The sequence below is a fragment of the Podarcis bocagei genome, assembly GCF_964188305.1.
Source record: "Podarcis bocagei genome assembly, chromosome: 4".
In the NCBI taxonomy this organism is placed as follows: Eukaryota; Metazoa; Chordata; class Lepidosauria; order Squamata; family Lacertidae; genus Podarcis; species Podarcis bocagei.
The window spans coordinates 19687854-19759942 of record NC_138128.1 but is presented as its reverse complement, the minus strand read 5'-3'; the positions used below and the strand labels follow the sequence as shown (position 1 = coordinate 19759942).

Below are 72089 nucleotides of genomic sequence, written 5' to 3'. Positions count from 1 at the left end.
AAGGCTAACGAAACATTTTTCTTGTGGGTACAGTTTTTACTTACTGCATTTGACATGGGTTAATAGAAGACTCTTGAGAGTCCCATGGACTGCAAACCTCTCCATTCTTAAGGAAATCAGCCCTGAGTGCTCACTGGAAGGACAGATCCTGAAGCTGAGGCTCCAGTACTCTGGCCACCTCATGAGAAGAGAAGACTCTCTTTAAAAGACTCTGATGTTGGGAAAGATTGAGGGCACATGGAGAAGGAGACGACAGAGGATGAGATGGTTGAATAGTGTTCTCGAAGCTACCAGCATGAGTTTAACCAAACTGCGGGAGGCAGTGGAAGACAGAAGTGCCTGGCGTGCTCTGGTCCATGGGGTCACGAAGAGTCGGACACGACTAAACGACTAAACAACAACAACAATAAAGAGGATGCTAAACAATTAAACAACAACAACAATATGAAATGATTACCATCAGAGATGCTACAGAATAAAACACAACTCTGCTCGCCACCCTCCATGGCGGGTTACGTTGTGCTGCCAGTGTGGCAGACAGGAGGAAGGCAATGAAAGCTGCAGGATCAGTGGTGCTGCATCATGAACTGGCTGTACCAGCAACAGGTGATGGGGTGGTGCCCAGGTCTGGAACTCTCCTCTACAGTGAACTGTGGGCATACATAAATTTCAAGTGAAGCCACGGTGCAGCCTCAGTGTTTGCTGTGACTTCCCGTCCTCCTCCTTCTGTTAGAAACATCCTTGCAGTGGGCAATGGACAGCTGCTGGTTCACAAGGATGGATAATTTTTTAAAACCGTGATAACTGTCAAACACGTGTTAAGGTTTTTGCCTTCCTCAAAGCGGCATGCATAATTCTGCTGGAATTGTTCCTGTGTCAAGTTCTATCACAGCTTCAGGAGTTGGCAGGGAATGGAATTGGGCATAATACATAGAGGCCAGAGGTAAGGATTCCCCAAGGGACTAAGGCCGGTGGCATTATACCCAGGTTGTGAGTGGGGGCTCACCAGAATGGCCTGGGCCAAAGTGGACCCCTTCCAGACACCCAGCTTCTCCTTTCTGGTCCCCAGCTGGGGGTTAGGAAAATAGGTTTGCTTACCCTAAATGAATCCATGTGATGAATGACAAACCTTATCTACCCTTCATTAAAACAGTCTAAGAATGCAAACAATTGGGTGCAAAAATGATAACATATGACACTGCTGATGGTTCAGCATGAGATATTTGGAATAGTATGAAGATGCTAGTTAGAAGAGAAAGCTTGTCAGAGTCCTGAACACCATTGAATTTATGCCTTCTCAATTTCAAAATGGAAACATCAGGGAACATTCTCTTCTGCTAATTTAATAATCTGGAGGCTCGGTTTAGCTAGAGAGCAGCAGAAGAGAGGCTTGGGAGGGGGGAACACACTGATAAATAATGCTAATAAGCTTGTCCATTGCTCTAAGAAGGTCATGTTACTCTTGATATGCACAAATCAAGTTACTCATCTCAGATTTAAATTGAAGATGGAAATAATCAGATATGTTCTATTTTGTGTCCACCGGTAGACTTGTAATGCCATTGGAAAGACAATACAAGGTGACAGAAATACATATTCCGTTTAGATTAGGTCATTATTTTATCTAAGTATTCACAGCACAGGTCATGTGAAATGAGATTTTACAGGGTCAAGGGGACTGAGAGTAAAATCAAGAAAATTACAGGAGACTGGGAGATTAGTGGGCAAAATTGCATTGCTAAGAACTATGATCAAAGTTTCTGACAAAAAGGAAGTGTGGGAACAGTACATGAAATGATTGCTCGGGGAGCGTAATGGCAGGCTGTGCAAATTTCTTCATCCAAATGTCATTTTTAACATAGTGTAATAAAGGCAGCAATCCTATGGCAAGATCCACCAGGATGAGCGGCTCAGAATGCAGCAGAACTCTGGCTCAGACAGCTGATTCCCGGCTCAGCCAGCACTGAGTCCCCAACCCTGGCTCAGCCCCCCCAAAATATGCTGGTGTAATTTGCTCCTCCTGTCTCAGCTTGGGCTCAGCCTACTAAACTGAAGCTGGCTGAGCTGAGGTCTGTGCTAGTACCAAAAAGAGGGGTTGGGGTTGGGGTGTGGCAGGTGGGAGAAGCGGGTGTGGGGTTATGCTGAATCCTTAACCCATTCAGCTCAGTCACGTAACCTTGCAATCTGACATAAAACACTATTTTAAAGGCTTGTTCTCCCTCTGCCAGGTTTATGCAGCCTAGCAGCAGTTAGCTCCATTACTGAACAGGTTTTCAATCTAGTTTAACTGTACGCTGGCTTGACATACAAGAGCATCCTTTATACCAGCTACCTGTGCATATTATTGCTAACTTAGTGGCACCACTAAAATATAATTCAGTCCCTTAAATGTGTTTTCCAGGAAATCCAGCTGATGGGTAGGGTTGGGGGAGAGGCAGACTCTGGTGGCTGTTAGAGACTCATGAAAACAAATGAGATGGGTGGAATTAAATTTGAAGGAACACTTGTATGCTTTCTGTCCTACCAGAAAGGACAGAGGGAACCAGACAGAGGGCCTTCTCAGTAGTGGTGCCCGCCCTGTGGAATGCCCTCCCAATTAGATGTCAAAGAGATAAACAACTACCTGACATTCAGAAGACATCTTAAGGCAGCCCTGTTCAGGGAAGTTTTTAATATTTAACGCTGTACTGTTTTTAACATTTGATTGGGAGCCGCCCAGAGTGGCTGGGGAAACTCAGCCAGATGGGCGGGGTATAAATAAATTATTATTATTATTATTATTATTATTATTATTATTATTATTATTATTATTATTATTATTATTTGAGAGAATAGCTGACATCCTGTCTCCAACAAAAGTAGAGAGAGCCGCAGCAATAATTTTGCAGAATTGAAAGGAAAGGTCTCTTTATCAGTTTCCTGAAGAGAAACTTTGACTCCAAACAGAACAATGACACTCAATTTTTGGATAAATTTATGACTTGGGAACAACAGTGATAAGACTTGTTTAACTCCCAAAGTAGAATCTTGCTCTTTCTTTTTTTTTTCTTTTTTTTTGCATTTTTAAAAAGTTTTATTAGTATTTCCATATATATACATTAAATCCGTGTTTCATACATCTCATCCTTTTGGACTTCCTTCAGCGTCCTTGACATTCATTCATATTTATCTCTTTATAGCGCATTCCAGTCTTTCGTACTGCCATTAATACCATCTTTCAAACATTGTTTTCCATAAGCAATACCTCTTAGTGTTTTACAGTGCCTCTTTAAATCCTACTAGCGTTGTGTTTACTAAACATTTGTTCTCCAGATAGTCCGCAAATTTTCCCCAGTCATCTATAAATTTTTGATCCTTCATATATCTAATTTTCCCTGTTAATTTATCTAACTCCGCGTATTCCGTCAATTTTAATCTCCACTCTGTTATCGTTGGGCCTTCTTCCTGCTTCCACTTCTGTTCCACCACAATTCTAGCTGCTGTTACCGCATACTGGAAGATTTTACTATCCTTTCTTTTGATGTCTTTTCCCACCATACCTAATAGAAAAGCTTCGGGTTTCTTTACAAATGTGTAGCTTAATATCTTTTTGATTTCATTATAAACTTCGTCCCAGAAGCTTTTAACCTTCCCACATTCCCACCATTGGTGAAAGAACGTCCCTTCTTTTTGTCTACATTTCCAACATTTGTTGTCTATTTTATACATCTTAGCTAGTTTAACGGGTGTTATATACCACCTATATAACATTTTTAACTTATTCTCCCTTAGCAGTACACATGCTGTAAATTTTATATTCACTCTCCACAGTTTTTCCCAATTCTCCAATTGAATATCATAGCCAAGGTCCTTTGCCCACTGAGTCATGACTTTTTTAACTTTCTCATCTTTCATATTCCATTCTAATAATATTTTATACATACTTGACAGATTTTTCTGATCACAGTTTATTATCTCTCTCTGAAATTTCGATGTCTTTTCATCATAGCCCTTCTCTTTCACTTCTTTTTTAAATATTTCATTTATCTGATAGTAACTCAGCCAATCATATGTATATCTTTTTACCTGGTCATATGGTTTAATTTTCCACTTCCCTCCTTCTTTCAATACCATTTCTTCGTACCTACCCCATTTTTTCCCCATATTGACTTTCTTTACACTTATCAACTCCACTGGTGATAACCAGTGTGGGGTTTTTGGTTCTAATATGTTCTTATATCTATTCCAAACTTCTATCAGAGGTCCCTTAAAGATATGGCTGCAAAATCCCTTATGTACTTTTATCTTATCTCTCCACAAATAGGCATGCCATCCAAACCTGTTCTTATAACCTTCTAAGTCCAATAACTCTGTATCCTCCAACTTTATCCACTCTTTAATCCAACAAAGGCATGCCGCCTCGTAATACAATCTCATGTCTGGTAGGGCGAAGCCCCCTCTTTCAGTAATATCTGTTAATATCTTAAACTTAATTCTGGGCTTCTTTCCCTCCCAGACAAATCTAGAAATCACCCTTTGCCATTCTTTAAAGTTTTTTGTGCCCTTTATTATCGGGATTGTTTGGAATAGAAAAAGCATTTTGGGGAGTACCATCATTTTAACCATGGATATTCTACCCCAGAATGATAATTTCATCCTTGCCCAGATCTCCAGATTTTTCTTAACTTCATTCCACACCGGGATGTAATTATTTTGATATAAGTCAATATTCTTATTGGTAAGCCAGAGTCCTAAATATTTAACTTTTTTAACTACTTCAATTCCTGTTTGTTCCTGTAGTAATTCTATCTTATCTTGGTCCATGTTTTTAATGATCATCTTTGTCTTACTCTTATTTAATTTGAATCCAGCTAACTTCCCGAATTCCTCCATCTCCTCCAGAATCCCCTTTAAGCTATCTATAGGATCTTCAGCCGTTAATACCACGTCATCAGCATATGCTTTAACTTTGTATTCGTTTGAACCTAATGATATTCCCTTGATTTGTTTGTTTTGCCTTATTGCATTTAGCAGAACCTCCAACACCACTATAAAGAGCAGCGGCGAAAGCGGGCAGCCCTGTCTTGTCCCTTTAGATATTTTTATATCTTCTGTTATGGCATTGTTTATTATCAGCTTCGCTTTCTGTTCTGTGTATATTGCTTTTATCCCATTCCAGAATTCTTGACCCACTTCCAGAATCTTGCTCTTTCACTTCAACCTTATCTTCGTAAGATGCACTGTCGGTGGGTGGGAGCGTTATCAAAGGGTTGTAAGCAAGCCCCTTCCCTTTCCACATAGGAGTCAGTAAAACTCCAAATATCTTTAAACTATAGATTTTGCCCAAGCAAATTGGCACATGTGCCCCATCTTCCTTCACATCACCCTCAAGGTTCATCCCTACACCTTGCTGGATGGGAACAGGAAAGAGATCTCTGTTGCTTGGCAGGTATAAGGTATATTCCACTTTCTATATCTCTCCATTCAGAGAACTGTCCTTATAATTTTGGTTTCAATTAATACTGTTCAGTTCATCAATCAACTAGATCTCATATGATTAATTGACTTAAATGATTAGACTCAACAGGCCACTACCCTCGGCATTAAATGCATTATGCGAAGACACAACTTTATCTACATTTCTATCTGTGTCTCGCCAAAAGTTGTGAATTAATAATTGGTTTAAATTTCTGTTTTCAAGTATTTTGCAAATATGCATTTTCTTTGGTGGGGGAGACATTATTACTCATAAAAGCTTATATACAATGAAATGTGAAACTCATTTATATATGTCATCCATAAATTTAATGATTTTCTTTGCCTTTTCAAGCAATTCAATAGATGCCTTAAGGTTACCTTGTCCTTCTGGGAGGCTCAGAATTTCCTCTAACTTATAATTGCTCATGATAATAAAATATAGCAGCTGAAATATGGAGCAAGCTCCTAATCTGAAATATCAAAAAGTGATGCAATATTGTTCCTGAAAAGGAATGGATGGTTACAGGTATTGGTAAGATGGTATATTAAATATATTTAGTCCTCTCTGGACGCACATGTGTGGGTTAGTGAACAGAAGAAAAATGACTGGTGCCTGTTTTTGAAAACCATGGCTTGCACATAAAGAGCCCCAGTAGCAGAGTTTAAATCCCACTGTTAGGCGGATTTAGGAAGCACAGGAGTAGGCCTTTAAACCTTTTAACATTTTCCAGCTACTTGAGGCAAGTGGCCCCCTTTTCCTCTGATGCAGAGAAACAGGCTACACGCTGAAGTACATTTAAAATATACTTTCCTTACATTGTGCTTAACAGCAACAAAAAATGCAAGTAAATGTTCTTAGCTGAAAAATATAGCAAAGGCAGAGTGATCTGTTGAGGCATGTCTAACCCTGTCATTTACAGCATGAAGGGAGAGGGAGAGGGAGAGGGAGAGGGAGGGAGAGGGAGAGAGAAATAGAGAGAGAGAGAGAAACTGGAACAGTGGCCATGCCACTGAGGCAGTGAGCAAAATCAAGAAGACAAGACTATCAAGGGGAAAGTTATTTTGAAAGTAATATGCTATAACTGTGAACTGCCCTGAGACCTTATGATGAAGGGTGGTTTATAAGTCAAAGAAAGAAAGAAAGAAAGAAAGAAAGAAAGAAAGAAAGAAAGAAAGAAAGCTGAATTATGTTCAAAATTTTATAAAATTGTCACTAAAGATAATATGATGGTTTCAGAGAAGGTAAATTTTATACTGAGTATCCTATTGGCTTTATTAACTAGAAGTTTCGGCCCAAGTGTTTGTGATAGGCAAGCTCAAACAAAGGGTGCACTGAGGTGAGATGAAAGAAAACTGTATGGTACCTGGAGGGTTTGCTCCACAGGTCAAAGAACAGCTCCAGGGTAGGGGTAATACTAAGGTAAGGCCATGCATGAGAGTTCTACCTTCACTGTCTATGACAGGCATAGGCAAACTCGGCCCTCCAGATGTTTTGGTACTATAACTCCCATTATCCCTAGCTAACAGGACCAGTGGTCAGGGATGATGGGAGTTGTAGTCTCAAAATATCTGGAGGGCCGAATTTGGCCATGCCTGGTCTATGAGCAACTGGGAATCACAGGTGAGCAGACTGATTTTGCACTCATATCCAGTGGCTGGGAAAACCCAGCCAGATGGGCAAGGTGTCATAATACCCGATAGACATTTGTAAGAACAGGATGCTGGAGTAGATGGGCCATTGGCCTGATCTAGAAGGTCCACCTTCTTATGTACTTAAATCATTAAACCATAATTCTCCAACCTTCTTCAACCTTGGCTCTCCAGACACTACTGGGATTCAACTCCCATCCCTGAGTCATGCTGGCTGGAGGTGATGGAGGTTATTGAGCAGCAACATTTGGAGACCCAAATATGGGGAAACATAAGTTAAATCCCTAGTGTCACAGCAATTTCTGCTGTTGCCCCTGTACCTTGGGCTTCCTTTCCCTCTACCCTATGTGAAGCAGCAGTCATCAGACTGGACCACACTTTACTTGTTTGAATCCGCTGGTTTTCCATTTTTATCCACTTACATATACTTTTCTCTGTTTTCCTCTGTTACTGCGTAATTGGTTTTAGGAATTGCTTGTTTAATTTAGATTGTATGCCACTTAGATTTTTTTTTAAAAAAAAATATTAAGTGGTTTATAAATGTTTTTAAATACTTAAAATATACCTGCCCTAGATGCACTGACTATTACAACACCCACAGGTGTACAGGGTATCTGAGCTTAGTATCTCATCATCTCATCAAATTCAACCCAAATAAAATTTCGCCCTCTCTCTCTCTCCACACACACACACACACACACACACACACACACACACACACTATCAGGGTCTGGAAGACTATCACCTTTATCTCTGTACTGGTTTTGCAACCAATATTGATACACAAAGCATAGTGTTACATGTACAATAAAACAACATCATAGCTTGCAGACCAAACTTTCCACCAGAAAGTAGCTGCAGAAATGTGCCCCCCCATACCTTGTTTGTGCATGATAAAAAGCAAAGGTTTCTTGTCTACTTCTCTTGGACACAAAGATAATCAAACATCCCAATTCTTCTTTGAGAATGCTCTCTCTACAGTAAGCAGGAATCAGCTGCACCTCCAGGGATAGCAGCCGTGATTTATATTTATGAAAGAGCAAAGAACCAAAAAGGAAGGAAGGAAGACAAGAAAAAGTAATCCAAATACAGAGGAATCCCACATTGGGAAGCCTATAACTATTCAGGGGTGTATAATGTACACAGCTTGCATCCAGTAACAGATGCCGCTGCACTTACAATTACACCATTGCGCCAATTTATTGGATTTCACAATACATACAAAATATAAGATTACCCGCAGTTCTGCAACCACTGAGCACAACGGAAAGAGTTATGTTCGAGGCAGAAACCCTAACAATCCGGATTTTCTTCCTGAAGGCCCTTTAAATCAAGTCCTTCCTATCAACATCCTTCATGGGCTCTAATTTGTTTATTTATTTCATATATATTTCTTTGCTGTGGGAAGAGACAAATGAGCTCAAGTAATGACTCCCTTACACGGAGGAGCCTCTTTGCAGAGGGAGGGAGGAGGGAAAGCTCTTCAGCTGCTCTCTTTATTGATCAGCGGCTAGAAACCTAATGTATTTAATGTATGCCTTGGAGAAATCATGTGTCTGGGAAGCAAAAGAATGAGGCTCAGCATCTGCTTAAAGTCTTTAAGAAATGCTCCAAGTGAAGCGACGAGATGCTTTGGAGGAGAAGGGGGAACAGAGGCATGCTTGCTCATCCACAAAGGGGGCAAATTGAAGTAGCCTTGAGAAATGATGCAAAAAGTGCCTGGTCCTTCTAGCAATTTTAACAATGTGATGAATGTAGCCCCTAAGCCTGGTATAGCTGGTGTAGTGCTTCCATCAGCCCCAGCCAGCATGGCAAATGATCAAGAATGATGGGAGATGTAGGCCAACAATATCTGGAGCACACAAGGTTGGATAGCCTTGCCCTAAACACAGGACCAAGCAGGAAAAAACCTCACAGAGTGAGAGTGAAAAGGATAGCCCTATCAGAGTCAAGCTGGGCTGAAATGCACCCCTATTTTCTGTAGGAGCAACAGGGGTTAGGGGACATTCTGAGACTTTCAGGGCAGGCAGATTTTTTACAATTTTCAGGGAGAGTGATTTTTCTTTTCAATATAAAGATTATAGGAAACTGCCTATAGGAAGTCCATCGAGTCCTTCCATGTTGCAGGTATTAACATTGTGCAGCTTAAAGCAATTGGATGCATTAAAAATGGCTCCTTTTAGGATAAAAATTGCCCAGACCCATAAATATTATTCAAAGCTTTACTAACCAGAACTTCTTCAAAAACACAGGTACAAAACAATCAAGATACTCCCAGAAATTTGTATAAAGCTTATGTTTATCCAAGCATAGGTTCTTCTTAAATATATTTAACATAATTATGATCAGAGTAAAAATCAAATTTCTGTCCCTTCCATCTCTTGTGTGCATCCAGCCTAAGATTATGCAGCTCCCGGAGAGAGCTTCATTATCACATCCTTTGTTGTCTCTGTGGCGTCCAAAGAAAGATTAACAGGCAACTTCCTTCATGATGGCAAATTTGCAATTGAATACCTTAATCATATGGTCTAAGGTTAGACACTAAGTAGACCTACTGAAATTAGAAGACCTAACATCATCAAGTTCATTCATTTCAATAGTTCCACTCTAAGTAAAACCACCCAATATTTTAGAAGTTCTTAACTGTATTTAGAATACCTTTTTTAAAAAATGTAAATTATTGATGTGCTTGCTGTGATGGGCTCCTTTGGGAGGAAGGGCGGAATGTCAACAACAATAACAGTACTAATAAACTGAGTTCAACATGTTATGTACAAAGCAGCCATTTTCATTTAAAATTCTTCTTTTGAATATTTTTGGAAATCTGGTTACATAATGAGCATCATTTGAATCATCAGTTTTCTGCTTTGTGTAAAGAACTGTTGTACATTTTATCACAGAGGAACACTCAGACCCCTCCTCCTGAGAACATGGCTTTTTCCACATGAGATATTATGGGTACAATATTTTTAAGAGAACACAATCTAGAGATCTGTCAAAGCCTCTTGAGATATGCTGCATTTTGTGGCACTGAACATTTTTTTGACTTCCTGAAGGATTCCTACAGAAGTTTTACCTCAGCAGAAAGACTTGCCTCAAATTAGCTTTAGGCAAAATATTGTTTCAACACTTGCAAAAGAAAACAAATCAGATTTTTTGGGATGTGTGTTGTATGAAGTTATGTTAAAGAGCTGTGGGAAGTTTTATTCGAGGGCTCCCTAAGCATCTAGAGCATACAAACAGCCTGATGAGCCAGACTGATGGACCATCTAATCTGGCATGATGTTCTCACAGTGACCAACCAGATGTTTCAGTGAAGCCCATAAGCAGGAGCTGGGCACAACAGCACACTACTCATGATTCTCAGCTACTGGTTTTCAGAGACATACTTCCTTCAATGTCGGAGGTAGGGCAGGCGTATTCTAGATATTATTGGATGGCCATCATCTCTGACCACTGGCCATGTTGGCTGGTGCTGATGGGAAGTGGATTCCAATGATAGGTTCCACAGTCTTGACCTAGGGTCATCCATAACTGCATCAATGCTGAAACAACAACAACACCCACTTTGTGGCATCGTGGGGGGCTACACTGGGCAATTGCCACAGCAATTTTAGAGGCTATGGTGCTAGAAACAGGCCAGCTGAATTACCCTGCAGTGCCCAGCATCCCATTACGCGAGATAAAACCAGGCAGGGAAGAGGTGAGACAGGGCAGGACTAGAAATGTCTCAGTGGACACTGCTGTCAACATCTCTGGCCAGCACACAACCATTTTCCTAAGTGCATCAGGCTATCCATTAAATAAATGGGACAGCAGGCAAAGCTTTGTGAAGGTCAGTATGACTATGTTCATGGTGCTATATTTATTTGTGTGTGGTACAAGCAGCAGGAGCACACTGATCTTGACCAAAGATAATAAGCTATTGATTAGTGTAGGCACAAAAAGCCTAACAGAAAAAAAGAAGGAAAAACTTCATTCCAGAGAATTAAAATGAAAAGGCTTTCTTTAAAGATAGTTGTCCTTTCCTGTTGTTCAATTTAAGGCATTTTTGCTTCTTCTTGTTGTTCTTTTAACTCCTGGTGACATTTAGATGGATGTAAGATCAAAACTAATTTTAAAAAGTGGGCACGTTACCTGCTCATTTATCCAAAACAATGTGTGTGTTAGCACTTTTGTAACTCAAGGGTCAAAATATAGTTTTGCCCTGTTTTTTCAGTCCACTATGTGCATGGAATAATAAATTATAACAAATTCCATTTTGGTCCCTGTGCGTAATGCTTATGCACTTCACACCCACATTGTTTCTTGGGTGTCTGTTATTAGAGAGCCTCATATATCTCTGCAAGCGAATCCTGATCCATTTGGAGTAGTGATGGGGAAAGTTTCCAACCCTGGGGGGCAGATTGTTATCTCCCTACCTTTTGTGGTCAAGGCTGGATAGGTGGGCAGAGCTACCCGTCTGTCACTCACCTGATGTCACAATGATATCAGATAACCTTTTTTAGTGTGCCTGTGGAGTCTTCAGAAACTCCTCCCCAAAAAATTGTTTGGCTCAGTACTTTGAACAGGTTTTCAGAAGACCTGATAACCAGCTGATTCTGATAAATCAAAATTTTAGAGAAACAATCCTGTTTCTCTATGTTATCTTGGTGAGCACCTCATGGGCCTCTGTTTGGCTACTGTAGAAAGAAAATGGACTAGGTGGATCTGTGGTCCAAACCAGCAGGGATCTTCTTATGTTCTTAATTCTGCTCAAAGGGGAATTTGACTGATTTGAGGTACCGCACACCACAAAACCATCAACCACAAACCGCATTTACCAGAATCTGGCAAATTAGATTGCAGGTCCAAAAAGCATTGACCTATAGGACAATGACACCATGTCATGTCAAACACAAAAAAACCTATTTGCGCGGCCTACAAAATCCAGAAAATCTCCTGCCTGGGAAGTTTGTCAATGAAATGGGTGGATTTGGAATTCATAGCAAATTTCAGAATAGTGGGGCGGGGAGCTTTATTTAAGAGTTGGAAAATAAGCCTATAACATTGATTTTCATGGATCTGCTTTGAGTATTGACTAACATTGAATATCATGCCATGCCTCCTGAACCTTTTTTTCTGAATGGAAATACTGGGTATCTCCATTCCTTTCTACTTGAGAAGTCGTGGGAAATGTGGCTGAATTAGCCACTGGACTCCTTCCCATGAGTTCAGGTAAAAGGATAATCAGCATTGTTTTTTAAAAAATGCAAATGCTAAGGTGCTTTATTGAGCTTAGGATAGCCTGGATCTTGTGGGCATAAACATGTACATTGTAAGAGGAAAATGCTGAGTATCACTCAGCAACAAGACTATGTTTGGATTCCAGCACTGGTTTAAGGGGATAAATTGGTCACTTAAACTGATTCCAGGAGACTTACATTGCATTCTGTAAGCCATTGTCTGAGCACAGTAATTCAGCAGCCCATGTAGCGTTTAAAGTCTTGGACTAAGGCACGAGAGAGCAATCTGATCCAGCAAAGCAGTTGTTATGGGGGTTTATTTCAGGGAAATTTGCTTCCAGTGTGCTTAGGATTGTATCCATATAGGGAGAACTTTAATACTCCTTTTCTGTTCAGAAAACTGGAACATCTGTTTCACCCATGATGGTTTTGGTTGGGCTGAGCATATCTCCACTTTAGCAATTTCCCCTCTGCAGAAACAAGGCTGACTTCGAAGCATTTGGAAAGATTATATTCTGTTTTTATGATTTCAGGCTTTTTTATTTCTGCTCTCCTCGATAGAAGATGAACAAATATTACAGTGGCAGATGGACTACATCTGTGTATGCTTGGCGTTGGGGAACAAAGTCTGCATTCCCCCCTAAAGTGAACTGTTTTTGCCCTCTGTTGGAAATTGGGTGTGTTGACTCTTAGTCCCCAAATAAAAAGCTGATGGTAGCTCAGGAAGCAGAATTGTAAAACTGTAGCTTTTAAAGTTGTCTTTCAGCTTATGTTGTAGATATAAATTTAGCTGAGTGAAATATAATGGATGATCCATTTGAATAAGTTCTGCAACAGAAGATTTTTAGATTTGCATTTTAAATACTTGCTGGCTCACTTACTAATTGTGTCACGAACATGTGTAATAAAAGATAGTGTGGTAGGGTGGAGATGCTTACCTGAGCAGGGGAAAAAAGCCTGAAATCATAAAAACCTGACCTCCGAGTAGGTAAGTCACTACTGGAAGCAAGGTTAGGACCATCCAAACGCACTGACAGAAGTGCTGGATTGACTCTACTGCTCTATTATCACCCCCACCAACCTCACCACTGCCCCACTCCTTCCCCTCTGGGTTAGCAGCAGCATTTTTTAAAGAAGCAAAACCAAACTACAAGGCCCTGGAGCAACATTACATTATTATGCAGCATCAAACGGAGTGTCATTGAATTTAATCTAATTTTTACTTACTGTATTTGTATTCCGGCTTTCTGCCCCATGGTGCTGAAGGCAGCTAATGACAATAATGCAAATATAATAAAATATAAATTTACAATAAAAGTAGAAACATAAGACAGACAAACATCAAAAACAACAGTCAGCTAAAACCAATCACAACATATTTTGTTGTTTTTTTTTATAAAATTTTTTATTGCGTTTCTTCCCATAGGTGAACAAATTTGCTTGGACAACAATATACAAGAAACATTTTCCATATATATAGGAAAAAAAAAACATAGAAAAAAGAAAAGATCATTATAAAATTTTTTCGACAACTTTTTGGACCTCCTCGCATCCTCTCAGCATTGCGTTCATCATTCTAACCAATTCAGCAATTTATTATCTTATTTCCCGACTTATTATACCTTTGTATTTATTATGTTACCAGTTTCAAAAATTTGTAATTTAATTTTAACACTCTTAATAAACATAATATTTTGTTTCTGATTTGTCTCATTTTTTCCCATCAATACTTACTTTATCATTTACTTAAAATAAATTGCAGAAGCATATCGTTTCTTAATCGTGCACAGTCTTAGCACTCAAACAACTTATAATGTTTTTGCAAATAGTCCTTAAATTTTTTCCAGTCCTCCTCCATTGTTTCTTCGCTCAGATCTCGAATTCTGCCGGTCATTTCTGCCAACTCCATATAGTCCATCAGCTGCGTCTGCCAGTCCTCCAGTGTGGGTAAATCTGGTGTCTTCCAGAACTTTGCGATAAGAATCCTAGCTGCTGTGGTTGCATACATAAACAAGGTTCTGTCCTTCTTTGGCACCTTCCGGTCCACCATGCCCAATAGAAAGGCCTCTGGTTTCTTAGAAAAGGTATATCTAAATACCTTTTTCAACTCATTATGTATCATTTCCCAAAAGGCCTTTACTTTCGGGCAGGTCCACCAGAGGTGAAAGAATGTCCCTTCTGCCTCCTTGCATTTCCAACACTTATTATCAGAAAGATGGTATATTTTAGCCAACTTGACTGGGGTCATGTACCACCGGTATACCATTTTCATAATGTTCTCTTTCAAGGCACTACATGCCGTGAATTTCATACCGGTGTTCCATAACCTTTCCCAGTCCTCAGACATAATGTTGTGTCCTACATCCTGTGCCCATTTTATCATAGCAGATTTAACTGTCTCATCCTGGGTGTTCCATTTAAGCAGCAAGTCATACATCCTCGAAAGTACCTTAATCTTTGGTTCTAGTAACTCCGTCTCCAGTTTCGATTTCTCCAACTGGAAACCCACTTTTTTGTCCATTTTGAATACCTCTTGAATTTGAGCATAGTGTAACCAATCTCGCACCTTACCTTTTAATTTGTCCTGGCTTTGGAGCTTCCAATTGTCTCCAACTCTTTCAATCAGTTCCCAATATTTTGGCCAATAGGCCTCCATATTGGGCTTTTTTTTAGAAATCTTGGCTTCCACAGGTGATAACCACCTCGGGGTCTTGTTTTCTAATAAATCCTTATACTTCATCCAGACGGCAAAAATTGATTTTCTGACAATATGGTTTTTGAACAATTTATGAACCTTCGCCTTGTCATACCACAAGTATGCATGCCAACCATACACATTATCAAACCCCTCCAGATCTAGGACATCGGTGTTTTCCAGCAGGAACCAATCCTTCAACCAGCAGAAGGCTGCAGCTTCATAATACAACCTTAAGTCCGGCAGGGCAAACCCCCCTCTTTCTTTTGAGTCGGTTAGTATTTTAAATTTTATTCGGGGCTTTTTGCCCTGCCAGACAAACTTAGAAATATCCTTCTGCCAATCACAACATATTTTGAAGTGTACATCTGTGGTTTCCCTGGTTCTTTATTCTAAATAATGGCAGCAGCAACAACAACCATTGCTATACCATTTAATTCCCAAAACTGGCTTTTAAGTAGTCTGCAGGTATAAAAACCAATAAAACAATCATTAAAATTGTATGCCAAATAATTCCACCAAGTCCTTTTTTAGCCTTACTCTCCATTTTGCAGAGGAAGTAAATTAGATATCATATAAAAACTTGGTTCTGTTCGTTTTGGTAGTGGCCATAGCCCAGCACTGGAATATTACACTGAATGACATGAAGTCTGGATTCCTGTGTTGCAAGAAAAACTGACCCAACAAAGGAGACTTGGAGGGCAATCCTTGGGCAAGACCTGCTGGGACAAGCAGCTTAGGATGCGGCAGATTTTTGACTCAGCTCAGCTGGGGTCAACCATGTTTCAGCCAGAGATACACTGACATAACTTGTTCACCCCAGCTCAGCCCGGGCTCGGCCAGCTCAGCCAAAGCTGGCTAAGCCAGAACCAGTGTAAGTCCCCAAAAACGAGGCATGAAGGAGGCGGGACCAGAAATCAGGGACTTTGGCTGCATCCTAAGCCTGTACAGCTGTATAGCCTGTTCTTGATGCAAAGTGCAACTTCAGCAACATTTCGGCTGAATCTGAATTCCAATGGGCTTTGAAATGCAAGTACTCATCCATCACACCTCAATGCACAAAAGGTCCTGAATTCTGAACCCTTCAGTCCACACTTGGTTCTCTAGCTTCTCTTGAACTGCTGTAACTGCATCTTGTGCAGAAATGGTGAGATAACATAATCCTTCCATTTGAACTTGTTACCCTCTTCAGTGCAGCAAGTCAAGCGGGCAATATGTGAGACAGGAAGCACGTTTGAACTTGACCTCACGATGCAAGTTCTGCAGGCTTCTGCCAAACTGTGCTTCAAACGTCATTGTAAGAAAGCCATTAAAAACAAACAAACCAAAAAACCTCATTCATGTTGATCCAGAGGAAGACTATTGATAAAAACTGTGGAATGCACACATCTGGGAAGGATGTTTATATGTTGCATGATGTGCAATCACACACTGATGAGCCGTTGCAGCTTAGAGTTGTGCATGTCTAAAGCTCTGTTCAAGCTTTCGGCTGAATGTGTAAGGGCAGAATGTGTGAGGATATTGGACTTTATGCTCCTGAGTCACCTGTTCTAAGCTTCCTGCATTAAGCAGAAAGGTAAAAGATAAAGGTAAATGTAAAGGACCCTTGAATGGTTAAATCCAGTCCAAGGCGACTATGGGGTTGCGGGACTCATCTCGCTTTCAGGCCGAGGGAACCAGCATTTGTCCACAGACAGCTTTCCAGGTCACGTGGCCAGCATGACTAAACCGCTTCTGGCGCAACGTAACACAGTGATGGAAGCCAGAGTGCACGGAAATGCCGTTTACCTTCCTGCCGCAGTGGTACCTATTTATCTACTTGCACTGGCGTGCTTTCAAACTGCTAGGTTCACAGGAGCTGGGACAGAGCAACAGGAGCTCACTCCGTCCTGTCATGGAGATTCAAACCGCTGACCTTCTGATTGGCAGGCCCAAAAGGCTCAGTGGAGTTAGGGAAATTCAGGCCCAGGAGCCATATGCAACCTTCCAGGCCTCTCCCGCTGGCCCTCAGAACACTTCCAAGTGTTCACATCCCTCAGTGGCACCACTTTGCCCCCTGAGTGCTTTATGCCTGGCTGAAATGTATCCTTGAATTGTTAACAACATCTTTTCCTTACCTAGATGGAAAACAGAGAGGTGTGTGGAAGGGTATGTAGAAGCTAACCTGTTGTACAAACGTAAAAATGTACATTTGTTGTTTTGTCCACTTATGCTTCTGACCACCATTGGCAGCTGAACCTCAGAAGTTTGGCCAGCAATGAATGAAGCCCTCAGGCTGAAAATGTTTCCCTACCCTTGAGCTACACAATGACCTGATTCAGGGCAATGTCAAGGAGAAAGCATACCTTTTCAGGAGGAGTTGGGAAAGTGTTATTCAGCACTGCCGAAAATGTTCACAGAACGACTGAGTAATTTCAGAATCAGCTTTCGTGATTATACACGTACCTGATTAACTTAACTAAGTGCAGCCGAATGTTCACTGTGAATTGCAGACTACATTTATTTCCAAATGTCTCGGATGATAGATGTTTAAAGTTACAGCAATCACGTTAAACACAGCCATTGTTTTTCTTTTAACACTAGCTGTGAAAGAACACATATTGTTCTTTTTGCAGTTATTATACCATCTCCAGGGAGTTTTGTCACACATTGCAACCAAATAAACAAAAAAGTGCACATTACTTAAGCAGCCACAAAAACTTTCTTCAATCCATTATACCAATTGTTTAACCAATGCATGGCCCATCTAGGCAGGTGCCTGTAAGCATTAACTCAGTAAGTATTCTTCAGAAGAAGGACACGGGTGGCGCTGTGGTCTAAACCACAGAGCCTAGGACTTGCCTATCAGAAGGTTGGCGTTTCGAATCCCCGTAACAGCATAGGCGCCGACTCCATGGGGCCTGAGGGGGACCGAGCCCCCTCAAAAATTTGTTTTGGGGGGTCTCTGCCCCCCCAATAATCTCGGGCGACCCTCCAGCAGAGCGCCACCGCCACCCCTCCCCCAGCCCAAAATGCACAGGGTCGGGCTGCATGCCTCCTGCCGTCCCTCCCGAGCAAAAGCTCCACCCAATTTCCTTCGGAGCTGATTAATAGGCGCAGCACGCTCTCCCCTATTCGCTCACGAGGAGGCGGCGCCACTTTATCTGCATATTCATGAGCTTATTTATTATTCATGAGCTTTCGCGGGCTCCCCCAATATTTTTTATAAGTCGGCGCCCCTGCGTAACAGGGTGAGCTCCCGTTGCTCGGCCCCTGCTCCTGCCAACCTAGCAGTTCGAAAGCATGTCAAAGTGCAAGTAGATAAATAGGTTTCCGTGCACTGGTCTGGTTCGCCAGGAGCGGCTTAGTCATGCTGGCCACATGACCTGGAAGCTGTACGCCGGCTCCCTTGGCCGATAAAGCGAGATGAGTGGCGCAACCCCAGAGTCAGTCATAACTGGATGGACCTAATGGTCAGGGGTCCCTTTACCTTTATTCTTCAGAAGTTTATTCTTCTCCATTAGCTGTCAGCTGCTGGAGTCAGGAGTAGGTCAGCAATAAAGGACACTGGTGTCAATGAAATTAACTCTTTATTCAAAGAAACCAGGTCTAGTGATCACAGCAACTCTTGCCCCACTTGTGAGGACCAAAGGTCCCTGCCTTCCCACCACTTCCTTCCCCAGCAGCCTAAGGCTTTGTTGTCTTGTCTCTCTTTACGCCTCCCATTTCATTTTTCTCTGTGTTTGGGGAGAGCAGGGGGAAGGGGAGCTGGCCACAGCAGGAGAGGGAGATTCCCTGGATTCTTCAGCAGCCTGCCTACACTCTTGCCTCCTCACTCCCCTCCACTGCTGCCTCTGAGTCTGGACTGCCCTCTGCCACACCCTCTTCCTGCTCACGAAACCCTGTTGCCTCTTCAGCTTCCAACACCTCCTCCTCCCAGTCTGCTCCCTCTTCTCCCTCTGATCACAAACGTCATCCCACTACCAATCTCCTGGCTCTGAGCCAGGTTCCCTTGGGGGTTCCCCAGCTGCTGCCTCCTATCACTCTTCTGCATCCAGCCAGTCCATGGCATTAGCCGTGTGTGTGTGTGTGTGTTTAAATTTAAGTGCCAAGCCAACTCTGTCCTTATTACAGTTGCAGGAAACCTTAATATAATTCAAAAGACATTGTAAATGTCTGGGTCTAATTAATTTCGTAAATGTGTGTACATCTGCATGTACACACACACACACACACACACACACACACACACACACACACACACACTTTGAAGAAGTAGCAAATTGGTTCCTAAACCATATTAAGCTGAGTAAATCAGATCCCCATCTGTGATAGAAAGCATATTGAATAATACAGATTAAATGTAAACCATATTGAGCTGCAGAAAAGATGCCATATAGCAGATTTACAGTCTACAATGTGCGCAGAGAGCCTGTTAATATAGATCACTGCTGTCACACATCACAGTTTGCTTGTCTTCCCACACCTCGTCCCCTTTCAACAAGAACATAAAGAGCACACCACACCATTTTTTGATTCATTTGGCAAACTCTGCTCCCCACAGGTCCTAATTTCATGTGGCGAAGATTAAGGATGAGAATGAGAACTCTCTCACAGACATTTTGCCATTGCAATCCATCTAATAGCAGTGATCAATTTTAAGTCTTCAGATAAAGGGAACTTACAGCAAACAAAAGGCTGCAGGTTTATGGGGATAGACTGGAGTTTCCCACAGGAAAATATGTTTGCGTGACAGTTAGGAATTGAGACTGGAGTAGGTCACTGACTGGATGCCTGGGGGATGCAATTTAGTTAGCCAGGGTGGGATTTAGCCTGTGTGTAGCCATCCACCCCTAGCCAAATGGCAGGCATTCAAGGAAAGGAGTCATATCATTCAAGGTCTGGCACAAAAATGCCAGAGTAGGCCAGTTAATTCTCCATGTGTTATATAAAGACATCCAGGGTTCCTTGCTGGTCTGACCAATGAGACCTTATTGCCTCGCTCACCCATTACTGCATGGATGAGGATCCTGTGAATTTACTGGGAATGTCGTTAGCATGTTCTGATTAGTTCCGATGTGCAACTGAAAGTAAACAAACAAGAAAGGAGATTCTGACTAAACATCAGGAAGAACGTTCTGGCAGTAAAAGCTGTTTGACAGTGCAACAGACTCCCTCGAAAGGTGGTGGACTCTCCTCCACTGGAGGTTTTTAAGCAGAGATCAGATGGCCATCTGTCATGGATGCTTTAGTTCAGATTCCTGCATTGCAGGGGGTTGGACTAGATGACCCTGGGGTCTCTTCCGACCCTACAAATCTATGCTTCTATCAAAATATATCATTGTTTCTGGAATACATAACCTTAACATCTGTAGGGTCAATGAACACTAATATTTAACTCTTACTGGAGCACTGAAGATTGATAAAACAACTTCCCTTCCTTTCACATATACTAATGCCACTGAGGTCATATTTATGTACACCCACAAGTGGTGTTGAAATCATTCCACAGGAAAGTGGTTCCCAATGCTTCCAGTCCTCACTCACAACTGACTTTAGGACAATGGCAGGTGGGCAGTGAGATTCGGTTTCATGATGACAGGGGTGCTAAGAATGTTCACCATTGTGAGTAATTTCAGTATAAGCAACACAAGTGATATCCAGTACCGGTTCTTATTTGTTCATGGCTTCATTTCTACCAAATTACAAAAGAGGAGTGGCTTGTGGTATGTGAATAGGACAGCAAGAAGAAGAAGAAGAAGAAGAAGAAGAAGAAGAAGAAGAGGAGGAGGAGGAGGAGGAGTAGTTTGGATTTGATAGCCTGCCTTTCACTCCCTTTAAGGAGTCTCAAAGCGACTAACATTCTCCTTTCCCTTCCTCCCCCGCAACAAACACTCTGTGAGGTGAGTGGGGCTGAGAGACTTCAGAGAAGTGTGACTGGCCCAAGGTCACCCAGCAGCTGCATGTGGAAGAGCGGAGACGCGAACCCGGTTCCCCAGACTACAAGACTACCGCTCTTAACCACTACACCACACTGGCTCCCAGCTGAGGGACCCTGAGCTGAGGGACCCTGTTCACCACCCTTTCTGTTGCCCTAGCCCTACCTTGTTCCTGTCACTTACTCATTGCCATGGGCTCTTGAGTTTGGTAGTACATGATGGCATCATCTTATCAAGCACACCAGCAAACAGAACATCGCTTTATGGTGTTCATGTATTTTATATAGGGCCAGGAAAGGGCAGAGAGGTAGTTCATGCCAACAGATCCACTACTGATTGGCAATGTAAACTGAAGTCCCTTGGGAGTTGTCCTTGCTGCCCAGCCAAGTCCACTGATTGAGCAATTGTTACAACCTGCACTGGAACAACTCCAGATTGTGGTATGTTGAAGCAACCACAGAACATGAAAGCAGGAATCTTGTAGCAGGTTCATAAACCACAATGGGATGTCTTAGAGAGGCCACATGTACATCTGTGTGTTCTCACATTAACATCAAAACCTCAGTGCTGATGTCAACTGGCGGGCATCACAAATGGTAGGAGAAGCAGCTGGCAGCAGCTGGTGCCCAGAGAACTCCAAACTTGCAACGGGAGCAGGTTTAGAAAGCTCTGAGCCAAAACCCACAGCAGCACAAGCAGTCCTAATTTATGTGTTCCAGATTCAATAAACCTATGAGTATCAGGCATGATAGCAAACTGTGCAGGCTATTCACTGTGCTATAAATAAAAGGGGCATGCTGTCGCTGTTCAGTGAGTGACAAATAGTATCCAAAAATCTCCAGTTCGGAAAATGATATGCCATCTGCTTGTCATTCATTTCTAAAGGCTTTTCTCCCTTCTCCCCCCACACTGGGAGGGGAAGAGATCTGATATAAATGATTATGGCCCCGTGAGCGGAAAAATACAGAGTTTATCCTTTTTAGACAGACAGGTGACAAGCTTCCATCTTTGATCTTAACCAATGCATACAGATCTAAATAAATGCACTCTTCTCTTTTCGGTTGCTGATAGCTGTCAACGGTCAAAAGACAAGCCATCCTTTGAGGAGTCTTTCAGGCTCATCAGCACCATCGTGCTAACCAAGATGATTGCTGATGACCAGGCACTTTGGGGTTCTGACGGCATGGTGGTGATTGATTAAAAGGCAGGCTAAGGGACAGGGAGCTTAACTGCTAAACAAAGGAGTGCCTGTGCTCTTTCCGTTCAGATTCCTTTCTTGAATAATTCATCCTTAAGTCTGTTTTGTTCCAAAACACAGGAGATATGAATATTGCATTGAACTGTTCAACCATTTAGAGAAGGCATTGGGAACCTCAGATATATCTGGACCTCAAAACTCCAGATCACACCTCAGGTTACACCTATCTTTGCACCTGGGTGTTGTTTTTTTTCCAGGGTGAGGACTGAACTGAGTCCTTGAACTCTTGTTTGTCTGGATGAAGGTTAGGGGTGTGTGTAAATATGAGTAGAAACTAGCCCACTGTACAAAGGTAACCTTTACATCCACTCCCCCAGCTCTGGTCTCACCCAGGTGATTCATATACCACTTCATATTGGGGGGAGGATATCTAAGCTGTTTACTGCAAATTAATGTCAAATGCAAGAAAAAATACAGTAAATAATAAAAAAACTAAAACATTCTGTAGTTTAGAGCAGCACAGTTAAGAATTAGATATACTCTTAAAGAGCAATATAAATGCAACCAACTAACATATGTGGACCATAATAATTATCAGCGTATCCTAAATACAGACATGCAGCCATACCCAACAGATATACAAGCATGCATACATACATAGAGGTAACTGTCGCGAATTCCTCGCGGCACTTTAGCAGAATGCTCAGAGTTCTTTAGTGCAGTATTTATTATTGTGAGCTAAATATATATACAAATATCTACAGAAGCAGTTCATATAATCAGACAGAGTACCTGCACCTTGAGGCAAAAGAAGACTCCACATTCATCTACACCACCACCACCATTACTATTGGACAGGCTTTACTTTTAAACTGGTCACAGCCAATCACATTACTGCTGAGTCATTCTGACCCAGCACTTCCACAGAGAGTATTGCATCAGCCTGTTGCAAACTGAAGCCTGCAGACTTACTTACACAGCATCCTATGAATCCCAACAGTAACAGCAGTACTCTGACCTCTGCTGCTATCCTATGCCATATTGACATCCTAAAAGTAAACATATAGGGAGGGTGACTGAAGGACTAAGGCTAATCTCTTGCCAGAAGTTGGTCCTATGAAAAGGACCAGTGTATATGTAATTAATTCACACCAATCAGTTCAATACTGATCATATCATATTGCCATGTTGTGGTCCTTTACACCACCCACTGTCCCACGCATTTTCAAGTTCATTTCTGCAATCATGTAGGTTAACAAATAGTTTCCCTTTATTTATTTTTTATTTTTTTAAAGGCAGAATATAAGAAAGGCTTTGTAACAGTATGTCCACTCTTCAGATAGCACTTACAGATAGGTAGCCGTGTTGGTCTGCCATAGTCAAAATAAAAAAAAATTCCTTCCAGTAGCACCGTAAAGACCAACTATGTTAGTTCTTGGTATGAGCTTTCGTGTGCATGCACACTTCTTCAGATACTGTATACTTCAGAAGGTATCTGAAGAAGTGTGCATGCACACGAAAGCTCATACCAAGAACTAACTTAGTAGGTCTTTAAGGTGCTACTGGAAGGAATTTTTTTTATTTTGACTTCAGATAGCAGTTTTCAGAAATCTGTGTTGTTTCCATGAAAATAGCAAAGCATTAGTAAATGATATCGGGGTTTTTTTTTGGGGGGGGGTTACTTTCAAGGAGATCAAGGCAGAAATGAAACTTTGGAAGCTTGCGATTCCCCCAGATTTATACACAAGGATATTGTTGCCTCCAGGTGCAGCACATTTATTAGAAAAGTTGAACTGCATTTTGTGCTGACAGTGAAAACATTTGCTTATGAATTTTGGGACGCAGAGAGAGGAGGAGGATGTTGTATCCAAACAAATTGATTAATGTTGTATCCAGAAAGTAAATGAGATGATGGAGGAATGTAGATGGCAGATGGCATTGTTGTAATAATGATAATGATAATGATAATGATAATAATGCTTTTATTATTTATTCCCCTACCCATCTGGCTGGGTTTCCCCATTCACTCTGGGCAGCTTCCAGCAGAACAGTAAAAACACGATAAAATATCAAACATTAAAAACTTCCCTAAGAAGGGCTGCCTTCAGATGTTTCCTAAATGTTATATAATTACTCATCTCCTTAACATTTCATGGGAGGGCATTCCACAGGGTGGATGCCACTACCAAGAAGGCCCTCTGCCTGGTTCCCTGTAACTTTGCTTCTCACAGTGAGGGAAGCAGCAGAAGGCCCTCAGAAGAGGACCTCGGTGTCTGGGCTGAAAGATGCGGGTGGAGGCACTCCTTCAGGTGTACTGGGCTGAGGCCATTTAGGGTTTTAAAGGTCAGCACCAACACTTTGAATTGTGCTTGGAAACGCTCTGGGAGCCAATGAAGATCCTTTAGGACCGGTGTCTCTGAGGTGAAAGACAGCACATCAGTAATTAGGAAGGATGGAGAGATCAGTCTACTCCTGGTTCATGTGAGTTTTGCATGTGTTTGTTCATAAATCATTTGAGTTAATCCAAAGTGAATCCTCCTTAAAAGAGATCCGCTGAAATCAATGGGCATGACTAACTTAGAACCATTATTTTCAACATGTCTAACCTGGACATAACTTAGTTCAATATAATCCGTTCTGCCCCATTCCCTTATTAAAAAAGAACACGATGTGAACATTGGTATTTAAATATTGGCATTTAAATGCATATCTTTGAAATAGAGTCTCTCATTTCAAAATGTATTATATCCTTTTAAAAAACAAAAAACCTTTCTGGTGTATTTTGGTATATTTTTGAGCTGCGAGCTTTTCACAAAGTTCAGAAAGTGCCAAATCGGAAGACTAATTTCATTCTGATTTGCACATTAGTTCAGGAGGTGTGGAACAAGTCAGCTCCCATCAGAATTTGCAAGGAACAAATTATTCAAGCATCCCTATTAGAGAGACTCAATAATTTCTATGTCCCCATCAAACTCTAGTCACTTCATACAGGCTTTTCCATTAGGCACTACAGAAATATTCATATTCCCAAATTATCCACATTTTGTCCAGTTCCTTCCGCCAACCCGGACCGCACTTCTATCCAAATGTCCAGTTTGGAACACTGCAAATTTTGTATCTGAATGTAAGGGAATCCTTCTATCAATGAGCAAATAGCACAGGGGCTCATCCAAAAATCAAAAATCGGATTGTACTCCTAGGGGCATGTTGTATTACCAAGTAATAAAGAAACCAGAAGAAAGAAATCCTTCTGAGCTCGTAGAATAGTTGGATGTATTTAGATAAAAAGAGGAATCACATGTGTATACAACTTGTTTTCAAAGCTGGGATGATCCACTAGGGTTGTTAATCAGCTTCTTGTGGCAAACCAATGATGTTTAACCCTGTGAAGATCAGATGAGCTCATGTATTTTAATGTATTTTCAGAAGAAAATGCTTCCTGCTGTGCACTACAAATTCAAAATAGCATGGATCTAGCAATGTACACCTGCTTTTGGAAAAGTATTCACTTTGCACTGATGGAAAGAGTTCACTGATGGGTGCAGCTCCTGTAAATCACTAACAATTTTCCTTAAAATGTAGTTACTGTGCTTGAAAGAAACAGAGAGTTGGAGTGGCATTGTGGCTAAGAGACTCATTTACAAATCAAGACGTCTGTGGGTTAAGCCTTGCTTCTGCAACAAATCCAAGAGCAGTTCTTAGACAACCCACTCACTCTCAGCTTCAGCCCACCATCTGCAACGTGGGGATAATAATACTCACTTGCTTTACAGGATTGTTCTATATATAGAGATTTACAAGAGCTGTGCATTTGCAATGTGTTCTGCCTGAATTGTGAGGTGAAGGGTGCTTTGGGTGAGGTGTTCATATACCTGAGTCAAATTGCACCATTAATCAGGTGTCTCAAGTCGTACCAGGGACTCCCTGAAATGGCAAGTCACTCTGTGCAAAAGCCCCACTGAATTTTGTCATCTGAAGCAGAATGGCAATTGCCTTTTTTTAACAGCAAAACAGAGCTGACTAGGCAAATACCCTGAGCAAAACTGGGGAGGAAAAGAAGAGATGGAGAAATAGAGGCTCTTTTGTTTCTGTGGACTGGTCGAGCATTCGGTTACAACAAATTATGTTCCCAGGGCACTCCAATCACAGTGTTTTCTGAGACGGATCTTTCCAAGCTTCCAAGAGAGCTCACTTCTCCCCTCCCTCGATTCAGTTGTAGGAATTTTCACATGACTCCTTTGTTTGTTTATATTCTAACCCCTTTCTCATTTTCAATAAGTAACACCTACTTTAATTGTTTATCATTCTGTTTATTTTTTCTTAGGTTTGTGCAAACAGCTCCGAGGGTCTGCTTGTCCATTAAGGAAACTCCCAGGTGTGTTCATTGCCAGCCTATTATTATCCTTCTCCAGGGAACAGCACAGAAAGAAGCACAATGGCACACCTGCGTCAGCACAACTGGATGCCTTCATCTGCCCCAGCTGCAATGAAGCATATCTCTCCTGTATTGGTCTCTACAGCCACACCATGCGCTGTAACTCTCCAATGGTTTGACTACACCCCTAAAGGTGCACTCTTCCATTGATTCCCAATACAGATGGATGCAGACAACAACAACTTTTATTGCCCACTTATCCAGGGGCACATTCTCCAGACCATTGTCCACAAAGCACTAGGGGAGGTTAACCCATCCCCAGTGGCAGAGCTTCATGCTCCAGCACTGGGCGGGTGGGGAGGAGAGCAGGCGGGGCCAGTGGCATAGCGTGGGTTGTCAGCACCCGGGGCAAGGCAAGTAATTTGCGCTCCCTAACCCATGGACTTGCGCCCCCTAACCCTAACCCCCAGATGTTGCGCCTGGTGCGGCCGGCCCCCCCTGCACCCCCCACGCTATGCCACTGGGCGGGGCATAGCTGGCTTGCATCCCGGGAGTGTGGTGCACCACCTGCAGGGGTGTGGTGTGCATCCTGGGGCTGTGACGTATCACCTGCAGGGGCGTGGAGCCCAGCGCAGGCAGGGGGCAGCCATGATGGCACCCCACCGGTATCACGCTGCCGGTGCCCATCCCCAAATAGTTAGCTACTGTAACTCAAATAAAACAGCATCCTTAAATGTTCAGATATTCATTTAGGAAAACACCAGAAGGTTTTCTATTGGGAACAGTACCAGGAAGTCTAAAGGAAGAAGACAAGACATTATATTTATACGGAACAGTAGCCGCAAGGCTATTGATTGCGAAAAATTGGAAAAGTGGTAATATACCGATAAAAACAGAGTGGCTTGCCAAATTATTGGAGTATTACAATATATCCAAAACAATGGGAGGAATGGGAAGGATCTCAAAAGAGAAGATAGACAGGGACTGGAAGGTGCTTAAAGGATACTTGCAAAACCATACTGAAAAATCAGAACTCCTACTAGAATAAACAAGTTCTGTTTTAAATACTGAAATACTAAATAAAATGGATAACAATGTGTAAGAGAAAAAGGAGCATGAAATTAGGTTAAAGGTGTGTGAAAGAAAGTAATAGAAGTGGAAAGAAATTGCAATTGAGTACATTGGAAGTCTAACACAAAGGTGGGGTGAGGGGTGGTGGATGGTGATGGGAAAAAGGAATTATCTGTGGAATTGGGTGTAGGTATGTTTGAACATTTTTAAGGACTGTATGAAATGTATGTTTGTATGCTTGTATATTCGCAATATATGTGTACTGATGCTGAATTATTTTAATAATATTTTTTTTTAAAAAAAAAACAAAAACAACCCAGCATCCTTAGCTGATAAAATGATGGGGCAATTTCATTCTTTTTACATTTAGCGACTCAGGTAAAGGATGAATAGGCAAAAAGGGAATTCATTTATCCAGGTCACGTGTGCATTTAAAGTAAGGGACTGGGTGCTTGAGACATATCCTGCTTACTCCCATTTCTCCTAATTTTATTGCATTATTGGTTTGTGTTTCAATACTCTTGTGATTGAAATTTGCTTGCCTGCTGCCATGAAATCTAATTTGGGATGAAGGGCATTTTATACATCAATAATTGGCTTCTGGGCAAATTTCTTAAATTTGTAAGATTTACAAAGGCTTAGCCTTGGGCCTTTCAGCTCAGTTGCGTTGCAACTCCTGCCATCATCATTACCTGTATCCATTGAACAGAACATAGACTTCAGGTCAATTGGTTTTCTGAAATACATTAAGTCAACCTTTGGCTGACTATTGCATCTAGTTTTAGGTTGGGCTTTTGCGGTGCAAAACGAAAGTCCTCATCTCTGTCTGTGACTAGATGCCAATACATAATGAAAACCACCTGTTTACACCTTAAATGTGCAGTCGACTCTAGAGAGAGAATACTACTACAAAAGATGTGGTCATTTCAGTATATCTGAGATGGGGAGGAAGGCATAATAAAAGATAGATTCATAAATTATGCATTTTTTGACATTTGGATACATCACAGACACTATCAATGTGCCTCTCTTCGATATTGCAGAGCATAGCTTTCAAAACTGGCTGGGTTTATTTGACAAAGTTTATATATTTCTTAACCCAGACTACCCTAGCCAATCTCATTAAAAGCTCCAAATTAGCTAACTTTCCCAAAATGTACTTAATATAATTCAACTTTTATTCAGCAGCCTTTGGATTAGAGATATCCATGTTATTATGGCATTACAGTTGAACCTACCTGCTAATATTTCATTGAAACTAGAACTCCCACAGTGCCTTTGATTTTTAGGAGTTTGGCAGTGGTTCACAAAGTGAAAAGGTTAAAACAACCTTTATTAAGCAAGCAAACAAACTGGGGGTTTTCTGAGCTAGAGTTGGGAGGCTGGTTGATTTGCATGTAAAATACTAGCAACTATTTGACCACACTGGAATATTCTCTGAACCAAAAATAACTTATGTAGTTGGTGTGTATAAACACATACAAAGCTCACTATGCCCTGCAGTACTATAACCACAACTGCCTTGAACAATCTTTTTTTTTTTTTTAATCAACTGATATATATGTGTTAGCTGTTCAGTTTCACTGTAAAAGAAATTTATTTTGGCAATCAATGGCATTCAATGTATAGGTCTAGAAGAACTGTTCAATTTCTCAAATGTTGTCCACATATATTTGCATAAATACTAATTGTGACAATAGTACAAAATTACTAATACAATAGCAAGTGTCCAAGTATCTCTATTTTCCAGGGACATCCCTGATTTAGAGAAGCCATCCCAGTTTCTGATTTGATCCCAGAATGTTCCGCTTTTCCTTAGGATGTCCCTATTTTCATTGGAGAAATGTTGGAGGGTATGGAGTTATCCAACCCCGAGCCGTCTGAAGGCAATGCTGTATAGGAAAGGTGTGTTGTTTTTTTTTTAATGTTTAATGTTTTGTTATGCTTTTACTGCCCAGAGTGCTGGGGCAACCGAATAAGATGTGTGGGGTATAAATAGTAAAATTATCATTATGGAATGGGACGTCACTATTGTTATCAAAGAAATGTTGGAGGGTATGCAATAGTATGCAATTGGACTAGTGACTATAACAGTTAACTAAATTGGATTTGTGTGTGTGTGGCTTTTTTGTGTGTGACAGTAGCAACTGGTACATATTTTTCGTGCCAATGGCAGCCATTTTGTCATATTTCAATATGTGCCTCCCGGCACCTCACTGTTTACTCCAGAATGCACCACATGCACCCTTGACTGTTATTTGACAGTATTTGTCTCATATGCCATATTTGGATCAAGATAATCTGGCCACTCTAGTCCCTGCATTGCTATACCTGAGAATGGATTACCCGGCCGGGGTCAGCAAACTTTTTCAGCAGGGGGCTGGACCCCTGTACCCTCAGACCTTGTGGGGGGCAGACTATATTTTTTTTGGGGGGGGATGAACGAATTCCTATGCCCCTAACCCAGAGATGCATTTTAAATAAAAGGACACATTCTACTCATGTAAAAACATGCTGATTCCCGGACAATCCACGGGTCAGATTTAGAAGGCGTTTGGGCCGGATCCGGCCCCCGGGCCTTAGTTTGCCTACCCATGGATTACTGCAATGAGCTGTATGTGGGGCTGTCCTGGTCATGAAGTTCCAGGTAGTGCATCTAATGTAGTGACTAGATTGCTGATGGGGGCAGATAGCCAACATCATATTTAACATTGCACTACCAGGGTTGAGGGAGAAATTCAATTCAGTTTTCATTTAAAGGCAGGCCTAACTAATGCCATGCTTTCCAAAACAATACATGGACCAAAAGCCTGCCATTTGCATTTCTCCGAATTTTGCAGTATCGTTCTCCAGCTCAAGTTTGCATGAAAATACATTACAGTCTGCAAATGTACAAAAATGTGTATATTAGGGGAAATTGCATAAAATGTATACATATTAGAAGAAATTCACATTTACTGTACTTTTCCATGTATAAGACTAGGTTTTTTTTAAATAAAAAAAATGTTGAAAGGGGGGGTAGACTTATACATGGGGGCAATCTCCCCACATTTTCTTAATTTTGAGTCCCTCCAAATAGGGGGCGTCTTATACACGTGGGTGTGTTATACACAGAAAAATACGGTATATGCTGGTGAATTTTCATGAGAACTTAAAAAAAATATGCAAACTGATAAGGACATGTCTAGATCTGAACTTTTTGGGGGAAAGTGAGATTTGCCCATCGCTAAGCACTAGTTCCTAAGACTTCAAATGCTTATTAAAGCATCCAGAAAATATGGGGAACTATAGACTGCACAATCCCAGAATCCTCTGAGCATGTGCAGCAGCACCCAGGGACACTACATTTCATATTGCTCCCCAAGTCCCTGGACTCTCCAGCACTTATCAAGTCATAATTATACCCAGAGAAAATGTAGAGCCTTCACGTTTGCCAACCTTACTGTTTTATGAGAACAGAGGAGTGAAACAATGCTTCATAGCTTTATAGATTGCCTCGTCCGTAGTCTACATTTGCTGCTCCAAACTTCCTTTAATGTATGACAACACAAGAGAACGGAAAGAAGGCTGCTGTTATTGTCACCCATTCACAATAAGTGCAATATATTAGCTTAAACCTGTTGTTAGAAACTTATTGAAAATCCTTTGTGTGATGAAGCACAGCAGCCACAAAAAGTGTCCTTAGACTTTGCCATCATTTTTCCTCCTGTGACTCCAGAACATGTTTGATCTTCAATTTAGGTCCCTATTTTTCTTCCCAACAGAGATTTAATGACTACCGCATGCCAGTTAACAACCTTTATGTATTGTGTTCCTTGCAATGTCACTTGTGCTGTTAAATTCCCGATGATGGCTTGAATAGCAAGCAGTAACCTTGGGTGGAAAACCTGTATTCCGTTACACACAAAATGGTGAATATGTAAGGAAAACAGAATAACAACTGGGCTGCCTGGAGTTTTTTTTTCCAGAACAAGAAAAACAATAACAATCCATAATTAGGGAGAAGGTCAGGTTCAGAGTGGGACAAGAAAAACTTCTTTGAAACTTTTAGTTTTGGGGTAGAGTTCTACTTACCTTAAGTCTGAAATGAGGTGACAATATTTATTTCATCTCATTTTTGTTTTAGGTACAAAATATCAAAGCAATAGAGAGGATCTTAAAATAGATACATCTTCATCATGCAGCAAAAAAATACTGTATGTAAGGAAGGTGCCAGATATAGCTCTGCAAAGCGGGTGTTTCAGAGCTTAGAGCTGCCACTGAGAATGGCCTCTCCTGGGCAACCTCTTCCCAAACTTCTGAGGGTGGTGGAACTACCAAGAAGGTCCCCTCTACTGCTCTTAACATTTGAGATGGTCTGTAGGGAAGGAAGCAGTCTTTCAGATATTTGGGGCCTTAGTTATTAATAGCCATCCCATAGTTATCTTACGTTGATAAAATTAGGAAAATTTATTGGCCATTCTCCAGATGCAAGCAGTCTGCAAAGCATGCACAATCCCAGTGTATGTTTGCTGTTATATCAGAAAACCTTATTATTATTTTTATAAAATCAAACAGTGCAAGAAAACACGGAAACCATTTGAGCAAAACAAAAATCAATTAAAGAAGTACACCATCACTTCTGAAGTGTGGTTTATTTTTTGCTCAAGGACACAGATAAAAGGATTTGTAATCATATTTTTTGGAAAAAAAATCCCTTTGAATGGAAGCTCCAAAATGATGGTTCTGAATTTTCTACCCTCAACCCCATCTTGCCACCCTATAATCCTAACTTTAATCGCATCTATTGTGTGCTTTCCACTTATTTCAGTCGTGGGAGTGATGAGGCATTTTGTCCTGCTTGTGATCATGAAGATTAATAACATTAAGAAAGCTGGCTGTTAATATTTGCACTCATTTAATTATTTTTCTAGAATTGTAGAAATCCCATTATAATTAGGAAAGGGCATGAGGGAATATACAGCAGGGAATAATCTGCCGCTGACAACAAAATGAGTTCAGTGACCCAATTAGGTCATTTCCATTGCTAATTCCACTGATTCTGAACATTATGGGGGAAATTTCTTCAGCGACAATCTATTAAAAACAAGATCACCCTCACAGGGTGAGTATGGCCTAATATTGATTAATTTTCTCTTGCAGAAAGGCGAAGTTGTGGCATCATATCATAAAACAATTAAACACAGTGGCAGCAAACGCCTTTCTTACTGTTTCATGTCAACTGAACCAGGAAAAAAAAGTTGCAATAAAATTAGAGATGTGTTCAATTATCCATAGGAGATTCCAGGACATTATTAGCCTATTCACCCTAACACTTATCTTCAGTTGCACACAGCAGCAAGAGAAAGGATTTAGGTTACATTTTAGTAATCCTAAATCTTGTGCGTAGTGGGTTTTATCAAAAACTGGAGCACTTGTTACTATAATTTAGCTACAAAAATATACAGCGTTTTTTAACCTGACTTCAATGCAGAAAAGCAGCTTTTAAGCAGTATGAGGAAGTTTGGGTTGTCAGATGAGATTTCCAGCCTCGGTTGTGAGTTTCACTGATTTTGGGTGGATTTGTCAAATATTAACGTTGCTTAAGTCCCCAACACCGCCCTTTTCTCTTTCTCTTTTTTCTTTACAAAAATAGCATCTTAGGCTGCAGCCTTAACCACGACTGCTCAGAAGGTACTTCTTATGCAATTCCTTGGTGCTTACTTACAGGCAAACGGAGTTAGAATTGTAGCCTAATGCATATATAAGAATTTCACACTGGTGAGAGACAGTGTGGTGTAATGGTTAATGTGTTAGGAGACCAGGCCTCCTAAGGTAACTGCCACCCTAACACTGGGATAGTTCAGTCACTAGAGTAAGGACTCAGCTACATTAGGGGAAAAAACCCCCAAAACAAGCAGTGCTTTGAATGTGTTATAAAGATGCAACACCAGATGGCGATGGAGAGCAAAAGAAAAATCTTTGCTGTTTTACATAGAGCGTTCCCCCCTTTTGTTATAACAATTAATGACTTTATAGCATCCCCCCCCCCCCGGGTGTGTAGATTCATCCCAAGAGACTCTTAATCTCAGGATTATTGGAGGTTTTTAAACAAAGGTTGGACGGCCATCTGTCAGGGATTCTGTAGCTATGATTACTGTATTGTAGGGGGTTGGAATAGAAAATCAGGGGTTAGCAAACTTTTTCAGCAGGGGGCCGGTCTACTGTCCCTCAGAACTTGTGGGGGACCAGACTATTTTTTTGGGGGGGGAGGAACAAATTCCTATGCCCCACAAATAACCCAGAGATGCATTTTAAATAAAAGCACACATTCTACTCATGTAAAAACATGCTGATTCCTGGACCGTCCACGGGCCAGATTTAGAAGGTGATTGGGCCGCATCCAGGCCCCAGGCCTTAGTTTGCCTACCCATGGAATAGATGGATTCCTACTCAATAATTATATGACTCAGTATATGAGCAAGACAGGATATTGCTGTTTTACATGTTTCCCTTTGCACTCAGCCTTTGCTGTGAGTCTTTTCAGAGATCTGAATAAGGAGCTCTGTTTTTGAAAATATATAAAAGCAGAGTAAAATTCCACAAAGGGTTCCACTTTTACATGAAAAGGAAGCGCTGTACTGCTGAGCTGAACCCACTCCCCGAACCCGCAACATGGATGCAGCACTTTATGAAAACCTAACGCAGAGCCCAGCATTCATACCAAGCACCCTGGAGCCTCTTTTCCATTTTTGTATGACGGGTCTTCTCAATTTCCTCATTTCAATGTAAATTTTGTGTGAAGCATCACTTTGTAAAACCAGGTGAAAGATCTGGTGGTTTGTTGTTTTCTTGTCACGGGGATGGTTGCAGTCTATTACTTCCCGTTCCGAAGCAAAATAACATGTTTTTTTTTAGGAAACTGTGCTTTCAGATTTGCCGGCTGCTCAAAAAGCATGTCAGTTCTGATACAACTCCAGGAATGCATACATGGTTTGGGGGAAAAATTTATTCCATTGTAAACAGAATGCTAAAGACAAAAATCTATGAATCTTGAGACTGTCAGTTATGCACCTGCAGCTAGGGAAGCTGACTTCAAATGTTAAGGCTGGGCTAAAATCTCCCAACCCAGTTTCATGGGTGAAAATATTCTTCCTCTGTGAAAATGGGGCCAGGGCAGTAATTTTCTAGGGATTTCCTGGAATTTTTTGGGTGGCATTAGTTGCTTGTCTGTACTTTGCATGTACTTTACATGTACTCATGTAATCTCATGTACTCATGAGATTACATGAGTAATCAGGATAACCAGGGTGGCTATCTAAATAACTTTTAACTGAGTTAAGATTAAAAAAGGATGTGTACAAAAAATGGAAAAGGGGGGAAACCACCAAAGAGGAATTCAAACAAATAGCCAGCACATGTTGACACAAAGTCAGAAAAGCTAAAGCACAGAATGATCTCAGGCTTGCTAGAGAGGTTAAAAGCAACAAAAAAGGCTTTTATGGGTATGTTCGTAGCAAAAGGAAGAACAAAGAAACAGTGGGGTCACTCAGAGGAGAAGATGGTGAAATGCAAACAGGGGACACAGTAAGGGCTGAACTCCTCAATGCCTTATTTGCCTCAGTCTTCTCCGATAAAGAAAACAATGCCCGACCTGAAGAATTTGGAGCAAATGGAAACACAGCCCAGAATAACTAAGGAGATAGTACAAGAATACTTGGCTAGTTTAGACGTATTCAAGTCTCCAGGGCCAGACGAACTGCATCCAAGAGTATTAAAAGAACTGGCAGATGTGATCTCAGAACCACTGGCAGTCATCTTTGAGAATTCCTGGAGAACAGGCGAAGTCCCGGCAGACTGGAGGAGGGCAAATGTCCCTATTTTCAAAAAGGGGAAAAGAGAGGACCCAAATAATTACCACCCACTCAGTCTGACATCAATACCAGGGAAGATTCTGGAGCAGATCATTAAGCAAACAGTCTGTGAGCACCTAGAAAGGAATGCTGTGATACCAATAGTCAGCATGGATTTCTGAACAACAAGTCATGTCAGACTAACTGTTTTTTGACAGAATTACAAACCTGGTAGATGAAGGGAACGCAGTGGATGTAGCCTACCTTGATTTCAGCAAGGCATTTGACAAGGTGCCCCATGATATTCTTGTAAAGAAGCTGGTAAAATGTGGTCTTGACTATGCTACCACTCAGTGGATTTGTAACTGGCTGACTGACCGAACCCAAAGGGTGCTCATCAATGGTTCCTCTTCATCCTGGAGAAGAGTGACTAGTGGGGTGCCACAGGGTTCTGTCTTGGGCCCGGTCTTATTCAACATCTTTATCAACGACTTGGTTGATGGACTCAAGGGCATCCTGATCAAATTTGCAGATGACACCAAACTGGGAGGGGTGGCTAACACCCCAGAGGACAGGATCACACTTCAAAACGAACTTGACAGATTAGAGAACTGGGCCAAAACAAACAAAATGAACTTTAACAGGGAGAAATGTAAAGTATTGCACTTGGGCAAAAAAAAATGAGAGGCACAAATACAAGATGGGTGACACCTGGCTTGAGAGCAGTACATGTGAAAAGGATCTAGGAGTCTTGGTTGACCACAAACTTGACATGAGCCAACAATGTGACGCGGCAGCTAAAAAAGCCAATGCAATTCTGGGCTGCATCAATAGGAGTATAGCATCTAGATCAAGGGAAGTAATAGTGCCACTGTATTCTGCTCTGGTCAGACCTCACCTGGAGTACTGTGTCCAGTTCTGGGCACCACATTTCAAGAAGGACACTGACAAACTGGAACGTGTCCAGAGGAGGGCAACCAAAATGGTCAAAGGCCTGGAAACGATGCCTTATGAGGAACGGCTAAGGGAGCTGGGCATGTTTAGCCTGGAGAAGAGGAGGTTAAGGGGTGATATGATAGCCATGTTCAAATATATAAAAGGATGTCATATAGAGGAGGGAGAAAGGTTGTTTTCTGCTGCTCCAGAGAAGCGGACACGGAGCAATGGATCCAAACTACAAGAAAGAAGATTCCACCTAAACATTAGGAAGAACTTCCTGACAGTAAGAGCTGTTCGACAGTGGAATTTGCTGCCAAGGAGTGTGGTGGAGTCTCCTTCTTTGGAGGTCTTTAAGCAGAGGCTTGACAACCATATGTCAGGAGTGCTCTGATGGTGTTTCCTGCTTAGCAGGGGGGTTGGAATCGATGGTCCTTGTGGTCTATTCCAACTCTATGATTCTATGATTCTATGATTCTATTCTATGTAATCACTATTGCCACATTAAACTGCCATAGCTCTCTCCCCAGTTCTTGAGAACTGTTAAGGGTGTTGAGAGTTGTTAAAAGACCTCTGCTCTCCTCACAGAGCTGAATTTTCAAGAGTGGTTTCCTGGGAACTCTGGGAATTGTAGTTGTATGGTGGTGGGGGGGGGATTGAAGGGGGTCTCCTAACAATTCTCAACACCCTTAACTCAATGCACTTTTCAGCATTCTTTGGCAGAAGCCACAATTGTTGCATCATAGTGCTTGAAATGTGTCACACAGATGGGGCTTCCAATCTAGTCTATCAATTGTGCATGGGATTAGACTGATTGCACCTATCAGTACGCATAGGTTTATCCTAGGGATGGAGGTGAATTTCATTTCATTTCACATTTTTTAAAGGAAACAGACCTAATGTCCACCTCCCAAATTAATACACAAATTGCCGTGTGATTATTCTTCAGATTTCACATGCCTCTGAATTTTGTAATCCACTTCCCATCCGAAAAAGCTTTTGGAAATGCATTTAAAATGCATTTGAAGGTAAAAATGCATGGCATGTAGAATGTGCACATTATAATACATATTTTAATGCATATTTTAATATGAATTTGTAAGTTCTTGCATTGTTGTTGGGTTTGTTTGTTTGTTTAAAAAATAATATGTAGAAATGTATGATGCAAAATTGATAGAGGCTGTTTTCTTATGTTTTTATATATAATGGAAACCACCCAGAGTAGCTGGGGCAACCCAGTCAGATAGGCAGAGTATAATAATAATAATAATAATAATAATAATAATAATAATAATAATAATAATATTGACCTTGGGAATGGTACAGCATTTCTCAACTGAATTTCCTGAAACCCATTTCCATAAAGAACAATTGAAGAGTTCCAGTGAAAATGAGCAAATTATATATTCAAAAAGGATGCCTGGAAATGATGCCACTGTATTCCTAGTTGTACTTTCTCTCCTCTCCACAGCGTTCTAACAGTCTCCTCCCTAATTATTGCTGAAGAGAAGTTACAGTAAGGATCTCTCAATTAATAGGAAACCCAGAGAATGAGTGGACTGGCTGCCAAGCAAGGCCATGTCTTCCAGAGCTTGCATTCATTAATTGGCACCACCTTTGATTTCAGCCATGTATTATCACCTCACTTCTGTCTTTCAAGCTTGCCAGAGTTTGCTAATTTAATGCCGTCATGCTGAAGTTAATTAGGATTTGATGGCATCTCAGTTGGGTAACATTGCCTGAATTCGGGGAAATCAGAAATGACATCGTACGTTGACCATAAAGTGAAATTCAGAGTTGGCGCTATCCCCAGTCTCAGCTGACAAAGGAAATGTTCCAAAAAGAGGTTTGGTACCTATGCAAACCTATTTATTCAGAAATAAGCTTCACTGAAGTCAGGGACATATAGCAGTAACAGGAGGGCACAGCAGAGCATTGCACTCTTGGGACACAACCTGCTCCACTGCTAGGCCTTTATTAGGTGACCTAACAGAATACTACAATTTAAAATTAAGAATTAAAAACAAACCACAGAGCCTAGGGCTTGCCGATAGGAAGGTCGGCAGTTCGAATCCCCGTGACGGGGTGAGCTCCTGTTGCTCAGTCCCTGCTCCTGTCAACCTAGCAGTTTGAAAGCACGTCAAAGTGCAAGTAGATAAATAGGTACTGCTCCAGCGGGAAGGTAAACAGCGTTTCCGTGCGCTGCTCTGGTTAGCCAGAAGTGGCTTAGTCATGCTGGCCACATGACCCAAAAGCTGTACGCCGGCTCCCTCGGCCAGTAAAGCGAGGTGAGCGCCGCAACCCCAGAGTCATCCGCGACTCGACCTAATGGTCAGGGGTCCCTTTACCTTTACCTTTACAGTAACAGGCATAGGGCATAGCTGTCAACTTTTCCCTTTTCTTGCAAGGAATCCTATTTGGAATAAGGGAATTTCCCTTAAAAAGGGGGAAATGTTGACAGCTATGGCATAGGGTGAGCCATATATGTATGTTGCACACACATACATCACCCCAGCTTTCTATGTACATATATTTCTCAAGGTGGCTTAATAATTGAGATCACAACAATAAAATAAAACATCTAAAAACATTAGGTAAGGTAGAAAAGTTAAAGGGCCCCTGGACAGTGAAGTCCAGTCACAGGTGACCATGGGGTTGCGGCGCTCATCTCGCTTTTCATGCCGAGGGAGCCGGCATTTGTCCACGGACAGCTTTCCAGGTCATGTGACCAGCAGGACAAAACTGCTTCCGGTGCAATGGAACACTGTGACAGAAGCCAGAGCGCACATAAATGCCGTTTACCTTCCCGCCGCAGTGGTACCTACAGTATTTATCTACTTGCACTGGCATGCTTTCGAACTGCTAGGTTGGCAGGAGCTGGGACAGAGCAACAGGAGCTCATTCCGTCATGTGGATTCAAACAGCCGACCTTCTGATCAGCAAAGCCCAAGTGGCTCAGTGGTTTAGACCACAGTGCCACCCGCATCCCCCTTAAAAAAAATAAAAATAACAGAGGTATGGCAGATCAAGAAAGAGTCTTCAACAACTTCTTTCTAGCCAGGCAAATGAAAACCCTGCCAATTTTTTAAAAAAATAAATTTACTGGTATATTAACCTATAGTTAAGAGATGCAGAACTGAGTCATGTAATGTTGTATCATCACAGACAGAGGGGCAGCCAATAGTGTATATTTACTTTGAACAAAGATTGGGCAACAAGTAGGAAAAAATTGAACTGTAGGAAAGAGATTAGATGATATAATTGGTTGTCCTCCATCCCTAACTTTTTTCACTCCATCCTAATTCAGAGTGCTATGTGATAGTAGTGATCTATTCCAAAGAAAAATAGACTCGAAACAGATTAATGAAGGTTCGAGACACATTAATGAAAAGCTGTATTACTGATGTATAGCCTAGTTACTGATTTATCTCGTCAGCTGAAGATCTTTGAGTCTTTCCGACATCTGGTAGACGATTGTCATGGTATCAATAAATGAAATAAATTCTGTCAAGTGAAACTTTTTGGACGAAAATATAGCCCGAGTTAAATGTACACTTTTCAACAGAAGCTTTGCAAAATGAGCAGGAAATATTACAAATATAATGAAAATGATGTATAGATGGTATTTGACACCATCTAAACTGGCCAAAATGTACAGGACAAGTGACAAACTATGTTGGAAATGTAAGGAACAGGAGGAGTTTTTCTACCATATGTGGTGGGCTTTCACCAAAGTTAAAGCTTATTGGGACATGATATACAATGAACAAAAAAAAAAAATGCTTAAAAATACATTTCTGAAAAAATCAGAGGCCTTCTTATTAGGTATTATTGGGGATGAATTCCCCAAAAAGGACCACAATTTATTCCTTTACGTCACAACAGCAGCAAGAATACTCTTATCCCAGAAATGAAAGCAACAAGAAACACCAACATTAAGTGAATGGCAATATAAGATGATTGAATACGCAGACCTGGCAAGATTGTCCGGGAAGATCCGAGACCAGTGAGACCAACTGTTCAAAAGAGACTGGAGTAAATTTATAATATATTTAAAAGATCATTGTAAAAATCTGGCAACGCTAACAGGATTGATTTAAAAGTTTTTGCAAATAGAATTTGTAACTTATTTACAATTGCATAGTATGTGGATTTAAGTAAGATAAAGTAAATAAGAGGAAATAGAAATTCGAAGAAGATAGGAAATGTAATAAGAAAGCTATCTAGGTGGAAGGGGTGAAGGAGTGGACTCGAGAGAGTCAGAATATATGTGAGGATAAGGAATGTTAATGTTCTTTGTATTGAAATGGAAAACTAATAAATATTATTGAAGGGGGGGGGAGAGCAGGAAATATTACTAGGTTGTATCCAATGTAGTGCTTTGGAGATTGTTTCATTGGTGAAAGCATTTCTGCTTGCCTGATGGAAAGATTCCCTTTTCTTCCCCCACAAAGCGTGTTCTCCTTCATGGAGAGCACGTGTTGTGGTGGGGGCCGACAGGACACTCCAAAGTTGTGGGGCGGGCTAATTGATCATGGCCACTGTTGTGATTGGGCTTCCCTTGTTATTGGGAAGAAGTTAATGTTGCCATTTGTTGATTAACAGGCAGAAATGCTAAAACTCCTTGCACGAGGCTGGGGCTTCCTCTTTTCACCAGTGCATCGGATTGCCTGTCCCCCCCCCTCCCTAGAATTAGGGTTGTTTGCTTTGACCTTGCTATGCCTGTCATGGGGTCATCTGCTCTTGGGGCAGGGGCCCGGTAGGAATTTTGCCCATCTGGCTGATTGGCTGGAGCCATTTGGTTTTTGCCTACTGCATAGCAAATCGTCACAACTTGTAAGGTTGCGGTTAGGCATTGGTTATATGGTTTGGTTGGTTGAGGGGCATGGATTGGCTGTGCCTGCCCCTCTAATGCTGCTGCTGCAAGGGATTCCATTAAAGGAATACTGGGGCTCACTATTGCTTTCCTCCAACCCTGTCAAGGGGCTAGGGCCACGCAAGAGCCCCTGGTTGCATTTGGGGAGGGCTGAGGGAAGGTTCCCTGCTCCATCGCTACCCCCAAGTGTATTCCCCTTCTCTGACTTTCGAAGGCGTGCGGAATGTCAGTCTGTCCCCCACTGGGGGGCAGATAGTCGCAACCAATGCCTAAGCAACCACTCACATTTTTGTATTTTAATAAAGTTGTGGCCAAAATTATGCCAAAAACCTTAAACAAAATTTCTGTGTGATGTGTGCGTTATTGGGGTGGCCCTGGGGACCTCGACACACAACATGCGGTTCTCATGACCTCCCAGAGCACATCTGGGGATGGTGCAGGAAGCACACAATGGGAGAAGAGGGAGTAAATCCTGTTGCACTAGCAGGAATCATTGGGTTGGCTTCCACTACTGCAACGATTTAGTTGAATATGGCCTAAGTATTCTGGTTGTGCATATACTGTACAGACTGGAACTTTCATAGAGTCCAATCCCCTGCAATGCAGAAATCTCAGCTAACGCATCCATGACAGATGGCCAACCAACCTCCGCTTTAAAAACCCTCCAAGGAAGGAGAATCCACAACCTCCCGAGGGAGACTGTTCCACTTGCACCATTGCATGCACTTTGAGAATTCATGTAGAAATAATTTGTAAGAGGAAAGGCACTGGGGGAAAGGGTCATATCTCTGTGGTAGAGCACATGTTGTGCATGCAGAAGGTCCCAGATTAATCCCCGTTATCTACAGGTATAATTGATGCTGATAGAAGAATTGATGCTTTTGAATTATGGTGCTGAAGGAGACTCTTGAGAGTCCCATGGACTGCAAGAAGATCCAACCTCTCCATTCTGAAGGAAATCAGCCCCGAGTGCTCACTGGAAGGAGAGATTGTGAAGCTGAGGCTCCAATACTTTGGCCACCTCATGAGAAGAGAAGACTTCCTGGAAAAGACCCTGATGTTGGGAAAGATTGAGGGCACAAGGAGAAAGGGGCGACAGAGGACGAGATGGTTGGACAGTGTTCTCGAAGCTACCAGCATGAGTTTGACCAAACTGCGGGAGGCAGTGGAAGACAGGAGTGCCTGGCATGCTCTGGTCCATGGGGTCAAGAACAGTCGGACACGAATAAACAACTAAACAACAACAACAACATCTACAGATAGGGTTGGAAGACCATGGAACCCTGGACAACCTGAGGTAGATTGGCCAATTGTCTGATTCACCTTTGTTCCTATGTGCAGGGATTTACAAATGATTGCATATTTACGTTCCAAGCATGTGGCACAGAAGCCACGTTACACTATAATTTTGTTGGCACAGGGATCAGCATACCGTACTCTAACATCTGACTGATATCACTAGCTTTGTCTGCAACCCTGTAACAAAGCCAAGCAAAAAGGATGGTGAACTTGCAGCCCTTTGGATACTGTCAGACTACAACTCCCATCATCCTTTGCCATTCTAGCCATACTAGTTGGGGCTGATGGAACTCTCATCCTTTTTTACATGGACAGAGCAACTGTATCAGTTTCCAAAATAGCACCATTATATAAGATTTGCCCTTGCATTCATTTTATACTACTTTGTTATTTTAAGGATTTGTGGGAGCTGAGAGATAGGATGGCCTTTACCAAAGCCTGGTTGAATCTGATTCCTTCAGCTATTTTAGAAGGAAGGTTCAGAACTATGCCAGACTCTGAATGTGCCTGTCCTTGCGCTTCAAACCAGGATGAAGATCTTGTACACACTATTATATGTTGTTCTTTATAAATGCATCGAGAGAGCAATATCTGGGATGGATTTTAGGGAGAGGACTGAAAATGAGTCTGCAATTTATCTGCTGAGTGTTGTTTAGAGGGTGTTGTTGTTGCTGCTGTTTTTTGTATCTTTTATCTTAGATCTTGTGATTTATGTCAAAAATATTTGCATTTGTTTTATGCTTTTATTCATTTTGTTTTTTACATTATTTTATTCCGTTCTGCATGAATTAATCTTAGTTCATCCTACTTCGTTTTAATAGAAAATTTTGTTTTAACATGTGTTGAAAGAGGAAGAATATTTCCTTTTTAAAGTGGCATGCTGTGATCTGTCATGGAAATATAGCATTTTATGTTTGCTTATGTTACAATTTATTTGGGTCGAAATTGTCTTCTACTGATGTTACTTGGTGTTACTTTCATTCTGTTGTTTTGTGATAGTCTAGTGACTAGATACAATAGCTTGTTGCTGCTGGACAGCCATATAAGGTGGCCCTACCCAAGCTTCTACCCTTCTTGGGTTTTTTGCAACATCCCTTCTTGAACTCTTATAGCGGTATGCTTGGCACTTGAATTTTGCGTGCACCTCAATAGATCTTTAGTGCACCTTTTGTTAAGTTGTGGGCGAACATATCAGACGACACAGCGATTCTTCAAACAGCTCTTCTTTATTCTGAGGCCAGAACTGAACTGAGCTGAAGGGCTCAGTCAGCCTGCTTATATAGAGCTCCAGTACCTTGTTACTGTAACAACTTTCTAAAACTATCCAATCACTGAACGTCACTTTCAATCCTTCATTTGCATAACTATCTACAGTATCCCCCTGCTGGCCCAGGGTGAGAACTTCAGTACATAACACCTTTCTTCCTACTTTACACTATTCTTAATTTGATTGCACGCCAAGGCCCCAGGGCCCGCAGTTCCGTTATATAATAAACACACAGATACAAAAATTTTAGGCTAATGGGATAAAATAGGCCACAACTTTATTGGGTAGAGATGTTAGTGGTTTGGCTTAGGCCAGGCATGTCCAAAGTCTATTTTGGGAGCCTAATCTGGTCTGCTGGTCGGTTTAATCCGGCCCCTGTGGCAGTTTATTTCCTAGGGTAAAATCCTAAAAAAAAAAAACCCCAACAACTTCAACCCTAAAAAAGCTAAACAACTTAAAATCATAAAAAAGCTCAACAACTTTGGTCGGCCCTTTGCTTTGGTCGGCCCTCACGGCCCTTCACTTCATCAAATCTGGCCCCCTTTGAAAAAAGTTTGGACACCACTGGCTTAGGCATTGAGTGAAACCACACTATATCCCAACTCCTGCCTGTCTGCAGGGAGTCTCACTAAGGGTAAACCAGCCATAGGGGGAACACTATGTAATATGTCAAATTGGGTCACCCTGGCATCCCCTATGGGGTTATGGCATAGCCCTAGCACACACCCAAGCTATGGACATCAATCCACAGCCCTGGATCCCTTTAACAGGATACCATTATCGAGGAGGAGCAGGCGGACACTAAAATCTCCCCTCCCATAAACAAAGGCTTACCCAATGCCATAAACAAAGGCTTAACCTTACGAAGTTGTGGCGATTGCTACAAGGTAGGCGAAAAGCAAATGGCTGGTGCCAATTTGTCAAATGGAAAAATTCCTACACAGCCCCATTTTTTTAAAATGTATTTTTTCTTTAAAAAATCCTTTATTGAAGTTCATAGATATCATACAGTATCTTAAATCCACACATACAAAGAAAAAAATAACCTTACATAAATTTACCGTTAAATATTAAATTACTCTTTCCACATATTTTCTAACTAAACTAAGATAAAGTAAATAAAATAAAATAGACTTCCCATCATTTCCCAATGTAATTAACATTTGTAATATTGAATGTACTTATAATTATTACCTTCCTCTTAATATATTTTCTAATGCTTTCTTACAACGTGTCGTACCATTTTCCCTTATTTCTTAATATTTACTTTACACAAGGGTCATTCAAACGCTGCCATAGATGTTATATCAGTTACATTGTTACCCAGCCCCATCAATATTGTGGCCGACATATGTCCATACCAAGGTCGCTGTCATAACAATGCATAAAAAGAGGGTGGGTTGGCTGGGAGATCTGGCAAGGATCCCCACCCCCTACTTACCAAGTAGAGGGTTTTGATTTGGCTGTTTAATTTTATTGGCATTCAGGGTAGGCAAGAAAGCTGAATTGAGTACTGGTAGGCACACGAAGGTGTGTTTGGGTGGAGAGCCACTTCCTAGTGTCATCTGCCTTCAGGAGCTACTTGCTGTGGTGGTCTTATAGCCTAGCTGGTGTCACCTGTTGAATGGTGAAGCATGGGGGTGGCTGGCACTGGTCATGTCAGGTACAACCAGTGCTTCCATTTAAGGGAGATCAAAATTTTGCTGCCCATCATGCCAGCTTGGGTGATAGAATCTGATCTGGGGTTGGTCTTGCCTTTTTCTGCTGTCAGGAGATAATTCCTCATTGCCTGCGCTGGTTACACCTGCCCGTACTTGTTTTGTCCAATTGGCATAAGTTCATTTTTGTTATGTTTAATAATAATAATAATAATAATAATAATAATAATAATAATAATAATAATAATAATACTTTATTATTTATACCCTGCCCATCTGGCTGGATTTCCCCAGCCACTCTGGGTGGCTTCCAAGAGAATATTAAAATAATCTATTAAACATTGAAAGCTTCCCCAAACCTTCATATAACCTCCACCCAGCTCCTGTTGAGTCTTCACTTTGGCTGTGGGACAAATAAAGGAATTTATTGATTCCATTGAAATTCCCCAGATAGTTTATGTGAAGGTGAACTGCAACAATTTTAGAAGATGGCAGCTTCCTAAAAGATATCTGTGTCCTGTCCTAATTGCAAAAAATCTGTCTGAAAGCTGTGCTTTAAGATTGGTCTCTTACCTCATTTCAGGACATGCCTGAATTAGCAAATGTGATTCCAGTTCAAAATCATTGCTCTCCACTCTTGAGCAATATGCAGTCCATTAATAACACAAATGTCAGACTTCTTGGGTCTGCCACATACTATCCTCGCATCCCACTCCCAAGCAAGAATTTAATAAGCAATTAATTGCTGAAATGATGCATAGCTATCTGCAAGAACCAATTCTAGAAACTGCAAGGACTTCAATTCTATTAGAAAATAAAATGGAGTTTGTGTGCTATTTTTGAATGTGTGAGAGAGCACAGAAGTCAAGGGAATCTAGTGGGTGATGTTATTATTGTAGGGTTTCAAATAAGAGAAATGACCAAAGTTAACTTTTGCTAAACAAACTTTAGGATTTATGAATGAACCCATAGGTACAAGTCTTTCCAAAGATAGCTTCCAGCAATCTTCAAGAAAATACGGCTTTGTGAGACTGGTGTTGTATTTTTTTAGCACATTTATGCAAAAGTAACTCTGAGTTCAGTGGGACTCATTCTCTAGTAATTGTGTCTGTTTGGGATAAATTCTGATTGAACTCAGGGGGACATGTGTCATACATTCAATCTACTGGGGTTATTGCCTCGTAGAAGTTATTCTGAGATTTTGTTGTTGGCATTCATCTGTGGAACAGTGCGCCTTCAGGGCTGACGTCAAACTGTTGGAGAGTTGCAGTACTTGCTGTGGCTATAGAGAGATAATACTACCGGTATATGTTCACACAAATTGAGAAATCCTTTGTATTTCAGCCACACAGCTACTGACTATCTGAGAACTTTGAGTCCAAAACTTTGGCATTGCCAAAAAGGAATGGGGGTGGGGGTGGGATGCGTATTCAGGAGGCATTGTCCTCACTATGAATTGGATTCATTGGCTCTCAGTTCCATTGACATATGACCAAATTTGATTGGCAGTGTAGCAAAATGACATTATCCTGTTCACTTCAAGATATCTGATTGGTTGAGATTGTTCATGGGGTTATTCCAGCAATAAGATCATTTGATAATACTTAAAAAAAAAAAAGCATTGGCTTGAAGAACAGCAACAGCAACTGGTAAAGGATACAATGGTAGTGATCAGAAACTACAAAGCTGAACACTTATGCAAGTTGCTTACAGAAAACCTGCTTATTCAGCATTCAGCTTGATTCCTTTGCAGAAACCACTTTGGTTATTTATTGAACATTCATTCTGAATTGTTTGTGGGGAGATTATAGAATGTTACAGCAAACAATTGTTATTTCACACTTCAAAGTGCATTTTCCAGTGCATTTTCCCAACACTTTCTAGATCACAGAAAGCATGTTATTTGAGGGAAAGCAGGTTTGTTGTGCAAGAGTGTTCTATCAGTTTTAGTTGTACAACCTGAATTTGGTGGTATGTGATTTACCTGCACCTGGAAATAGCAGCAGTTTGGAAGCACGCTCACTGTAGAGCAGGAGTCAGCAAACTTTTTCAGCAGGGGGCTGGTCCACTGTCCCTCAGACCTTGTGGGGGGCGGACTATATTTTGAAGGGGGGGGAAATGATGCAAGAGCACTGGTGGCTGCTCAGGGGCTGGCAGTGGTGATGGAGGGACGGTGTGCAGTGTGCAAAAGGGCTCCAGAGAGGGCTGCTTTAAATGGCGGCCACTCAAGCGCTGCTGCTGGCACTAACAAAGCCCAGCCCCCTTCCTCCTCTAGGCAGGGCAGGGAGAAGCCAGGAAGAGGGACAGAGGAGGCGGAGGCGGCAGCGCTGTGTAAGGGAGAAAGAGGGAGAGGGAAATAACAAGTGCACCAGCGATCCACGTGGTGGTTCCCAGACCGTCCACGGGTCGGATCCAGAAGGCAATTGGGCCTGATCTGGCCCGCGGCCCTTAGTTTGCCTACCCATGCTCTAGAGTTTTGTTTGGAAATATTTATCAGGTCAATTCCTAGTGAAAGCACTGGTTTCAACAAGAAGAATAAACCTGAAGGGCATTCCACCCTAGACATTATGGGTCTGGAACCTCCAAACATCCTTCACAACAGATCTGCTATTGTTTATGCTAGTAATTCCCAAACTACAGTGTCGTAAGAAGACTGCCAATATGGTTCAAGAAACAATTTAAGGATTATTAAGGATTAAGTATTTATGACTTTGCCCTCTTTTCTCCAGTGTTATTTCATAAGAACCCTGTAAGTTGGCAAGGCTGAGAGGTAATGATTGGCCCACGGCCTAGTCTGCTTCATGGCAGTGGAGATTTCAATCTGGGACGCTCTAACCACTACAGGCATACCTCGGAGATATTGTGGGTTCAGTTCCAGACCACCACAAGAAAGCTAATATCACAATAAAGCATGCCTTAAAAAAAACGACAACAACAACTCTAAAGTTTGTTGTTGTTGTTTTTTACTATAGTCTATTAAGCCAGCCCCACTCCCCACCTCATTTAAAGGGCAGGAGAGGGGAAACTCAGCTCCAGCTCCAGACCAACCAGCTCCACTCCTGTGGCCAGAAGAGGGGGAGCTTTATCCCCACTCCAAACCACAAATTAATAGAAGAAAGCAATGCCATTGGAGAGTAATACACCTCAGGCCACCTTCATAAGTGCGCAAAGAGGGTCCTGTGATTATTTCAAATGCAGCTGTGAGCACAAAGTAGCCACCCACAGATTCATTTTGAAATATACAGGCATAACTTGTTTTATTGTGCTTTGCTTTACAGTGGTACCTCGGGTTAAGAACTTAATTCATTCTGGAGGTCCGTTCCTAAACTAAAACTGTTCTTAACCTGAGGTACCACTTTAGCTAATGGGGCCTCCCACTGCTGCCACACCGCTGCCATGCAATTTCTGTTCTCATCCTGAAGCAAAGTTCTTAATCCGAGGTACTATTTCTGGGTTAGCGCTGTTACCTGAAGCGTCTGCAACCTGAAGCGTCTGTAACCCGAGGTACCACTGTATTGCCCTTCACATCGCTTTACAAGCTGCAGGCAACCTAGCTGCTTCCTTCACTGGAGGTTTTCAAGCAGAGGTTGGACGGCCATCTACCATTAATGCTTCAGTTGAGATTCTTGCATTGTAGGGGGTTGGACTTGATTATCATCAGGGCCCCTTCCATGAGTCTATGATTCTATGACACTTGTATGGAAAAGTTTTGAGTGTATGTGTGCTGGTGAGGAACACCATCCTACTTCAGAATAAATTACCGTATTTTTCGCTCTATAACACGCAGATTTTTTCTCCTAAAAAGGAAGGGGAAATGTCTGTGCGTGTTATGCAGCGAATGTGTGGTCCCTGGAGCCGAAAAATCAGGCAAAAATCAAACCGTGCTTCAGGGAGAAGGAAACCTGAAAAGAGGAAGTGGTTGCTTTCCTGCATTCTGCCTCAGGGTCTTACTGCCCACCCTCTCTGTTTCGTTACTGTGTTTGCTCAAACGGAACAAAGAGCAGGGAAAGCCCCTCCCCTCCAGGAAAGAAGAGGGGAAAAGCAGAGCGTCCTTCGTTCTATCCTCTCCCTGCTCCGGAGGGAACAATGTTTGTGAAGGGAAGAGAGATTACAGGTTCGGCTTAAAATTCTGATTTGACTTCCTGCTTTTTGTTTTTGGAGACACACAGCATTCAAATATGCTTTCTTCCATTTAAAAGGATGAAATCCTTAAACAGTGTTTTGCCTGTAAATTCATGCGATCTGGAAGATTACAGTGTCTGTACCTCTTAAGGGATGGCAAAGCTTAGGTTTCGCTGCTAAATAGTTCTTAATGCAGTTAAAATGCTTTCTTCTGTCAAGGCAGTTAAAAAAAATACGTATATATCAGGCAGCCGGAAAACATGCAGGTGGGAGGGAGAGGGAGAGGGAGAGGGAGAGGGAGAGAGAGAGAGAGAGAGAGAGAGAGAGAGAGCACGCTGGCTGGCTTGTGTGGGTGGGTGGGGGGAAACTTTTGCCTTCCTTTCCTCACGTCATAGCCCTCTCCTGCATTCTTAGCCTTGTGTGTTTTTCCTTCCCTCCCCACTTAAAATGTGGTTACAAAGCATGGATCCACATGGATCCTCAGGATCTTTGCATTGGGTCACCCCAAATTCACCATCAGAGCACACAGCATGTCCATGGCTACAGCCTGCCCCCCCCAAAATCACACACCCACTGTTGCCTGGGGCTGCAATGGTGCAAAAACGTGGTTAAAAAGTATGGGTCCACATGGATCCTCAGGATCTTTGCATTGGGTCAGCCAAAATTCACCATCAGAGCACATAGCATGTCCATGGCTACAGCCTGCCCCCCAAAAATCACGCACCCACTGTTGCCTGGGGCTGCAATGGTGCAAAAACGTGGTTACAAAGCATGGATCCACAGGGATTCTCAGGATTTTTGCATTGGGTCACCCCAAATTCACCATCAGATCACAGGTCTGTGGCCACAGCATGAAGCACAAAAATGATACGTCCACTGTTTCATTCAGAATATTTTTTCCCTTGTTTTCCTCCTCTAAAAACGATGTGCGTGTTATGGTCAGGTGCGTGTTATAGAGCGAAAAATACGGTACATGGCAATTGTGGGAACCAGTATTTCCAAAAAAAACCAGGCTATTGATTTCCGTGAAATATGAGGTGCTGCTGTTTTTTAGTTGGTGTAGGAATGGGAGAATATGGTGGAGATAAATCAATTTCCTTGATTTAGCTAGATCATTCAGTTATCATACAACAGTAAAACTAAGTTAGCCAAAAGTTATATAATCTATGAAGGAAATTCCCAAGGTTAATATTTTTTCCACACAAAAAAATGATAATTAAAACCACTAAAGGAGTTTCTCTCCTCCCCCAGCAGCAGCCTAAAAATGTAAAGTATAATCAGTCAAATATTATATATATATGCACACATACCTCTGCTAAAGGGGAAGCTCTTAGCACAAAGCTGCGCTGTATTGATTTCCTTTTAAACAAGAAAAGGGAAGTGCCATGGGCTTAAAACTGAATACTCCAGCACAATTCTGCTTCACTGTTCAATACATGGAAATAAAGAAAGATATTAGAAGTTCTATTTCCATCTTCTGAGGCTGGATGGAAAATTAACTGATCAACAGGGAGGAAAATGAAATAAAAGTAGAACCAGATAACTTACAGTGAAAAGCAGTACGCCATATTACAAGTGGCAAAATAAACTGAGTTGCTAGTTCACAATACTTGCCCTTCATTCAGGAGTTACAACCTATCTGCATATTACAGTTGAATGGATTTAACAAAATGCACAGATTGGGTGGCATCCAGAATTTATGTGCGCAGAACTTTGGTAAGGGGACTTTCCAAGCAGAGGGGATGAGGGTGAAAATTTTGCTGAAATTTGCACCCTATGAAGCCCACATTTCTGAATTCTGTAATTTGGTTCTCCAACCAAGAAATGTGTACAACAAATGCTTCAGCTAGGGCAAATTGTGTATAAAATGCATGCTAGTGAAAAGATTATATAGAAATGCATTGTGTATATTGGGCAAAAATGAATGCTAACATGTGTATTTAGGAGAAATTAGCCCTAAAATGTTGGTGAATTTTCATAAGGATTTTCAAAAAAATGCACAATGCTGTGGAACTGTAGAGAACTAAAGTTAAAATGGGAAAATATGACAGAATTGCCCATCCATAGCCTGCCGTGAACAATCTCGCCTGATGACAAGACTCCACCCCCTTTGAACTGTATTGTTTCTTTGCAATACTGAATTTATTCATTGTTGCCTTTGTCCTATTTGTTTTGAATTTTTTACTTTTTATTTAACAGTAAGTATATGTTTGTTTTAAGCTGCTTTGCTCATTGTGGCAAATCAGCATATAATAATAGTACTGAAAGTAGTCAGGAACATGCTACCCAAAAGATCCTGGATAACATGCTGGGCAATCTGAGAGGGTGTACCAAATGTGAAAATTACCCTCCAGCATCACAATAAAAGATTATGGGCTAACTGCACGCTTTCTTTATTTTTGATTGGTTAAATGTGTGCTCCCCCCATTTAAAGGGCCTGTCTCACCAGGTACTGATGGAGCCTTTGTCATTTCCTTCTAAATAGACCCTCAAGAAACATCCAGAGCTACTGCAGTTCTCCTTACTACTCTGAGCGCTTGCTTAAGGACGTATTATTCTGCCTGCTGGTTGCCACATCTCTTTGAAAACTATTGTATTAACTTGGTCATTTCACTGCTCTTTTTCTACCAGAAAAGTTCTCAAAATGACACTCCATTACATACCCTCCAACATGTTTCCAATGAAAATATGGACCTCCCATTCCATAATGATAATTTTACTATTTATACCCCACACATCTTACTGGGTTGCCCCAGCCAGTCACTCTGTGCAGCTACCAACATATATTAAAACATAATAAAACATTAAAAAAAAACACACTTCCCTATACAGGATTGTCTTCAGACAGCTCAGGGGTCAGATAACTCCATACTGTCCAACATTTATCCAGTGAAAATAGGGACATCCTAAGGAAAAGTGGGACATTCTGGGATCAAGTCAGAAACTGAGACGGCTTCTCTAAATCAGGGAGGTCCCTGGAAAATAGGGACACTTGGAGGGTCTACCATTATGACTGCTTCTCATTTTGTTAAATTGTGGTTCCAATTACAAACAATTCAATGAGCATCATCAGTCCATGCAGATCTACAGTTTTACACATTCCGAATTGGCTGACAACAATGGGCAGGACTAAATTAGATTTTATTGCAATGTCTCCTTAGTTGTTATGGGATTAGCACATGATATAAATGTTCTGTAACCAGTATGAGACAAATGACTAGAAGAACTGGGCTAACTCTTCACAAGTTGATTGCAAACAACTTCTTCTTTCTGAGTCTTCATAGGAGACTTCATAGGAGAAGCTTTCTTCATAGGAGACTTCATAGGAGAAGCTTGGTTTTTTCCTGAGAATTTTCTGAATTTTCATAAAGATCTGGCCCTTCCAGTTGTTTTGCTGCCAGCTTAATTGTCCCCTGTTGCGGTGTGTAGGACAGTTCTGTAAAATAGTGTTGCTGTCCATTTTAAAGAATTATTTCTGGTTGTTGGGTCTATAGTAGGGTTGCCACCTTTGGTCAGGGAAAAATGGAACAGATGGGGAGAAATGGGGGGGCTAAAAATTAACTTTACTTGGTGTAGAAATGACAAAAGCAATCCATTACAATGGCACGCAGGGTTTATAGTGGTTTATTCCATGGCTGCACAGCAACTCTCTTTGTACCCCCAGCTCTCTGCCAGAGCAAAATCAAGTCAATACAGACTGAGAGCAAAACTTCTCAGGGAAGTCACACAGATACTAGCACCATAGTAATGTTGAGCTAATCAGATTCACTGGAGGGCAAATTTCAGAAAGAAAGCCAAAGAAAGCAATGCAAATGAATAAGCGAGCACTTTTAAAGAACTTGCAAATGAAGAAGAAGAAGAAGAAGAAGAAGAAGAAGAAGAAGAAGAAGAAGAGGAGGAGGAGGAGGAGGAGGAGGAGGAGGAGGAGGAGGAGGAGGAGGAGGAAGAAGAAGAAGTTGCTTTTACACTACTGAAAATATTCCTGGAGACTGAGTATTGTCACCTTCCCCATAATATTCATACCAATGCCAAATGGATATTATCATGATCTTGAAACTAAGACCAAAAAAGAAAAGTGTTGAACTGTCACAAGCTTCTCTGCACAGTGCTGTAACCAAATTGATCTGCCAGCTGCTCTTGTCTTGCCTTTTAATCTGTCTGGGAAGTAGACTTGTTTGATAGCTTATCAAGCACCAAGTGGTTAGCATTTGAAAACATTTGAGAAAGAACCTGATAAGGAAAACAGCACCTTTCCAATAGTGTCAATTAGGGAATGACATTTAGGGGTGAAAGATGCATTAAAATTTGATCTGTGCTTCAGTTAGCTATATAGTGACTGAATCTTCTTTGTAGTCTGTCTCAGCTGTAGTCCACAATTTCCCCAAGTTTCTTTTTTGAATTAAGTTTGATTAGGAAACATCAAAAACCCAGTCCTAGCTTAGGTCATATTATGCTATGGAAAACATAGCACATTGTCTCCTTATTGTTCTGTGCTTTAGGAACATTGTGATATTTTTGACCACTTGCTGGGTAGATGATCTAATTAGTGCAAATACTGCTGCTAGGCCAAATGCCCAAACAAGAGGCTAATGAATTTATTGCAACTGAAGCTTACCAAAGAATTCTTTTTTAAAGGAAGAAATAAAGAAAACCACCACTTGGTTTGGGTGCTCTAGAAGGATTATGAAACACTGAAGAGCATAAGAATTTTACAAATTTAGATTCACACTCGGGTTTTAAAAAAAGAATATGTTGCCCCCACCAAGGGGATTAAGTTGCAGGTCTAAAAGGAAGACCATCATTGAAGTATGCCTGCAGAATGTCACTATTTGCCTTGTATCTGCGGTCTCCCCCCAACCCCCCCCCCCACACAAACACAAACACATACACATACACACACAAAACAACAACCTGTTTTTGAGTCGCTCAGTCCTCTCTCTGCTTCTGTGATTTGGGTATCTGAGACACTGTAGAACATGAAAGTCTGCACACTTTCTTAAAGGGAATCTAAAAATAACTGTAGGGTTGGCAGAAGCAGATGAAATTTTCAGGCAAAGGATCCCCTAGAGACTTGATTAAGTCAATCAAATTGAACCCTAATCACACAAGATTTCCAGTCACACAAAGGACTGCAACAATGTTCAGCTGAACACGCTTGCCTCCCTTCTGATTTTGAAAGAAGGCCATAGTGGGGGTGTGAGCTCTATGTAAAAAAAGCAACTCTCAGGCCCCTCCACCTATTTTAGAATGTTAGAATCAGGCTATTTTGCCTACTTGGCCTATTCCGTCATACCAGTCCTATTGGGATGAATGTCCCTTTTTAATGTAACCCTTCCCATTTTCAGATAAAGCATGAATTCCCAAGGAAAGGCATTGCTTACAAGTGATTTCTTGTTGAACACTACTGATCTAAGCGCTATCCTAAAATTGAAAGTTATGTAAGTATGTCCTGCATTTTAACAGTTTACAGGCTTCTAACATGCTCATTAAAATAAGGTCATTGCTTGAGTTTGAAAGTCAATTAACTCAGAAGGTGGAATGAAAAGTTCATGTTAATCCACTAATGTGCATCTCAGTGGCAATTAATTCAGATCTTTGTAGTGGTTCCAAGAAAGTAATTTACTCTTCTATAGGAAGCGTCTACAGATTCCCCCCCCCCAATACTGGGGCATTCCATTATAATGAATAAATAATTGCTGCAGATTCATTTTACAAAATTAGTATGTAAGCTTAGAATAACTCTGATCGATTTGTATCAATATTGATATTGTACCAAGCCAAGTAATGCATAAGGATCAGGTCTTTTCTTTCTTTTTTCCTATTAGATTTTGATTAAGACGCTTCGATATTTCACCTACATTTACTGGTTTTGTAAGAAAGCAGACATTATAAAGTAACCATCAGGCTTATGATTGCCAATAGTACAAAGGAACTCAAGGCATTCAACTTACTATTATGTATATTCTGATGAATTTTTGCTTTGCCATGCTTGAAAACCCCATTACCTTCCAGGCGTTGCAAGTCACCTAAGAGCTCATCAATGTATATGCCTTCAGGCTGAACATGGACCATTTATTACAAGAGTGCATGGACCCCAAGGCGCACCTTGTATATTAAAACAAAACAACAAAACACAACTGCTGGTAACTGTTCTTTGCACATTCTGCTTCAGTCAGTTCCCATTCACTATAATGGAGAACCTAAAAATTGCTTTTATTTCCTTTTGAGGCCAAAGTGAATGAAATTTACAGGAACATAATCCTTTCTAAGTGGGGTAAGTCTGCCAGACTATTTTGAATAATTCAGTAGTTTGAATGGAGGAGACACCTACATTTTACACTGGCAAAAAGGGTGGTGTAAGTCAAACTCTATTTTGAAGCTTGATACTGTAAACATATTACAGTGTGTGTGTGTGTGTGTGTGTGTGTGTGTGTGTGTGTGTGTATTTAGATCTAGATACGATGGCTAGGTTGCATGTAGGGGCAAACTACTGCCAGCATATAACACCCTACTTGCAGGATTATCATTGGCTGCTAATTTACTACCAGGCCAAGATCAAGGGGTTGGTACAAAGATATGTCCATATACATCTTGGGACTATACCTTATACCTTATACACCTAGTAGATCACTGCAGTCTACAGTTTCTCCTGCAAGTTCCAAAGTTCTAAGAAGCTGTAGTAACTCAGAGCAGAGCTTTCAGTGTGGCTGCCCTTGTTCTGTGGAACAGCTTTCCTATTGAGATACAACAGGTGCCCCCTACCTGCACTTTCCAGAAATGATTGAAGACACTTTTTTTCCTAGGAAGCCTAGTCTCATTTTAAATGTATTTGTTGTATTTGTGGTCAGGATAAAAACAACAACATTGCTTACATTATCTTATGTGCAAATTGCTTTGAGACAGTGGTTTAGATCAGGGGTGGCCAACTCCCAAGAGTCTGCGATCTACTCACAGAGTTAAAAACTGGCAGTGATCTACCCCCTTTTGGGGGGTGCAGGGCAAAGATGTTGAGCTTTTTTAGGGACCAAAGTTGTTGAGCTTCTTTGGGGGGAGCCAGTGATCTATCAGTGATCTACCACAGACGGCCAGTGATTCCTAAATCATATAACACACACACACACACACACACACACACACTCCAAATGTTGTTGGACTACTACTCCCATTAGCACCAGCCAGTGTCCTGGGCCAGGAGTCAGCTTCCCCTGCTGAACAGCAGCCTGAAGGGAGAGAAGGCAAAGTGACTCCACCTGCAGCTGGTCAGACTTCAAGGACAGCACCAATGAGAACCAGCTGGCTTCAGCCATCTTAAATTGGGCTTTTGGCAGCAGTCAGATGCTAGAAACATTCCTGTGGTTCCCGATTCTCCCTTGCTGCTTCCTGATCTCCGTCTGGACCCTTGGTTTTGTAACCAATTAGATTCTGTGAGTCCTGGATTGTCTGACTATGTGGATTGCTGTTTGCTCAGAATGGACTGGACCTTGCATGTGGATTCAGCTTTGTGGCAAGCATTTCTCAGAGACCCTTGTCTGTTTGGCCTCACATTCCACCCAGCTCTGCATTCTGTTGCTCAGCAATGGGACTTGGGACAGGATTACAACAGTCAGCATGGTCAGTGGAGAGAAATGATGTGAATTGGAGTCCAAGTCTGAAGGGCACCACATCTGCTACTCCTGATTATATTCAGTGCTGACTTGAGCTAACAGACATACTTCCACTTCCTCAAAAGAAGGCACCTGATTTATGTTGATCTCTCCTCTGCAATACAGGCCCATGCCACCTACTTCTCTTGAAGTTGGAAGAGTCTCTGGAATACTCTGGAATACAGCATAGAGGGGAGATTGGTGAAAATGGGGGTGCTTCTCCTTACGCCAGTGGAATAATTTCCATGAATGCAAAACCACTATTGGATCCAACCCATAATTTCTAGAACTGCATATCAAAAAACCCCAATTTTTTAACATGCATAATTCTAAACTTACGGCATAAAGACCCTTTGCTGAATCAGCAAAGTCTTAAGTCCACAAGCCAAAAAATAAATAAAAATGGAATAAAAGCCATTCATTATGGCTCACCGCCAACGAACTGGAATCTTGGCTCCTTATGAACCTCACAGGATTATAATACTAATTGACTCTATCTTTTAAAAAAGAAAGCAGTAATTTCCATTCATTTTTAATTGCTATCCAGACTAAGTTTCCATTCAGTTGTTGCTGAGTTTTAGGTTTAAGTAACAAGGAACACTAATTTCTACTTTGGTCTGGAGGCAGGATAGGGCACCTATTTAAATCAGGAGGTTGAATGCCAAGGTGTCTCTGATTCCCTGGCTAATTACTGATGTTCAATTAACGTGTGCATACAATACAGCAGAATCTTCTTCCAAGCCTTGGGGACCTTTGGTTCACTAATTAGCAAAATAATAGAAACTGGAAAAGGCCTCTTTGACCCCTTAATCAGTGGAGATACCTTTGGGGGGCAGTGGACTGTGAAGATGTTCATGAATGGAGATTTGAAAGACCTTTCAGACTTATATCTGAGGATTTCCAGTACTCTGAGGTTTACTGTACATAAATATGGCATACTATGCTCCGCTCCGCTCAGTTGCTGGGTTGGCCTGTAACATGAATGAGGAAGCTGCGGCCCTCCAGATATGGTTTGGCTCCAACTTCCATCAACCTCAGTCATACCTGATCATCCTTGAGAATGAAAAACCAAGGGAGGAGAGTCACCCTTTAAGAAATGCTCACCTGTGTCGCTGGCAACATGGACCTCTTGTTGGGAATTCCATTCCACCCTTTGCTGCAGACATGGGATTGTTGCATGTCACATGTCTGTTTACATTCCAGCACAGATTGCTGGCGTGAACGGAACTTCCATTCTGTATTGCTTTTGTTTTTAATCTCCAAGAAGACTGCAAGGAGAGATGCCATGTTTTCTTTGTCCTGATTTATGTATAATAAATGTGTAGCTTTAGTATTGTATCTACAGCCTCAAGCCTCTTCTGCTGCGCAGTTTACACTGCTGAGTAGTGCGTGCTCAAGCCTGCTAGCTTGAGTCGCTGATAAATGTCGGAGGAGCAGAGGTTGATGGATCTCCACAGTGGCAAAGGTGAGGTGGGGAGATGCTCCAGCTGGGGCTGAGCCAGCTGGCTTTTCGATCCCCGATTCCAACACCTCTTAGGCAAGGCTGAAGTCCAGTGTGACCTCCTTTCACTTGTGTTTGTGTAGGGGACAAACCCACTTCAATGGCAAGCTGGAAATTCATCCTATATGTAAATTCAATTGACAAAGTGCATGTTGCTTGTCTTGGTGAATACCCCCATCAACAACCAGTGATCTCAAGTGTATCAGAAATCCAAGAGAATGTCAGTTACATGAGGTATCTCATCCCATCCCATTGATACTGCATCCCCAACAAGGTATCTAGATCACAAAGCAAGTTTGGACATATGGAAGTACAGATGGCCTCTTCTAAGAATGGCTCAGGGAATAGACTATTGCCACTGAGCAATTTCCAAATATGGTCAGCATTTTATTGATTGATTGATTGATTGATTGATTGAGACACAAAAATAGGCTTGCAGCATGCTGAGTTTTTCTCAGTTGGTCTGAATGTGAGACTATGCAGTGCCACACACAGTTCAATCATTGGCACATCTCCTTACAAATAAAGGCAACTGAGTTTACTGAAACTTCCTAGGGAAGCATGTATAGGACTGTAACCAGAGTGAGATAACAGCCTTGACATCGCCATGTCCTCCTCACTTATTAGCTGGTTTTGCCAGCCAGTCTGGTCTGTGAATTGATAGGTGGCAGTATCAGACGAAGTGAGCAAAGCAGAATAATTCATAAATACGGATGGTGTTTTACTACAGTCCTAGGGTTAGATCCAGGCGTTAATAGCCTGGGGAATTTTCTATTTTTTTCTAGTGCTTTAAGGAAAGCAATGGATGAATCCATCAGTTTTAGTTTCTCACAGTTTCAGGTGATTCCAGTCTTAAGCTCAGTTGGCCACATTTTAGTTTGCAAGGGTTAACCCTACGCACCCACCCAAAATGGAGCAGCTTTTTTACTGCATTTGTGTGGGCTTGTTCCCATCAGAAAAGAGGTGAGGATGCCTTCACCCAACACACACGACCCTGTTTGTTTCCCCACCTCTGCAAGCTCCCTGGCATAGGAGCCAACTCCCAGGAGCCAAGGTCCCTTTGCCCCCCCCATAAAATAGTTGAGGGGGCTGCCCCTCCCACAAGTTGAGGGACATTGCAATTCAAATGGTGTGTGTACACCACATCTTGTAATTGACTATGCAGGGTGGGACTTCCCTGCCCCCCATGTTTTATTCAATTTGGGACCTCTGCTTTCCCTGGAATTCCTACTCATGGAGCTGCGCTCTGCGCATGCATGATGGCTGTTAAGGTATATGTTTACATTACTGCTTAATGTGTATCCACTTTCCAAGTTGGACTGAAGCTGGTGGGAATGCATCAAATAGTGGTATTTGTCGGTATTTCTATGCCACCTGATGGGGCTTCATTTCATATACTTCTGATTCAGATCTACGAAACACTTTGCCTCCCTCATGTTGCAAACAATGGTTGCCTTGAAAAACTCGATATAATTAATGCTTTGCAAGTAAATGTGAGAAGTTGCTCTGGTCTCTGTTTCTTTGTACGTTATCTTTGATGTGTTTTCTGTTTTCTTCATAATAAATTTGAAAATGGAAAAGAAAAAAGAAGAAGCAGTATTTATTAAGACACTATAGGATCAACGTGGATTGTGGCTAACGTTGTGTGAATATTAGTAGGAACACACTGGATGTGGAGTAAGCAGCAATATGAACATATTTTGAATTCTGCTTTTATCTTCTTCTTTTGTGTGGTAAGCCAGACTGTAATTATTACTGAATGGCAGGAACAAATTAACGCAGGAGACTGAAGCAAAGTGTTCTGACATAATTATGTTTTCATATTTTCACACCTTTCAAGGTGTTCATAAAAGGACACCATTCTATCTTAAGGCTGATGGAAAACAAGCGACAAAGCAACAGCAAAGCTTTTATCTGTGCCTTATTTGTTAAAAAAGGGATTTAAGGTTTGTTTCGAAGATGCTGTCTGCACAATCTCCAAAGGAGGGAGGATATTTGCCAAGGTTAAAAAGGGGCAGAATGATCTCTTTATTCTTAAAACGTCTCTGGAGGGTGAGGGAAAGGTTGGGAAAGCACAGGCTCTACGTGCTGAAATCAAAAGTCATGAGTCATGTGTCCATGCTTGGCATGCACGAACAGCACATGGTTCTCTAGAAGAACTACAGGTGCTGCCTGAGGTTTCCAAAGGTTGTAAAATTTCAGAATGTGGATATGCTGTGAAATGTGAAACTTGCAAACTGGCAAAGGTAAAAGGATGCAGTTATCCAAAAGTGGAAAGGGTAACCACAAGACCTTTTGAACTGGCTCACATAGATTTGTGGGGTCCTGTAAGGGAACCAAGTCTGGGAGGGTCAAGGTTTCTGCTGACGGTGCAGGATGATTTTACACAGAATAACTGGACTCTTGGTCTCAAATCCAAGGATGATGCAGCACAGCTGATCAAAGGTTGGATTGAGGAGGTGGAACAAAGGTTTTCCACCAGGGTGCAAGCTGTCACAAGTGACAGAGGAGCCCAGTCAACAGGTTCTGCTTTGCAGAAATTCTTTCGCAAGAAAGGGATACGTCACTCAGTGACTTCACCCAATCGGGGGGGGGGGTGGCAGAGCTGAGACGTCAGGCTCTGGTTAAAACTGCACAGGTGTTGCTGAAAGATTCTGGGTTACCTCCAAGGTTTTGGCTGGAGGCAATCAGGTATGTGAGCTTCACCTGGAATCGGACCTACAATTCCATGGTAGGGGACACACCGTTTGGGTTGTTGCATGGCAGGAAACCCCAGATTCATTTTTTGCGTATGTTTGGGTCAGGTGCATCTGTGCCGGTACCTACTGCTTTGCAGGGGCCAGATGGATCCAAGTTCCGGAAAATGATCTTCTGCGGGTATGAGCCAGAAGCACGTGCATGGAGGTTTGCATTTCCATCAGGTGATCAGAGTAAGTTACTGATCAGTAAACACGCTGAGTTCTATGAGCAGGATAAAAGGTCAAAACCTGCTGTCATGCGTGATGTGCTCTCAGAATGTCTATCTGATTCTGAGGAGGAAAGGGAGGCAGAGGCTGATCCCGGTGATGAGGACCAGGTCCAAGATCAGGATTCAGAATCCGATGATGACGATCAGGTAACTGACCAAAGTCAGGAACAGGAGGAGGTATCGGTAGTTTCTCAACAGGATGTTAAGGGAACACCCAAAAGCGAGCCTAGTTCTCCTGTGAGTGTAATGGAGAGGATTCGAAAACGCTTTAAGTCAGAGGGGGAATCCCGTGATGTTGAGGACACAGTTCCTGGTGGCAGTGAGTCAGAGGTAACATCTGAGTTTGTGCCCAGAAGGTCTAGTCGCACAACAAAGGGCGTTCCACCTGAAAGATACCAGGCAACAAGTGCGTGGGCAAGATTCGCACAGTGTGATTCTGGGAGTGTTGAGGGGGTTCAACAGGTGCCTGGGAAAGATGCCGGGAAGGGGCACAAGGCAAAGGGGAAGTTGTTGAACTCAAAAGGGTCTTGTCAGAATGTGCAGCAAGGGGGGGTGTTGAGTTTGGAACTTAACAGGTTAAGTTGTTCCCATGATGCCACACCATTCTGACGTCAGTTTTCGAAGCTGGGAGGAGTTTGCTATTCTCACTCTATGCTGTGAGGGGAAAGGAAGCAGTTTTGCCATGGCTGCAAGTAGTCCTGGTTTTTCCGGAGATTTGTTGGAATAAACGACTGTAAATAGACAAACCTGTACTCTGTGTGTTTGTCAAAGGACGTGATAGCTTTTCCCGCTGTGTGAACTCTGCTACGGCGTGACTGGAGCAGCAGAAGGAGCAGAGGCACGCAGAGGAAGCGTGCCGGACCTGCCGGATCTGCCATAAAGAGCTAATTGGGGATCGTAAATCAATTAGCGAGGGTTACGCCAATAAATCAATTTTTATTGATTAAAAGAACTGGCAGATGTGATCTCAGAACCACTGGCACTCATCTTTGAGAATTCCTGGAGAACAGGCGAAGTCCCGGCAGACTGGAGGAGGGCAAATGTTGTCCCTATTTTCAAAAAGGGGGAAAGAGAGGACCCAAATAATTACTGCCCAGTCAGTCTGACATCAATACCAGGGAAGATTCTGGAGCAGATCATTAAGCAAACAGTCTGTGAGCACCTAGAAAGGAATGCTGTGATCACCAATAGTCAGCATGGATTTCTGAAGAACAAGTCATGTCAGACTAACCTGATCTCGTTTTTTGACAGAATTACAAGCCTGGTAGATGAAGGGAACACAGTGGATGTAGCCTACCTTGATTTCAGCAAGGCATTTGACAAGGTGCCCCATGATATTCTTGTAAAGAAGCTGGTAAAATGCGGTCTTGACTATGCTACCACTCAGTGGGTTTGTAACTGGCTGACTGACCAAACGCAAAGGGTGCTCATCAATGGCTCCTCTTCATCCTGGAGAAGAGTGACTAGTGGGGTGCCACAGGGTTCTGTCTTGGGCCCGGTCTTATTCAACATCTTTATCAACGACTTGGATGATGGACTCAAGGGCATCCTGATCAAATTTGCAGATGACACCAAACTGGGAGGGGTGGCTAACACCCCAGAGGACAGGATCACACTTCAAAACGACCTTGACAGGTTAGAGAACTGGGCCAAAACAAACAAGATGAACTTTAACAGGGAGAAATGTAAAGTATTGCACTTGGGCAAAAAAAATGAGAGGCACAAATACAAGATGGGTGACACCTGGCTTGAGAGCTGTACATGTGAAAAGGATCTAGGAGTCTTGGTTGACCACAAACTTGACATGAGCCAACAGTGTGACACGGCAGCTAAAAAAGCCAATGCAATTCTGGGCTGCATCAATAGGAGTATAGCATCTAGATCAAGGGAAGTAATAGTGGCACTGTATTCTGCTTTGGTCAGACCTCACCTGGAGTACTGTGTCCAGTTCTGGGCACCATAGTTCAAGAAGGACACTGACAAACTGGAACGTGTCCAGAGGAGGGCAACCAAAATGGTCAAAGGCCTGGAAACGATGCCTTATGAGGAATGGCTAAGGGAGCTGGGCATGTTTAGCCTGGAGAAGAGGAGGTTAAGGGGTGATATGATAGCCATGTTCAAATATATAAAAGGATGTCACATAGAGGAGGGAGAAAGGTTGTTTTCTGCTGCTCCAGAGAAGCGGACACGGAGCAATGGATCCAAACTACAAGAAAGAAGATTCCACCTAAACATTAGGAAGAACTTCCTGACAGTAAGAGCTGTTCGACAGTGGAATTTGCTGCCAAGGAGTGTGGTGGAGTCTCCTTCTTTGGAGGTCTTTAAGCAGAGGCTTGACAACCATATGCCAGGAGTGCTCTGATGGTGTTTCCTGCTTGGTAGGGGGTTGGACTCGATGGCCCTTGTGGTCTCTTCCAACTCTATGATTCTATGATCCAATTTTGCTGTGGTCCTGTTTGTAAAGGACTGTGGCTCAGTGGGAGAGCATCCGTCTTGCATGCAGAAGGTCTCAGGTTTGATCCCCAGCATCGCCAGGTAGGTCTGGGAATGTATACCTGCTTGAAACCCTAGAGCGTTGTTTCCCTAACCTGGGTCTCCAGTTGTTTCTGGACTCCCATCATCCCTGAACATTGGTCTTGCTAGCTAGGGCTGATGGGAGTTGCAGTTCAAAAACAGCTGGAGACCCAGGTTTGGGAAAGAATGCCCTAGAGAACTGCTACCAGTCAGTGTAAATAGTACTGAATTACATGGACTAATGGTCTAAAGCAGTTTATTATGATTAGCAAAGATGACTAATTGCTAGTCCAACATGGCAATGACTTCCCAATATACTGGGATCCTTTGGGAAGAAGGGTGAGGTGTCAATTTAATAAGAAACAAACGAATATTTGTTAGAAATGTTTAAGCTGGGTGGCATTCATGGTGTAAAAGAGTGGTTTATATATATATATTTCACTTATAAAGAGAGAGAGAGAGGCAGCGCTTTGGTTTTAATGTGGAAATTAAAATTTAAAACTGCTGAATGCGTAGTTGCAAGTTTCAATAATATCAATAAAAATTACTTTATCCAGTTTATGGTTTGTTTGGGGTTTCTATCATGGTGATCAGCTATCAAAGAGCAGTACTCATTGCTAGTATTGCATTGACATAAAACCGTGTTAAATATTTACAGAGGTGGAGTTTTTAAAACAGTAAAAATGAGGACTTGCAGCGAATATAGCGCAAATAATTGGCTTGGGAAGGTGGGAGCTGTGTAGGCGGGTCATCAACCTTTTGATTTTGCTCAGTATGGGATTAATTTTTAAAAACCACATAATTAATAAAGCTACCATTCTTTTACATTTATTATTCAAAAATCTTCTGGGTTTTAATAGTACCCTTATGTACAGTGCCTAACATATAAGTCATTTAAGAGCTTTACTGTTCAGTGCAGAAACCATCAAATGTATGCCATAATATCTATAGAGGATAAGCATCTCTGGGCTAACCTCAGGCCTCTGTGACATTAATGGCCTGTTTCAAACAGTTGCTGTGCTGGCAAATAGGAGCTTAGTTTGGGAGTGGGGTGCACCCAATGTTGCATTAGCACAACGTTCGTAAGCCTGACATCACACAGACACTGCAGGGATATGGTTATTAACACATCAAATGAAAAGCCTGTCTATCCTGCTAATCAGTTCAGTCTAATGGTCCAGATTTAGCTGTAGTCAGGAAACAACTGGTGACCCTTAGCTGCACAGAAAGCTGCATCTGGCTAGTTCGAAAGGGCTTGGATAAGCATTGCAATTTAGTTAGGCATATACACCCAGCACCAAATCTTCATACCAACTCCCCTATGAAGAAAGGTTGGAGTGTTTGGGACTTGTTGGTTTATGCAGCACATACCATAGTTAAACTATAGAATTTGCTCCCTCAGTGATGGGCACCAACCTAGTCCCTTTGTGGCTTAGGGCCCTCATATTTACAGGACCGCCTCTCCTGGTATGCCCCGCAGAGGACCTTAAGGTCCATGAATAATCATAGTTTAGAGGTCCTAGGCCCTAAAGAAGTGAGATTATCCTCCAACAGGGCCAGGGCCTTCTTAGTGATGGCTCCGACCTGGTGGAATGTTCTGTCCCATGAGACCAGGGATTTAACTTCCTTACGCAAGGCCTGTAAAACAGAGCTATTCTGCCTGGCCTTCAATTTGAACTTAGCCTTATCTTTTATTCCCCTTCCTTCCCCCCCCTCCCCTTTTTATGAAGATTACCCGCTCTGGGATCCCACAGCTAATTCTCCTCTGTTCTCCTCGCTGGCCCAAATAGGACTAATTTAGCCAGCTAGCCCTGGTGATCATCTAATGTTTATTGGATGGATTTCCCCCCTTAAATTGTTTTTGAATTCTGAATTTATTTTATTCAGGTTTTATACTGTATTTTATGCTGTTTTTTGTTGCATCGATTAAGTGTTTTAAATTTGTTGTTAGCCACTCTGAGCCCTGTTTTCTGAACCAGGAAGGGCGGGGTATAAATAAAAAAATATTATTATTAGTCTAAATACCTGACCAATATTCATGCTGGCTGGAGTTGATGAGTTGAGCGTCCCTGTGTGCCTCTGCTCCATACATTCTTCCATTGGACCTTTTGCCCATTCAGTGACCTGTTCTGGCCCTCTGTCTCTTGTGCTGTCCATCTGGCATGTCCCTGGAATGCTCTGCTCACGCCATTACACGGAATGGAATGTTATTTTTTTACTCTCACGCTTTCAGCATGGAAGCGCAGGACTGTCAGCCTAAAATGGTCCTTTGAGATGAGTTAAATGGTGATTGCATTGCACTTTTGAAAAAAGGGGGGGTGGCAGTGGAAATGACTGGCACCGCAATAACGGCACCACGGTGAAGTATTGTCCTCGCCGGAGCAAATGTTGTTTTCCTCCCTCCTGCCTTTCAGACAAGTGTGAGGGTGACAGTCTCGTTCAGCTGTTTGACTAGACCCTGACCAATGTTGTTATATGCTGAGAAATGTACACCACTCCAGAGTGAAAATTCTTCATGCTTTCCAGATCAATTTGATGGATGGAGGCAAACTGATAGCCTTTGCTGTCTATCGGTTGCTGTTCATGTGTCAGTGAACATTTGAATATTGTTCCCAAAAGAAAATTGTTTCTTAAAAAAGGGGGGGGGGAGCAGCACAGAATTGTGGCTTGCTCCCAACTAAAATGTGGAACTGGGGATTGGACTTCCCTCCTTTGCCACATCCTATCCATATTTAGTTCGTGTAATACACTGTTTTGTATTATCATTATCATTATCATCTCATATATGATGGTGTCTTGCATGAGTGCAAAAGCCATTTCCTTTTATATGCTTTCACAAATCTGCTATTCCTCCACAGTGCAACCCCACACCATTCCACACGGTCAGGGGAACTTTTTTTTTTGGGGGGGGTGCAGGGTTTGAGAGAGGCAATATGACAAAGAGGAGGGCAAAGGCGTTCTACTCATGTGTAAACATGCAATCAGGGGGAACAAGAGCACTGAGCTCCTCTTATCATCATCCCTCCCCTCCTCATCAATAGGTCTTAAGTGACGAGCATCCTCTGGTCAAGACTTCACCCGCCCCAATTTGGAGGCTGATTGGACATATGGGGCAGAATTTGCCCGAAATATGAGAAGCCGCTGTGGCGATCACACAGGTCCCCTGGACGTTTCATCATCTATTGATCTCTGTGCCACCACCCAGGCCCTACCTGGTACAATACTGAGTCCAGTCAGGGTTAAATTAGAACATAAACTTTTGTTTATGAAACCACACGCTTGTTAAACTGCAATAAATAAATGGTATCAGTCAATTACAATCATGGGGTGTCTATCCAGACCTATAATTTCCACTACCTGCTCTCACTCACTAAACTACCTCTCAGATATTTACTTGTCTTCCTAGCCCTTAACTATTCCTGACTCAGCTTATTTCGCTACACTAACTCAGCCTACCCACAAACTCTATCCCAATTCACTCCCACTCCAACCAACCACCCAACTCCCAATGAACTCCTCCCTTTGCCCCTCCCAGAGCTGGTTTTATAGTCCCTCTGACTCCACCCCCCTGGGTCCTGATTGGGTAACCTGTTTAACTATTTCACCTCCAGCACTCTCATATGTTAACGTCACAGCCGCATTTCACTGCTCTCTCAACCTGTTTTAATTGCTGTGTTGTTTTAATGGGATTTCTTTTATTGGATGTTTTATTATGGATGTTTACATTTTGGGGAAGTATTGGTGTGTAGTCAGCTTTCACCAGACACTGATGTGTCTACATGAGAAAGAGTAGATGAAGAGAGGAGCCTCCAAGTTTCTCAAAGTCTCTTTTTCTGAACTAGCCTGAGTTGACCTTCATCCTTGCCTTGGGGGAAGGAGACACCTTTTGTACCTCTCTTCCCGAGATGCAAGAGCAAGCACGGCTGAAGGCATCGCTACCTTACTTAGGTAGATCTAGGATCTTTGCCATCGAGTATATATTTCCTGTAATAAAGCTTTCTTGTTTTCCTAAATTCAGTATGATTTTACCCTATGTAAAGTGAGCTCCTCTAAGAAGGATACTGTGTTAAGTTCAGCTTCTGTAAAGCAATTTAACTTCAAACGTCAATGGCATTTTAATGAGATCATCTTATTGTATTTTTAAAGATGGCATTCATTTTAAAATTTGTGTAAGTGGTTTTTATATTTTGCAAACTGTTTATAACCCTATTTTGGCATTAAGTGAAATAATAATAATAATAATAATAATAATAATAATAATAATAATACACTCATCCCTTCTCTCCCTACTCACATTTAGGTTATAAGCACCAGCAGGACACCCACATATGACTATAAGGAGTCTCTCATCATTTCACTCCAGAGCTAAATACAATTTCATTTTTCATTTCTTGGTAGCAATAAAAGAGATGTCTGCACCTCTTCCATCGTATTTCCAAAGGGGGAACAGCAGCATCCCATTATTTCGATTTCTCTTCTTCAGATTGCAGTGCGGCAGCACCTATTTACAATAAACAAGAGCCACTTCTATCACTGGTATTGTTTTTCCTTTCCCATCTGAACCTGGGTCAGCAAGAGTCCAAAGGTTCCTGAACAAATCTATCCTCCTTACCAGGCTCAGTCAACAATTGCTTTGCTGTAATGAGGAAAGAGTGGCTAAGGATATTCATCTGTTTCCATGATTACTGATCTCTCCAAGCAAGCTAACAATAATAGCACCCTTTGGAGCATAATAGCATAGATCAGAATATACTCAAGGCGTCGTTCTCTTATATTGTTTCTGTAATTGAAGTATTGAGCTGGAAGCTTCAGTAAGCACACCATTGTAAAAGTATTTAGAACAAATGTTCTGGGGAACAGTTATTGCACATTCAAATAACTCTTCGTTGTAGGGGACAATTCTTTCCCCCTGCTCTCCTCCCTCCGCTTGAAAAAAACATGTCGCAGGCTTCAAATCTGTGCTACTACTTTATTTTATAACCTTGAAGCTGTAGGATGTCAGTGAAGCTCTCTCTGTCTGATCAGACGGTATATTTACACTCACTTCAAACCAAGCTGTAAAGGGAAGTAAAGCAGGAACACTCAAAAGAGGGTATAAAGCAACTGTCAAAGCCTATAATGAAAGAGCGAAAGTGGAAACTTCTGCACACATTGCGAAGAGCTGAAACAGTCCAGTGGACTTAATACACTGGCAAGGCAGAGGAAATATAAAAGATGGGGGTGAGGAGAACAGATTTGAAGCTTTCATTCCTGAGCCCTTGAGGACAGGGATATATTTCTTTACTTAAGAATCTTGATGGCAATCCAGTCAATGATCCAGCAAGATTGTCAAACAAATACGTCAGGGACAACTTGCTATTTTATTTATCAGTTTTTAAAAAAATCTGTATCACCAACATTAAGAAATTATGAATGAACAACATAAAATTTCATTCATAAATCAGTACGAAACACATAATAAATCATTAGATCCACCCAGGGGACAATCCTATGGCAAGGGCCCCTTGGGAGGAGTAACTTAGGAGGCAACTTATCTCCAACTATGATTTCTGGTTCAACTGGGCTCATCCCAGTTCATTTGACGCCCCTCCCCACCACTGCCTTCTCACTGTATCTGGTGTCAGTGTCATTATTTTCCTCAGCTGGGGGCGGGAAGGATATTTTTGACATCAGGATGCTAATATTTTATGAAACTGTTTACACACACTGACAAACTATATTCAGAATATTTTTTTTAAAATCACCTCATCTTTTCCCTCCTACTTTTCTTTTCAGCAAGTTCAGAACTGACATTATCAAAAGAGATCCCAAACTTTTTTCCAGATTGAAACTCCCTTGAATCCATGAGTTAGTCTTTGGGCTGTGCCCTGAATTGTCATCCCCATGTTCTGCAGCTGATAAAGGCTCTGCTCAACTGCATAAATTTATTTCATTGTGTTTTAGTTTCCATGTTTGATTTCCATTTAATGACATGGTACTCTGGGCAGAGTTTTCTGTTAAAATGCGTCAACGAGTATATGAATAAAGCATGTGCTGGAAGGATGGGCCAAAGAGATCTTCTCCAATGACATGAAAACCACATGGGAAGACATGGAGCCACCCAACAGATCACCAAATGACTGTGAGAACTGACATGAAGGTCAAAGGGGATTAAGACTTCTCTGTGTAACAAGAATCATTGCTCTTCTTGGATAAAATTACTAGACACCATTGAGTTTAATTTTAACCTATCCTATCATTTGAGACAGGAAAATTCACATGCAAATAGATTTAGTTGTGCTAAACCATGTGCCAAAAGGTTATGTATCATTGCTTTACAACTGTCTAGGGTCAAAGGGACTTGTGAAGTAATATGCTAAGAGACAGGAGATGAGACACAGGCTATTGGCCAAAGGAAATGAATGGCTATTTAGTACCGAACAAATGAAGTATAACATATACTTGATTGGAAGCCATTTTCTTTTAAAGGACTAAAGAATCCAGACGTCAGAGCACCTGAGATCTCCTTGCCAATGGATGTGCAGCTTTCCATTTTCCCATATCAACTGGGGAAACATTACAGGAGGAAAAAAATGCTACTGGGCAAGAATACGCTGCCCTGAGTCTCAAACTCAAAATGGTAGTGTTGGTCCCTACTATTCAGTTACAGTTGTTGCATGATCCATTGTGTCACCAGCAAACTGGACTGGGGTGAACTTTTGCAGTGAATTTGGAAGTTCCTAGTCAGGCAAAGCACCTTAGGACTGTAGGGAAAACCACAATGTTTCAGTAACTAGTGAGCTTCCACAGGTGTGGGATCTGTACATATTTAATTCAAGAAACATAAGAACATTAGACGCGGGTGGCGCTGTGGGTTAAACCACAGAGCCTAGGATTTGCCGATCAAAAGGTTGGCAGTTCGAATCCCCACGATGGGGTGAGCTCCCGTTGCTCAGTCCCTGCTCCTGCCAACCTAGCAGTTTGAAAGCACGTCAAAGTGCAAGTAGATAAATAGGCACCACTCTGGCGGGAAGGTAAACGATGTTTCTGTGCACTGCTCTGGTTCACCAGAAGTGGCTCAGTCATGCTGGCCACATGACCTGGAAGCTGTACGCCGGCTCCCTCGGCCAATAAAGCGAGATGAGCGCCGCAACCCCAGAGCCGGTCACGACTGGAGCTAATGGTCCCTTTACCTTTACCTTTACTAAGAACATTAGAAGAGTTCTGCTGGATCTGAGCAAAGGCCCGTCCAATCAGAGAACCGCATCTTGTTCTCACAGCGGCAAAACAGATGCCTATGGGAAGCTCACAAACAAGACCTGAGGGCAACAGCAGTCTCCCCTCCTGCAGTTCCCTGCAACTGGAATTCAGGGGCATAATGGCTCTGACAGTGTAGGCAGAACTTAGCCAGCATGGCTAGTAACCACTGAGAATGAAAACTCAGCAGCATTTTAATGTGAATTTATCCTAGTATACCCACTTTTCTTTTGCAATTTTGCCTGACATACACATTTTTTTTTGCAAACCAAATTTCCCCTGTGCATCTTATCTTCCCTAATAGGTGTATTTATTATGCACACTTTATCCCAGTATATGCATTTTTGTATACGTTACTTATCTGGAGAACTGCACTGCAAAATTTAGGAAAATGTGCATTTCAAAGAATGGCCGAATTCAGTTCATGTATCCTTTTGGGAAATGCAAACAGAACCAAATTTCTCCCCACCATTTCTGTATTAAAAATCATCATCTGGAATCAGCCCTAATTGGAAATAGACTTCCCTGCATGTATTGTAAGCAGGTTTCAGTCGTATACCCCGTGTCCGCTGTCCCCACCTGAGCTTAGCTCTTGCGGAGCAAGGTGTAATTCTACCAATGTCCTGGTTACTCAGGAAGGTTTTATGA

At 41.8% G+C, this 72089-nt stretch overlaps 1 long non-coding RNA gene across 3 annotated transcripts; it reads left to right on the top strand.

The window, feature by feature from the left end:
- The first annotated feature begins 37165 nt into the window (after window positions 1–37165).
- LOC308585236 lies at window positions 37166–55672 on the top strand. Of its 3 annotated transcripts, none has more exons than XR_014007181.1 (4): window positions 37174–37212; window positions 37307–37385; window positions 54925–55017; window positions 55592–55672. It is a non-coding gene; the product is annotated as an uncharacterized lncRNA (long non-coding RNA). The 3 variants fall into 3 exon arrangements; XR_014007182.1 differs by adding an exon at window positions 37829–37873 and having other exon boundaries at window positions 37177–37385; XR_014007183.1 differs by lacking the exons at window positions 54925–55017; window positions 55592–55672 and adding an exon at window positions 37829–37991 and having other exon boundaries at window positions 37166–37212.
- Window positions 55673–72089: the final 16417 nt, after the last annotated feature.